Source organism: Staurois parvus, unplaced genomic scaffold, assembly GCF_062004578.1.
Source record: "Staurois parvus isolate SC_StPar_1 unplaced genomic scaffold, SC_StPar_1.0 ptg000618l, whole genome shotgun sequence".
NCBI lineage: Eukaryota > Metazoa > Chordata > Amphibia > Anura > Ranidae > Staurois > Staurois parvus.
The window spans coordinates 3,462,439-3,534,527 of NW_028318414.1; positions in this window are offsets into that span (position 1 = coordinate 3,462,439).

Consider the following 72,089-nt stretch of genomic DNA (forward strand, 5'->3'; position numbering starts at 1 on the left):
CAGATGAGTCTGGGCATTTAAAATCTTTGAGATTGACATCACCTGGTCTTACCAGACGATGATTGAGAACAATCCATGACACTGGCAGGTCTCAGCTTGGCAAAGGGGGCAGTGCATGCTATAAATTCTGCAGGGTGCCCAAACTTTTGCAGACGCCATTTTTTTGTTTTCTGTTATTTTGAAAGTGTAAATGATGGAAATAAAATCTAACTTTTGTTGACATATTATAAGAATGTCTAATCTGTAATTTGATGCCTTTTGGAGATTTTTCCATCTTTCCTTGGCTTCTTTATGCACATTAATACAAATTTTTAGCTGAGGTGCCCAAACTTTCGATCCCCACTGTATATATATATATATATATATATATACACATACACACACACACACACACACGGTGCCTTGAAAATGTATTCATACCCCTTCACATTTTCCACATTTTGTCATGTTACAACCAAAAGTATAAATGTATTTTATTGGGATTTTATGTGATAGACCAACACAAAGTGGCACATAATTGTAAATTGGAAGGAAAATGATAAATGGTTTTCAAAATTTTTTACAAATAAATATCTGAGACGTGTGGCATGCATTTGTGTTCAGCCCCCTTTATTCTGGCACCCCTAACTAAAATCTAGTTGCCTTCAGAAGTCACCTAATTAGTAAATGGAGTCCACCTGTGTGTAATTTAATCTCAGTATAAATACAGCTGTTCTGTGAAGCCTTCAGAGGTTTGTTAGAGAACATTAGTGAACAAACAGCATCATGAAGGTAAAGGAACGCACCAGACAGGTCAGGAATAAAGTTGTGGAGAAGTTTAAAGCAGGGTTAGGTTTCAAAAAATATCCCAGGCTTTGAACATCTCACGGAGCATTGTTCAATTTATCATCCAAAAATGGAAAGAGTGTGAAACAACTTCAAACCTACCAAGACATGGCTGCCCACCTGAACTGACAGGCTGGGCAAGAAGAGCATTAATCAGAGAGGCAGTCAAGAGGCCCATGGTAACTCTGGAGGTTCTGCGGAGATCCACAGATCTGGTGGGAGAATCTGTCCACGGGGCAACTATTAGTCGTGCACTCCACAAATCTGGCCTTTATGTAAGAGTGGCAAGAAGAAAGCCATTGTTGAAAGAAAGCCATAAGAAGTCCTGTTTGCAGTTTGTGAGAAGCCATGTGGGGGACACAGCAAATATGTGGAAGAAGGTGCTGTGGTCACATGAGACCACAATTTGAACTTTTTGGCCTAAAAGCAAAATGCTATGTGTGGCGGAAAACTAACACTGCACATCATCCTGAACACACTATCCCCACCATGAAACATGGTGGTGGCAACATCATGTTGTGGGGATGCTTTTCTTCAGCAGGGACAGGGAAGCTGGCCAGAGTTGACGGAAGATGGATGGAGCCAAATACAGGGCAATCTTAGAAGAAAACCTGTTAGAGTCTGCAAAAGATTTTGGACTGGGATGGAGGTTCACCTTCCAGCAGGACAACGGCCCTAAGCATATAGCCAGAGTTACAAAGGAATGGTTTACATCAAAGCATATTCATGTGTTAGAATGGCCCAGTCAAAGTCCAGACCTAAATCCAATTGAGAATCTGGGGCAAGACTTGAAAATTGCTGTTCACAGGTGCTGTCTGTCCAATCTGACAGAGCTTGAGCTATTATGCAAAGAAGAATGGGCAAAAATGTCACTCTCTAGATATGCAAAGCTGGTAGACACATACCCAAAAAGACTTGCAGCTGTAATTGCAGCGAAAGGTGGTTCTACAAAGTATTGACTCGGTGCTGAATACAAATGCACGCCAGACTTTTCAGGCCTTTATTTGCAAAAAATTCTGAAAACCATTTATCATTCTCCTTCCACTTCACAATTATGTGCTACTTTGTGTTGGTCTATCACATAAAATCCCAATAAAATACATTTACGTTTTTGGTTGTAACATAACAAAATGTGGAAAATTTCAAGGGGTATGAATACTTTTTCAAGGCACTGTACACCTTAGATCATCTTCATACCAATTGGGCCCCAACTAGTGTGCAGAAGACTCCATATTATTCTTAAAGGGACATTGGTTGATCATAGATGAGAGCTCTCTCCATTTTCAAATCTAATCCTTGCCATCAGGTTCTGAGGACCTGCAGTGAGCTTACCTGTTTATTGATAGTTGTTCTCGCTCGCTGGAGATTCAACAGTCACCTCAGATTGAAGGCAGTGGATTATTTCTGAAAGCAGATCTACTAACAGTTACTGGTATTTTACCGTGAATGCTGTTACTTTTGCCTAAAGTTGACAAAAGTGCTAATATTTGTTGCATATGCCAATGCTAATTTGTGATTTTAATCAAACTACATTCAAATTCGATATAAACTTCATAATGGTTTAAATTAACTTGTGTGTGAGTCAATTTTACAGTGGTGACTTATTCTGGTCACAAGAGTGTGGTGGTGTCAGCAAAGGTTAGGCTTTCAGAAAGAGGTCCAGATTGACAGGAAACCCGAAAAAACTAGTATCCACATTGAAAATTTTCCCCTCTCTTACTGCTCTGATGTCAACCTAAGACTTGGGATTTTCCTTTACTTTCACTTTCAATGATAACAGTAAACAGGACAAATAGAGAGGATGGATGTCCCTAATGGGGGCACAGACAGCAGTAACAACTGACAGATGTTCTAATACCTCACTATGCAAAACAAAAACAAAAGCTTTGCCTTTAGTTATACTTTAATAATGCACAAGTTGATTATTTGTTAAATAAGCATCTGTAGACCAATTTCATCATATATTACTGTATATAGATACCATGCACACAAATAATATGGTATCTGAGGAGTGGTAGGACAATTGGGACATTCTATTTCACCATGTAGTAATGTAGCCAAGGTTTCCTAATGAAGTGGGATGAGGAAAAGAGGCGCCTTCATTTTGGAACCATTTATATTGTGTATAAAGTTTGCATCCAACATCGTTTTAGGCACTTCAGGAATGATTTCTCAGGGAATGTATTCAATTTCCCCCCGAGAGCTTTAAAACTGGAGAAGTGCAGAATTCTTTCTTTGTATGTCAGAGTGAGTAACATTTGTCAAATTCATAAACAAGTTAATCCTATTCAAAAAAATGAGTTGGTCTTTGCTTTTATACCTGAAGAAAAATTGTGAATGAGACCATCTGCACACTTCAACAGAAGCTTTCCTGCATTTTATAGGCAGTGTAATATTTATTAGAATATTATCATTGGTTATATGGGGCCACCATGTCCCATGATGTTGTATAAAAGGATGATCTCCTCTATGTACGTCTGCCTGAACTACAGAGAATTACGATATATATTCAGGAAACAATTATTCATAAATTGTATGATTCTCTGTACAATTCCGCATTCATATATTCAGGAGAATAAAATCATGTAAATTAGCCAGTTTGCCTGGTTTTCCAATCAAATCACTCAAATCATTTGTTTAGGTAAAGTGCAGCAATTAAGGATTATTATGGATATATAGTTGTTCTCCTAAGAAAGGAGTAATAGTGATATTCAGTTCTATCAAATACAAGGGAAATTCCTATTTTTTAAATTCTTCTACAAAATTTTGGGTATTTTAAGTGAATATGCATTCATGTTTATGTGAACATTCGACTACTTTAATAAATCTATCCCATGAGATCTAAAACATTTGAAAAAAGCACATATAGCAAACATATACTGTAACAGCAGTCTTAGAGGATGGCCTAAATTATAATTAAAACCTAACCTAAGTAATTTGTAGTTTTAAAATTCTTTATTACTTAGCTTTTTGGCAGTAGAGGACTACCTGCTGTTGCTGCAACTATGCCCCTCTCTGGTGACATCAATGTATGGTCAGGATTTTATGATTGGATGCACTTATGTATTATGTATATAATATTTGATTTACTCGAGTTTTATGCATTGAATTGCATGTTGCATTATTTTTTTTTTCAGTTCATGGTAGCGCTGCACTATTTATTTTTAGGTTTAGTTCTGTTACATTTTAAAGTGGTTATAATGGCTGAAGGTTTTTTACCTTCAACCTTCAGCCTTTTGGAGCTGATCAACACATGCGGTGCAGATTGAAGCTCAAGTTTCACAGTTAAATGACACCGTAGTTGTTCAGCGGTTCATGTCATGTTTACATCAGGTTCAGGACAGGATTTAGTCAGGATTTTATCCTATTCACACATGTGGGTTTAAAAATGGTTCCATAGAAGTCAATAGCCTGAACGTGAAGGCACTGCTCAGAAATCGTACAGTACTCTTTTTCGTACAGGCACCATAGGAAGCAATGTTGAGCTAAACTGGTAGGTAAATAAGAGAACCAGAACCAGGTGGAAAAGCAGGTTTGAAAAGTTGGCAGTGTCTCCACCCAGGATAGGGCCTTTGTGAACAGAGGAGATTCCCTTACGGGAAAATAAACTAGTAATCTAATCAAAGTACATAGGAGCAGAGAAGCAAGCATATAACAATAACAATAAATATATAGATGCACACAAGTATGGAAATAATATAAGCTTTATATATGAAAAGATTAATAATAGTACATACATCCAATGTACAAACAGGTATTATCAGCAAAACGCACGTCCAGAGTCCTAGTGGCATTGTAAACATATACCTGGGTATATATAGTTAATAAAGACACTTCTAGATGAATGTGGCAGCAAAATCCAGTTGCCGGAGCCTCGAGAAAGATCATGATGCACCATCCATCTTTGTGTCAGAGACCTGAAGACAAGATCTGCAGTAACTGTTGTTCAACCAACCTGGAACTCAGCTTGTCAACTGGCAGGAGTCCTGGTGTGACACTGGAACTCATAGTCAGCCTATCTACTCTACACTTAGTCCCTAGAATTTTCTATTCTTTCATGCAACTGAACCTCTAACTACCAGAAATGGCCATTGGATACCTAACCTGGCTCTAGCCTATGCCAGTTATTGAGCTCTAAGCTAGCTATAGAATCCTAGATCAGAACAGGCCGGGTTAACTAAAATAAAGAACAAAACAGGAGCTGCATATAAACTCTATTGCAATAAACAGGTTTACCCACTAATAAACTGGTGATCACTACACACATACAGTAGCACAGAGCTAGCTATCAGGCACTATGCATGTGCCAGATGATAGAGATACATCTGTCACAAAGATTTAGATATACACTGTGGGCAACTGTAGCTAAATTATAAGAACATAGGAATACTTGCCTAATAGTCTCTGCTTTTGGTCAGGGTGAAATAAAAGACCATGTGGCTCAGTTCTCTGTCTCTCCACTTCCTCCTGTGGTTTTTTTACCCTACATCTCAGAGAAAGGAAGTGCATACATAATATATTTACAGGCATTTACAAATACAGTCAGTAGAGGGCAACAGCTCCCTACACAAACAATATCCCATGTGTAAATAGCAGATAACAGAGGCCCGTGAGGAGTTATGCAATATCAGCCTGTTCATTGGTAGGCCATGGAGGAGAATTATACAATATTTAAGCCAGGGTATGATGATGTATGAACAGTCAATTTAGTTATACATTGTTTGAACAAGGGGTTGATGCAGACAATGTTTTTAATGTGGACAGAGAGAGAGTTTTAACCAGTTCCTGCGTGGCCAATAGCACGATGACAGCTGGGCGGGACTTTCATCGATCGTGCCTCGTGTGCACCTGCGGGGCCATGCTGCAGTGCGATCTGTCACCGGCTGTGTCCATCGGACACAGCCGATGACTGACCAGTGTACTGACCCACTGCCAGTACCATGTGACTGCTGTGATCAATAACAGCAGGTCACATGACAATTGTAAACAATGGATGGCTTCCTTTCATGCTATCCATTGTGTACAGTTGTGTTGCTAGCTGTGATTGATCAGTGATCACATGGTACAGACTGGGCCAATCACAGCCCATCTGTGCCATGTGATTAGCTGTGGCCAATCAAAGCTAATCACAACAAAAAAACTGAATCCTGAATACTGAATTAATTCAGTCGAATGCTTACTTATAGCCATGAAATTCAATGCTATAAGCAATCATACGAGTAGTGCAATGTTACTATGATAACATTATATTGCTCTGGTCACAGTGTGTTAAAAAAAATCAGAAAAAAAGAAAAAAAATGTAATAAAAAATAAACAAATGATTTAAAATGTTTGGGGTTTTTTTTGTACTGTCACCAGTCAGTGTCACTGATCACTGCTACACCAGTTATATGATGATTCTGTATATATACAAAGAAAAAAAGGTGCGGTAGAAATAATTAATCTAAAAAGCTGCCAGCACCACATAGGATATGCTATTATAACAATTAATAATAAATCAACTTGTGCAGCGTTACATATAAATAGATGACTCCAAAATACATAAAAATAGAAAATAAATTATAGTCCAAATTTACATGTATGTGACTCCCACCTGGTGAATGAATTCAAATAACTAATAAGAAAGAGATCCTCTTCTTAAATTCAGTGTCATATATATATACAGGACACCACATGTGCCTCACCAACCACTCTGAGGCTTACCAGAGAGACTATGGCCCTCAAATGAGAAGTCAAACAGTGTTTGTATGTCAATCTGAAAAACGATCACCACCCAGCTTGGCTCCTTCCTATTAGGTCATCTCACATTTGCATAAACAGGATCGATGCATAATATACTGTCTGAGAATAAAAAAAATGCTCCAATAGTGTAAATCTGGTACATATTTAATAATAAAAAGGGTCATAACACTCACATGGGTGCTGTGCATATAAACATATAAGAAACTGCACACCCCAGAATTCCTCACGAAGCGTGAGCATGCGCATTGATGTTACAATCTTCGGCTCCACCCAATATGATGATGATGTTGTACTGCACTGGTGACAGTATGTTAAAAAAGAAAAGAATGAAAAATCTTTTTTTCATTTTCCAAAAAATTGTGACAAAATATTATAACTTCAAAAAACTTGCCATTCCTCTTACTAAATACCTTGGACCTATACTGTCCTGGCAATGCTAGGCCTCAGGAAATGAGATCGACCATCAGTACATCAGGATTGATTGATTTTCATATATATATATATATATATATATATATATATATATATATACCATAGTTTGTGAACTCCTACAGACTAAATAATTTACACGGATTTGGGTTATTTTCACCAAAGAAATATAGTAGAATACATTTTGGCTTAAATTTATGAAAAACATTTATTTATTTGCAAAATTTTAAAGCAGAAATGAAAAGAAATGAAATTTTCAGTATTTTTTTGTTTATGTAGCAAAGAATAAAAACCCCAGTAGTGATTAAATACCACTAAACGAAATCTATAGTTGTGTGTACAAAATGATAAAAATTTAGTATGGGTACAGTGTTGCATGACCATGCAATTGTCATTCAAAGTGCGACAGCGATGAAAGTTGAAAATTGACCTGGGCAGGAAGGGGGTTAAAGTGCCCACTACTGAAGTGTTTAAACAAATGGCAATTGCTTCTTATACACAGTACTAGGCAAACTAAATGTCCTTCAGTTCTAATTTACATCTGCGTTAAACTATACCTATAAAAACTAGTGAGAAGGGTTTATTGGGGAGTGGGAGTTCACCCCTAACAGGGCAGGTTAGAAACCATAAGCCAATTAGTAGTTCATCACATTTAAGTTCCCATGTACTTTACCCCTTCACATGGAACCAACAGAGACCCTATTCTCCTCTCTCTCCTTCTCAAGTGAATCATCATTACAGGATAGGGATGGAGAACATGCCCTATACCTCACCAGTCTGGCCTGTCTCCCAGGACACACAAAACTTGGTTACAATAGATAAGTTTATTCAGAATTGAGTTCACTATTTGCATACATTGTGCAGCAAGCCACTGCTTAGGGGTAAAGCATGGCCCTGCTCTTGTGACTATGCAGCCCCAGTTACTAATTTAACCCTGTGTCATATGGGTCCCAGAGGAGTACGTGACACTAAGCATACCTGTTCTCCCATGAAATAGGGCCACCATCACCCACCACAGTCACCTGATTTCTCTTCAGACTTGCCACCATCTCTTGAGTTGTGACCCAACCCTGAAGGTTAAAATGTGAACTTATGCAGATGTACTTCTTTGCAAGGGTTAAAATGGAACAAGTGTCCTGTCGCAGCAAAAGGCTGCCAAACCTAGAGGGTAATTGGCTTTGACTCCCAATATCATATTCTTTAGATACACCAAGGTTATACTTATGTTGGAAAAAGACATTTCTGTTAGCCACAGACACCGAAAACGTCTTATAGTGACATGCAGTAGGCACCTGTTTACAAACTTCTTTTGAAAAAGGTAAAGGCTGTTTGCTAATACCTTTCCCCAATAGTTAAGGACTTTCCCATTTACTGTGATAAGCTGTATCCTCTACCTATTTGTAGGCTGACTTCAGTCTAGCTGTTCCTATCACTCTGTACACTAAAGACACATTACAATCATACAGAATCTTGTGCTATGTCATAAACTACAAGTGCACATACATACAGTTGTGTTCAAAATAATAGCAGTGTGTTGAAAAAAGTGAATAAAGCTCAAAATCCTTCTAATAGCTTTTATTTCCATACACACAAATGCAATGGGAACACTACACATTCTACACATTCTATTCCAAATCAAAACATGATGAAAAATATATCAAATTTGTGTTGTTCCTCTAAAATAATTGAATAAAAGTGAATATTAGACTGTTCAAAAAAATAGCAGTGTTTGTATTCTTCTTTACAAATTCAAACATTCACTATATAAACTGAAAAATGTTTGAAGATTTTGCTTTCCTTTGAATCACTTAATTAATATTTAATTGTATAAGCACTGTTTCTGAGAACTGCTGTACATCTGTGTTGCATGGAGTCAACCAACTTCTGGCACCTGTGAACAGGTATTCCAGCCCAGGATGATTGGACTACATTCCACAGTTCTTCTCTATTTCTTGGTTTTGCCTCAGAAACTGCATTTTTGATGTCACCCCACAAGTTTTCTATTGGATTAAGATCCGGGGATTGGGCTGGCCACTCCATAACGTCAATCTTGTTGGTCTGGAACCAAGATGTTGCACGTTTACTGGTGTGTTTGGGGTCGTTGTCTTGTTGGAACACCCATTTCAAGGGCATTTCCTCTTCAGCATAAGGCAGCATGACCTCTTCATGTATTCTGATGTATTCAAACTGATCCATGATCCCTGGTATGCGATAAATAGGCCCAACACCATAGTATGAGAAACATCCCCATATCATGATGCTTGCGCAACCATGCTTCACTGTCTTCACAGTGTACTGTGGCTTGAATTCAGTGTTTGTGGGTCGTCTGACAAACTGTGTCCGGCCACTAGACCCAAAAAGAACAATCTTACTTTCATCGGTCCACAAAATGTTGCGCCATTTCTCTTTAGGCCAGTCAATGTGCTCTTTGGCAAATTGTAACCTCTTCAGCACATCTTTTTTTCAACAGTGGGACTTTGCGGGGGCTTCTTGCAGATAGCTTGGCTTCACATAGGTGTCTTCTAATTGTAACAGTACTCACAGGTAACTTTAGACCTTCTTTGATCTTCCTGGAGCTGATTGTTGGATGAGTCCTTGCCATTTTGGCTATTCTTCTATCCATTCGAATGGTAGTTTTTCGCTTTCTTCCACGTCTTTCAGGTTTTGGTTGCCATTTTAAAGCATTTGCGATCATTTTAGCTGAGCAGCCTATCATTTTCTGCACTTCTTTATATGTTTTCCCCTCTCCAATCAACTTTTTAATCAAGGTACGCTGTTCTTCTGAACAATGTCTGGAACGACCCATTTTCCTCCGAATTTCAGAGAGAAATGCACTGTAACCAGCATGTACAACATTTGCTGCCTTCCTTCCTTAAATAAGGGCATGAATTGCCACCTGTTTTTCAAAGAATGAATGACCTCACTAATAGAACTCCACACTGCTATTATTTTGAACATGCCCCTTTCAATTAGTGATTCAATTACACAGAATCAGCAGCATGCATGACTGTTGGGTCTGTTGGATTTCTATTATTCTACTACCCCATGCTAGTAAATTATTTGCCATGTAGAAATATCATTTCTACCAAAAACAGTGATTGATCAGGTTAGTGATGTCTGACTGCTATTATTTTGAACACAACTGTACAATCAAAGGAATACCATTGGGACAGTTTTTGCACCTACGACGTATATGTAGTGATACTTCAGATTTTGAACGGGAATCACAATCATTGTTTCATCGGTTTATAGAGTGAGGATATCCTAAGTGAGCTTTTGATAGAGCCTATGGTATTGCAAAACAAAAAGATAGATCAGAGATACTTAAAGTTACTAGGAAAAAACAATCAGATAAATTTAGTCGTCCTTCTTTGGTTTTGTCTTACAGTTCAGAATTTGGACAAATAAACAATATAGTCAATAAATATTTACCGATTTTATACAATGACAATATTTGTTCCAAAATTCTGAATAAGGGTATTAACATTATTTCCAGAAGGGCACCCTCTCTGGGCAAGACCTTATCCCCAAGTTTTTTCAATCCAACATCGATTTCATCTACTTCTTGGCTCCAATTTCGGGGCAATTTTAAATGTGGTTCATGGATTGCTTGTCCTGTTCCCACATGATTACAGGGAGTAGTTTTTGTTCTATCAGTAATGGAAAGGTTTTTCACATGAAATTTTTTTTTATTTGTAACACCAAACATGTAATTTATCTCATCACCTGTCTTGATTGTCATACACAATATTTGGGAGCAGAAAGCTGAAGGATGGGTTTCGTGAACATGTGGGTGATGTGAGAAACAATCGCTCCACCAATGTATCTAGACATTTCAACTCTTTACATGGTGATTGTTCCATAATTGGTTTTCAAGTGATAGAAAGGGTTACGACTCCTGCTAGAGGGGGTGACACCTTTCGTGTTCTGTGTAAACGGGATGATTTTTGGATTTTTAATTTGCAGACACGCATCCCTCAATGGCTGAATACCAAGTGGGATGTTACTCATTTTTATGAGTAGTCAGTTTTATTTTTATTTTTCTTTACTATATTTAGGGCTGTTTTTTTCCTTCCTCCTTCCTGTCTGCACCGAACACAATAAGGGTTTTATGTATCCCTGCCTATTATGCCAGTTCCAAATTTCTGTGATTTGTTCCATATCAGAGGTGCGTTTTCATTTCTGTCAGTATATGTGTCATGTTTTTAAAGTTGTGTCGTGATTTGTATACTATGTTATTCCTGATTCAACTTTAATTGCCAATTGTCATCAGCTGTTATATTCTGTTTAAAGCTTCCGTCTACTGCTCCTCTGCCCTGTCTTGGAGCTGTCATGTTTTTATCATATTGCATGTAAAGGATTCCAATAAAGGATTTCATCCACCACATCGCTGTTTGTGTGGCCCACCATTCTGTTTTTCCATTGCATCTGTGATCACAGATCAGGCCAGCACTTGTGTGGCTGTGGAGAGGTTATACAGATTTGGCACTTACCTGGAGCGGATCTTGTGCTCTTACAATCATACAAAATCTTGTGCTATGTCTTAAACTATAAGTGCACATACATATGAGGGCACCTATTAAGCTTGCCTAATCTAAAGCATCCAACCCATCCTTGCACCAGATGAACTCCTACCTGAATCTGACATCCACAGCTTGCCACAATGTTTACAATGGTCCATCTACCAAGAATCTCCAGACACATGCAATAAATGTTGAGGTGGCCCGTGGTGATTAGGTAAAGTGTTGTGTACTTTTGATTAGAATCCCACAATGTCTGCAGGTATTGTCCATTAATTAGGGCACATTTGTACACATTATGTATGGTAACTTTAATTAAACATAAAGGCCTGCAAGCATTATTTGCAAAAGAGTCATGGAAATTGAACAGGAACCCCTCAAAGCATTAATGAAATATTTTATCTCTTTCCCAGGGCTTAGTGCCAGTATCTTGGCAAAAGTTTATTCTTATTGTTAGTACTTGCACAGGCTACACCCTGTTTTTGCTATATAACATCTATTTTCATAGTTCACCATGCTGCATTTCTCAGGGCTTTGGCAGGATGATAAAATATAGATATCAGAACTGGACAAAAAAGCACTTTTAAAGCCTAACTCCAAGCTAAACTTTTATTTTTTTTAATGCCCCCTGGGTGCTGTACAAAAAAAACAGCTTAGGTTGCAATACTCACCTTTAATCCATATACCCAGTAAAGGGACTGGCCTCGGGTGATACAAAGGGATGAAGCATATCCTCCTACATAAGTTGCAACTGTTTATCTGCAGTCTTCTCTTCTCTACAGCATTTTTAACGTGCATCATTTATACAGCTTGCCTGAGCTTTGAGAAAGCAGGGGGGTGGGAAGCTGAAATTGCACTCTTCAGAGCTCAGCGAGAGCTAATTGGAGCCCCTACCCCCCACTGCACACAGGAACAGAGCTGCTGGAAGTCCCTACCCTGTCACCATTTTTTTCTTGGTGTCAGGAAAACTTGTCAGAAGTGACCCATGCTGATCACAATGGAACAAAGCAGCAGACAGAAATGACAGTTGCTCTTAAATTAGACAAGTACACACTATAAAGGGATATGCTTTGCTCAAACTTGATGTCTGAGATTTGCTACCACTTTATCACTTATATGAGGTAGGATGTCAATACCAGTAAGACCAGGTTATGTGTTTTTTTCTAAGTACCCCATGGAACATTTTATAACTACCTGAGGATTCTGGCAGCAGAATGATTGATAAGGTGACAACACTGCAGTGTTGTCACCCCTATTGCTGCTGTAGCTGCTTAGTTGTTAGCATTGTTGAATGTCCTATTGGTAAATAGCCACACCTAGCTCCACCAACAGCTCTACCTACAAAGAAATTATATGAAAGCCCTGCCCAGTCCCTTTTTACCACCTTCAGCACTGTCTAGCAGGGTGCAAAATATTTCAATTTCCCAGCTGCCATTATCATAAATGCCAGCTTGCACTGGAAATGCCTGTTTATGAATCTGAGAGGTAAAATCTAGAGACTTAAAGGGACTATAGGATGACACATGCTATCTAATCAAAGGGCACCTTCACACCACATGAGGTGAGCTGTGTAGATCAATGAAGTGTCAAGGCCAGGGCACATAGAAAGCTATTTTTTTTCTGTTCTCTGATGTGGTGTGGTTCATAAAAATGTAGGCATAGTGGATTTTTTTGCACTGTATCTCATATCAGTGTAGATCCTCTGTGGAGCATAGAAATTAATAAACTGTTACAACAAAGCAAGATATCACCCCTACACAACAGACATCAGCCCACATGTTCAAACCGTGGGCTAGTGTAAACAAGCCCTAAAAGTGCTGTAAGGATGTTGTAAATTCTTTATTACTCCCTATATATTATAGCTCTTTAGTCTTTGTGGAAGTCAAGTTTACAGCTTCTTGAAAATTTCCCGTCATAGGTCTATGTCTGGTGATGTTGGGGAACCACATCTTTTCTCTCCATAATCCACATATGCAGTTCTTTTATGGCTCACATAGTCAGTGACCAGATACTTAAATTACATTTTCTATCTTCACTTTACCTGGAAGTCTGAACAGGATAAATTCATTTTCAGATGGTTACATTTTACAGCTTAGAACTTTCAGGAGCTATGCTGTGACCTTTCTCCACCACAAAATTGGATCTAAGGAAGGGTGTCTGGAGGAGCATTAGGAAAATGCTGAACACCCCCAAGATTCAGGGTGTTCTTTTATTGTATCCTACACTTCCTGAGTAGGGAATAATATCCATTGCAAAAGGGCAAATGCAGTGCTGCCCCTCTCGGTTCCCTCCTAGAGATGTCTCTGCTTGTAATCAGGGCTTAACCAGCAAACCGATTATTGGAAGTCAACACACATGGATACCTAAACTTTGTTTCTATTGTAGAAATTCAATGATCACAGAAATAAGGCCATTTACAGGAACCTCACCACATATGTTGCAGGTCATATACTTCTTGAGGCAGCAGAGAGTAATTTTCATCCACAAAACACTTTCCAATAGTAATTTAATAGGTACTTACAGACCACAGAATGCTTGAGGAGCAATTCCCTTGGAGGAGGTATTAGATTGTTGGGTCACCCTGAGATCTCAATTTCACCGCAGATATCCAGCTAATGGTGGGAGACTGTTCTAGGAAGATAGCAGAAGAGCACCCTATAGTGGAATGACTACACAAAGTACACAGGTTTCACATTAAGTAAAATTTCACAAAATATTAACGCCAAATTTTACTTAATATGCTACTTAGATGAAAGCTGTAAAAAAAAGACAACCTACTTTTTTGTGTGGTGTTTTTTTTTTTAATTTTTATGCTTTTTTGTGTTTATTTTTAGTTTACTTTACACTTTTATTTTCTTTAGGAGAGCAAAAATTAAGATACTAAGCTAATAAGATAAAACTTTTTTCAGCAGTGGATAGAATACTTAAGGATTAGAACCCTTGTCAAGTTTTTGCTGCTGTCCCCATTGGAAAAATTGGCCTCCATTCTTTTTCATTGTAATCACTGTCACCCAGACAGAAAGTAATGGAAATCCACAATGTTAATAAATGTTACTAGTGCAAGAGATGATTGGAAATATTTTCCAATAGAAACACTCGTTACAGTAACAATCCCTCTTCCCTTCCCACTTTGTAGTGCGTCCTTTCATTTCCTGTTGCTCCTTCAAGAGGGAAGTAAAGAGAAATCTCCCCAATGGGACAAAGACAGCATACAATAAATTGACTGGAGTTCTGATACATCCCTTCTTTACCCATAACGTGCACTTCAATTTTGCCTTCTATTGACTCCAATGCATTTTACCAAAACATTAGAATTAGTAAAAAATTTCCAATTTTTTTACTGAATTTTCAGGGAAATTAAAATTCACAATTTTGCTAATGCCTAAATGAACCTTTACTTTCTATATGTGTGAAGTGAACATGATGCTTTCTTGACATAAGCCATGCTGAAATCAATCAGATCTGCCACATATTACGCAATCTATGGTTGGCCGTATAGCTAATCACTAGCAAATGAGTGGAAATTGCTATTTTATACACATCTTTTATAGATGTAATATAGCTAAAAAGTATAATTAAACCAGACAGTAATTTTCCCCATACCACATATGGATCTATAGTTATCCTTGGGCTTACCTTCTTTTGCATTTTCGGAGGGAGAAAAGGAAAAAAAGCAGAGTTAAAAACCTATAGGCGATATCCTGTCATCAAAAGCATTATACTCACCCCCCGTTTCCCTATGAGTTTTGTAATATACAAGCTATGACACAGCTTTTGTAATTGGATACAGGCTGCGTGACCATATGTATGTAGGCCCCATAGTTTGGAAAAGTTGTGCAATATTGCTTTAAAGATGATGAGTCAGCTCTAAATATATAACATACACAAGCACAAGACATAGAACTAGAAATAAGTGCTATATTTGCTAGAAAATGTTAAAACTGAATTGTGGGTATGCATAGTTTTGCACAGTTCCAATGGTCTCACTTGTACAAATATAAGTATGCATGTTTCATACTAGAAGACCCTTGCGGAAGCTGGAAATCGCTGTAGTAGGCACCGCTACTACATTGATCATTACTAATGTCCGAGTCCTGTGACCTGAGTGGCTGCCCTGCTGCTTAGTGAACACAGGCGATCGCTTTCCTGGCATAGGTGCCATTTTCAATGAATTCAAAGTGTTTTCTGATTCGATGAGGTGGAGAGGTGGGGCTTTGACTTCACACTAGTAACGGACACTATTTTATTATAAGGAAGTTGAGTGCATTGCAATACATGCACACCAACATGACAGCAGACAGAGGTAGCATGAAAAGACCCAAAGAGTTTTTGGACCACACCTTTGGCAGTCTCATGCTTCAGGCCCTGTGTTATACACTTACTCAGCTAAAACAGTACAGGGACAAGAGGTAGGAGAAGATCAAAAAGATAAATTGTTTAAGGTTTTAAAGTTATGTTGATTGTAGCTAAATGGAGAGGTAAAACCAAGGCTTCAAGGAACAAAAGAAAGATTTACAGGTTGGCTTGTTCTGCTTCAAATGCCAATTTATGCATTGACATACCTCCTTAGACCCAGTCTTTCTGAACAGTATGGTCACCTGCTGATTTGGCATCATCCTCTTCAATAAGTCACAGAATTTGAATCCAATCAAATTTTACCTTAGCTTGTTGCAGTACAGAGAATGTTTGTTTCCCTGAATTACTGGGCCATCAGCAAGTGCTGGGAGGGAAGGACCATGAGGCTGCAGACCAAAAATTAGCATGTGCTGATGAGACTGTTGTTTCTGCGGAACACATAAGCTGATGCTACTCTGTGATTGCTGCTGAGAGGGAGGTAAACCCACACTGCAGGAGGACAGTGAGTGCTGATATCTGTGATGCACCATTCTGCTGCTGTGCGCTGGGAACCTGTGAGCCCAGGCTCTGGTGCTGCCATATATTTCAATAAAAAAAAAAAAATATATATATATTTATATATATACTGCATGTTTAAATGCATTTTTTATATATTACAAAATATATTTTTAAATATATATATTTTTTCAAATATATTCTTCAGATTTTTTTTTATCATAAAAAAGTCATTTTAACATATATTTTTACATGTATTTGTTAATGCATCCCAAAAATGTAGATCTGTATTTTTAAAGAAATGCAGTGTATTTGAAATGTATTTTTAAAAATAATTTTCATATTTTGTAATTATATATATATATATATATATATATATATATTGAATATGACCAAAATTGTAGTATTTAAAATATATGTCAATATATTTGGGAAGAATATTTTTTAAATATATTTTTCTTCCATATGGAAAGGTTAGCCTGGAGCCTGTGTGTAGGGTTGCTGAGGGACTGCTGCTTTCACTGTGTGCTTTGCTTTTGGGAGTGCCAATGTGTAGGGTGAGAGACACACACACACACACACACAGATTACTATCCAGAGATAGGGCCTTTGCTGGGAACCTGCATGCCATGAGTTGGTACGAGACTACGGTTGTGATCGAGTGAAAGACTGCAGCTGTGATCCAGATCCAGGCAGAGTCAGTGAATTTCCTTGACCCTCGAGGAGAGGGCCATCTGGAGTTGCTGAAACATTCCAGCTTGAGACTGGGATCTTTTGCTGAGCTACATAAAACTACTGGAAACCAAGAGCTCAGCTACAGTGGCGCGAGGCTTCCTGCCCACTGAGAATTCTGTTTAGGGTTACTTTTGTGATTATTTGTTTTACTTTTGTGATTTATTTGTTAGTGCAAATAAAAAAAGTATCACGTCAGTACTCAATTGTTTCTGTTTAGGGTTACAAAAGACTCTGATAAGAGTGCTTTACTCCAAAGATTAGGGGCCTCAACACTGGCAGGACTAGGTTTAATACTTCGGCAGGGTAGTTGTACCTTGGTATCTGTTAGGCTTTGAGCTAATTTTTGATTGCCAGTATTGTAGTCGTAAACATTTCTGGTGTCTCTGCATAACTATGTGTACACAGTTAAGTATCTGTTTTCAAAAAAATTAACGAAACACTTTGAAAACACATCAGATCTCAATGGGGAAAAGTATCATGCTGGATATCTATATTGATATGGACTGGGTAATGTGTCAGGAGCGTAAAGGATGCCCCATCGTTTGATGGAAATGAAAATTATTCACGTACAGAGGACTGAATTCAAAGACACCCCAAAAATCAAAGTGAAAAAATGATGCAGCCGGCTAGTCCATTTTGCTGAAATTTAATTGCAGCAACTCAATATGGTACTCAGTAGTTTAATGGCCCCCACATGCTTGTGTGAATACCTGACAACGTTGAGGCATGCTCCTAATGAGACAATTGATGGTTTCCTGGGATATTCCCAGATCTGGACCAGGGCATCTCTGAGCTCCTGGACATCCTGAGGTGCAACCTGGCAGCATCGGATGGACCGAAACATGATATCCCAGAGGTGTTCTATTGGATTTAGGTCAAGTGAACGTGAGGGCCATTCAATGGTATCAATTCCTTCATCTTCCAAGAACTGCCTGCATACTCTCACCACAGGAGGCCGGGCATTATCATGCACCAGGAGGAACCCAGGACCCACTGCACCGGCGTAGGGTCTGACTGTGGGTCCAAGAATTTTATCCTGATACCTAATGGCAGTCAGGGTGCTATTATCTAGCCTGTAGAGGTCTGTGCATCCCTCCATGGATATGCCGCCCCAGACCATCAATGACCCACCACCAAAACAGTCATGCTGACCGATGTTACAGGCAGCATAACATTCTCCATGGCTTCTCCAGAACCTTTCACATCTGTCACATATGCTCAGGGTGAACCTGCTCTCATCTGTGAAAAGCACAGGGCACCAGTGGTGGACCTACCAAATTCTGTGCCAATGGCAAATGCCAATCAAGCTCTATGGCGCTTGGCAGTGAGCACAGGGCCCACTAGAGAACTTTGAGCCCTCAGGCCATCCTCATGAAGTCTGTTTCTGATTGTTTGGTCAGAGACATTCAAGCCAGTGGCCTGCTGGAGGTAATTTTGTAGGGCTCTGGCAGTGCTCACCCTGTTCCTCCTTGCACAAAGGAGGAGATACTGGTCCTGCTGATGGGTTAAGGACCTTCTATGGCCCTGTCCAGCTCTCCTAGAGTAACTGCCTGTCTCCTGAAATCTCCTCTATGTTCTTTAGATTGTGCTAGGAGACACAGCAAACCTTCCGGCAATAGCACATATTGATGTGCCATCCTGGAGGAGTTGGACTGCCTGTGCAACCTCTGTAGGGTCCAGATATTGAATCATGCTACCAGTAATGACACTGACCCTAGCCAAATGCAAAACTAGTGAAAAACAGTCAGTAAAGATGAGTAGGGAAAAAAATGTCAGTGGCCTCCATCTGTAAAACCATTCCTATTTTGGGGGTCGTCTCATTGTTGCCCATCTAGCGCATGTGTTGTTAATTTCATTGCCACCAAAGCAGCTGAAACTGATTAACAACCCCCTCTGCTACATAACTGAGCATATCAATATCCCAGGAGTTTAATTGCCTTAATCTTGTGATCATGAGTTTAATTTACTTGATCTTTTGATCATCCTCAGCTTGAGCTTGTTCTTTTGAAAAACAACAGACTTATTGGCTGAATCACCTAATGAAAATAGAAGAAAGAAAGGCTAAAAAAGAAATGAATGCAACCATCACATCTAAGAAATAGTAAGCTGTAATATAATAAATGTTTACTTTTAGGTTTAGTACAACTTTAAGTAATCATCATGCATTCAAAGGAGCTGTCCATGCAAGTGAAACAGGCGATTGTAAGGCTTCAAAAATGAAACAAACTCATCAGAGAGATAGCAGCAACTTTAGGAGTGGCCAAATCAACAGATTTCTACATTCTGAGGAAAGAAGAACACACTGGTGAGCTCAGCAACATAAAAAAGGCATGGACAACAGTGGTGGATAATCGCAGGATCCTCTCTACGGTAAAGAAAATCCAATTCACAACATCAAGTGAAGAACACTCTCCAGGAGGTCGGCATATCATTGTCAAAATCTACTATCAAAAGAAGACTTCAGGAGAACAAATACAGAGGGTTTCTGTGTTTTTAGACAATCTGTAATAAAGCCTTATCAATTTTGATATGGTCATATTTGTGTGTGTTTATCCTGAGGGAACATTTGCACCTTTAAAATCCCACATACCTTTTCTCCTTCAGGGGTTATTACTCTAGTCAAAATGAAAAAAAAAAAAAAATACCTATTGATACCCATTAAAGACAATACTGATGTAAGCAAAGATGTACATCCCACAGTTTTGAAAACAAATCACACTACCACCAACTGAACTTTGGCTCTCAAAGGTTAATGAAATAAAATTGGAGGAACTCAAGGCCGCTGTGAACCAAAAGAAAGAACAATTCTGCAACATATAATACTATTGGGTATATTTTACCTTTTAAATGATATATTGTTTGATTTTGAATGATTTACAATATAGTTATGTGAACTTGGATACCTTTCACAGTCCATGGGTTATGCCCATTATGTGCCCAATCGGTGATGACTGTTTGAACACACGTTGAACTGGATAGACTGGTATCTTTTTAACCTCATCAACTGTGCAGCTTTCTTTTCTTTCTCACCACTCTTTCTTCGTCCACTCTTTTCTCTCTGTTTCTTTTTCATTATTAGTCTTTGTTGCCTCTTCAGACCTGATACATGGTTTATTGTGGTAACAGACAGACAGCAAATAATCCACCACAGAACACAGAAAGGCATCGGCCCAGCTCATTGCTGATGCATAACTAAAGAGAAAGTACGGATGGCTGCATTCACTGAAAAAAACACTTTTATTGGAAAAACTGTATCAAAACAGGTAAAAACATCACAAGATGAGCAGTGGAGGAGTGTGCAACTGGCTATCGCATTTTACACTTTGATAATGCTTTCTCATAGCAGTCCTGTGGTCGATAAAAGTAAGTGCTAGCAAAATTTTAAAAACTTTAGTGGGTTACCTCACTTACTCCTTTTTCGCTCATCCTATCATGTTTTTTCAGTGTGTGCAGCCATCCTTACTTTCTCTTTACACATGGTTTATTGGGCCTAGAAGTAAATCATTTTGTTTTCCTACCTCTACTCAGAAATGGGAAAGCTAGCTACTCAAAATGAACTTGAACACTCAGGAGAAGCCTTGTTCCAAAAGTATCTATAAGATCAGAGTTTTCTCAGACACCCCTACCTTTCTCCAATCTCTTGAAATACTATTATTATGCCTGAAAAGAAATGGGGGCACTGCTTTTTGTAACTCTGTTACATTTTATAATAGTTTGACTACAAAAACAAAAAATAAGAATTATAAAAAAAAGACAATACTGATGTTTGCCTTGCACCTTATACTTTACCATATATGTTATTAACTTTAAATTTGTCTGATTGCTACACTTCAAACCATAATTTATCAATTATCATTGCTGTTCACACTGCTTTACTTATGTGTCAGCAACAGAAACAGAGAAAATCATAAGTATTTTAAATGTAATTACTTATGTTATGTCGTTTTACGTTTAAATGCTAGAGAAATGACTCCATAATCAATTTATAGCTTTAATCTGGCAAGTGACGTAAAACATTGTTCCCTCAGTAATGTTTTCTGGCTTGTTCTAAAGAAACTGTGAAAAGACAAAGAGTGAGTAAAGTATAGCTTGTAAAAGACTGGGAGATGGCATGCAGTAAACCTACTATCTTGAGACTGTTTACAAAGTAAGAAAAGCTACATGCCAGACTGTGAACTATCAAGCCTGTGGTAGGTATAACCACAAATATAGTTTATCTCTGACTGTTCGCTTAGGATTGGTAAAATAAGCTGATTATAGCAGATGCTGTTCTCATTTTAATTTGGCTCATTTTGGTGTAGCTAAATTACTTCCATAATGTTCTCTAAGAATCTTGTTGGTGCCATTTTATTATAATACAAATCTACTTGATGTAGCATATGGTTTTATGTATATTGTTACATGCGAAAATAATTTTTCATATAAAGCCAGAGGAAAATTGGGCTTGTTCTAACTGGCTAAAGAAGCCCTTCTACATGTTTCCCATACTCAATTTAGAAATGACTCCTCTTTACCATGGCTTTTCTGTTTAAATCATTAATTCAATCAAAGAAGTGATACTTCTATTTTCCTGTTGTCAGAAAGGGCACTAGATAGTTGGGGAGCCAGAAGGGTAGTAAGAAATGTTTCTATGACCCACCTTTTGGAAGATGCCACCTGAAAAGAGATTCAGGTTCCTAAACCATTAGACTGTAAACCAATAGTAAATAAAAGCACAGCAAATATATGTAAATATGAAGGAAAATGGCCAAGGATGGCCATTAATTTACCAAATAACATGTCATAAACCATTTTAAGAATAAACAAATGACTGAACAATTAATGACATTAAAAAGTCATTAAAAAAACTCAAGCAATGACATTTTAACGACTTGCCTAACGGGCACCTTTACCTCCTTCCTGCCCAGACCAATTTTCAGTGCTGTTGCACTTTGAATGACAATTGCTCATCATGCGACACTGTACACATATGACATTTTTATCATTTTTCTTCCACACAAATAGAGCTTTTTTTTGTTGGTATTTGATCACCATTGGGTTTTTTTATTTTTTTGCAGTATAATGAAAAAAGAGCAACACATTTTTTAAAAAATATGTTTTTCTTTGTTTCTATTATAAAATTTAGCAAACAGGTACATTTCTCCTTCACTGATGTACGTTGATGAGGGCGCACTGATAGGTATCACTGATGAGGCGACACTGGTGGGAATTGATGAGGCACTGATTATGCTGCACTAATATGCAGCACTGATGGGCACTGCTGGGTGGCACTGATGGGCACTGCTGGGTGGCACTGCTGGGCACTGTTAGGTGGCACTGCTGGGCACTTTTGGGGCTGAACTGATAATCAGGGCACTGATAATCAGTGCCATGATTATCAGTGCAGATATCCTCTGTGACACTTTCTGGTTATCGGCAGTACTCAGTGCTGTGACAGTGTGAGGAAAGTGCTGCCGATATTCGGCAACTGTATTTACTTTGTGATCAGCTGTGTCATTGAACACAGCTGACCACATGGTAAAAGGCTGCTGTGATTGGCCTTTTACCTTGTCAAATGATCAGCTGTGTCCGTAGGGCACAGGAATCACAGACAGTGCTGGGGGTGTTTTCTGGGAGGACATCATATGATGCCCTCCCAGGACTGGACAACCGCGCTGTAGCAGTCATTTGGCTATAGCCTGATTGTCAAGTGGTTAAATGGCATCAAACCAAATTGTTCCCCAGCATGGGTGACCAAACAATTACTCTGAATAAACGGAAGCGGGAGGGTGATGGTGAAAAACCCAGTTAAGTATGACTGGGCCTTAAAAAAAATGTTGCTGGAAATATTTAGTTATCTTAATATTAAAATTGAGGGACCTATTCCATACTACTTAACGTAATCCTAATAAATGTTGTGACAATGAGGTTTATCATGATGACACCACACCACTAATAATTTTAAAAAATTTTAGTGGCAGAATTCAATACAGCAGAACTTTGCATCTAACAATCTTGCACAGAAAGTATTGTGGTTACAATTAATGATCTGCCCCTGTTGAGCAAAAAGAGTTATGAAAAGAGCACACAAGGGCTACATCCTCTCCCTATCCTGTCTTTTATTTCATAGCTGAAATTAGAAAAATGGAATGAGTATAAATCACACATGCAGAAAATTTCTTGTTACCATAGCAGAATTTGCATGGAAATAAACCTTTAAAATCTTTGTGGAACAAAGCATATTCAAGAGAATAACAATCAAAGAGAGCTAATGCAACAGAATCCAGCGTACCTTAGTAGTGAGTACAGTTAAAATTGATGGGATGTAACTGACTTTACTGTACCATGCAATTATATGGAAATCATATTTACATCTTACAACAGGAGTCTCCTGGAAACATTACAGTCTAGGTTTTCCTCTTTTGTTAAAAAAGGTTCAGAAATGATTAGGAGCAGATTGTGTACTGATTTATTGCCAAAGGTCTACACTCAGCAAAACAATCTCGGGTGTCCCAGACTAGGGGCCTCTACAGTTTTGAGGGCCAAAATATTGTTCCAATTATCTACTTTATTTATTAGACCTCTCTGGCTCTTTAGTCTTTCTCTTTCGCCATAGTTAGGAAAAACAACACTAGTAAAGCAGTCCAGGTGAATCCATCCCTGGAAATGTCTCACTGGAGGAGAGAACTTCGAGGATAGGAGAACGTGTTGACAAGTTTGCAGCCTTGTCTGTAGTTGGTTAGGCTGACTTTTGCTGTTATTGCTCAGCAGTATTACCAGATGCAAGAAGCTGTGTGAGGTTGGGAAGATGGGGAGAGGACTGCACTTTAGGGGGGTAAAGAGTATCTACTTCAAAAAGTCTATGATTAATGTATTCAACCCCCACTGGATATGCTGAAACAGACGTTTTAGCTTTAAGACCAATAGATGATGAGGCCTCTTGTTGGAGACAATCAGCTTAATGCAGAGACCTTTCTCAATAAGTCTTGATTACTAATCCACAAAATGGATCAACTAAAAGTTGTGGTGTAATTGAAATGCATGGTGCCAGTCACGGGACAGTACACTGTCAGCTCCTAAAATGTTAAATACACCCACTAAAACTTCTTTTTAATGTAAAAAGTTATATGCCTTTTCTCCCCCTATCTCTAACTAGGCCTTTGCTCTTGTTCCACAAGTCCCTGTTATCCCTGGTATGGTTATATCAGCTCTCTCCAGGATTCCCTGTTATTAACAGTGCACCCACCACATAATGAAATGAAAATCTCATCAAACCCCCTTGTCCCCCCAAATAATAGGCAATAGGAAAAAAGCTAAAATTCAAAACAGAAAGGACAGAGACTAACATGAAAAAATGACATCTGGAGAAGATTTGGTAATTCTAAGTCCTTATTTCTTAGAATATAAGTGATACTATCAAGTTTATTTAATAAACCATCTATATTGCAATGGTAATATGTAAAGTGCAGTACTCCACCATAATAACAAATCAAATTTTAGCTTCTAGGAAAGAGATCAGTGGAAGAAAAATGAATAATTGCTTGGTATTAGTTACTTCCCCTTGTGCTATAGAAAAAGATTCATGCGTTAAAGGAGAAGTTTGGCCAACTTCTATGGATTGCAGTTCATTCTGCACTGCTGTGACCTGTTTTCTTCTGACAGCAGGCTAAAGTCCACTGTCGGCTGATGTCACTCAGCTGATCTAGGCTCTGGAGACATCCTGACTTTAAAGTGACCAGTTGCTCCCACCTCCTTCACAGCTCGAGCTTGACAGCTCGAGCGCAGGATGGGCAGAGTAGAGTGCCGTGACTGACAGTCATCTGCTCTATGCTCATTGAAGACCAAGAACTGAACAATCAGTGATCTTTGATCACTCAGTTCTTGGTCTTAGAGGTGCAGAGGGACAGATGCAGCACCAGACCAGTGCTGCATCCCCCTAGGTGGGTATGACTGTTTTTTTTTTGCATTCCTGAACTTCTCTTTTATTGTTAGCTTTGGCACTGTGAAATCCACAGAAATGAACAGCAGGAAGCCAGGGTACCTTGGCTGCTGGTCCCTCAAATGTAACTGTGGCTGTTAATAGCCTGTGCTTGTAAATGTGCACACTCATTTGTATATTCACATACAAGATCCTATGCCTCATTTAATTCCTATTAGCTGAGGATGCAAGTGCACATGTCTCAGGGTGATCAATCAAGTTAACGAGACTGACCATTACAAATAAAATGTATGTGATTTTACAGGAGAGCTTTGGTATTAAAAGCATACATCTTACTGATACTGGACAATAAATTGCCCATGTAGGGCAAATCAGTTGGTTTAATTTACTGATGCAGTCCCCCTTTTCTCCCCTGCCACCTCTTTGTCTTCTAGGAGTAAAGAAAGTAAGTCCTATGTGAGCTATCACTTGAAGCTTACATGTGGCAGAAGATTCTCTTTCCATCCCTATATGACTCCTTAGTGGCCAGTCACCAAGGATCAGCACTGTCACATGGGGAGAAGGGTAGTGAGTCACATGCTTCTCCATAAGCATGAAGGAAAAGCAAGCATGTGAGTTTGGGAAGGACAGCAATTATGTGAAACCATTGCTTGCCTCAGCAGTAGGGAAGCATATATTCCCTTTAGGTGTTTTGCATGGAATATGGAACATAGTTGAAGAATATATTCTTTCTGGTTCATATTCCATTTGACGTGACATGACATTTGTCACAAAAATCCTTACTCTAATTAGAAATACAAGTCAGAAGAACCAATGTATAAGGAGGCAATTAGCGGCCCTCATTACTGTCTGAATCACAGTGAGAATTCTGTCTCAGACCATGCTTTGTAGTGGCAGTATGGGACAAGGTTCTAATTAGAGATGAGCGAATTATTCAAAAATTCGATTCGGCTGATTCGCCGAATTTGTGGAATAAATTTGATTCAATGCGAATTTATTCGCTGCGAATTTAACTTATAAAAAGGGTTTCTAGGCTTCAGAGAGCCTTTATATTAGTGCAGAACACTGTACCTTTAATTTAAATGCCCTTGGAGTCTGCTGGGGAAGAGAAATAATACTGTCAGTCAGTATGACATGCAGATGAGTGCTGTCGATCTTAGAATCACCGCACACTTCACTCATTTGGGCAGTCACAGGGCCAAAACCAGAGTGTGGAGCCACAGTGTGGCGGTGGAGGCAGCAGCAATGGGAGGCCATACAGCACCCTATGACAAAATGGAACCCACCAGCAGTGTGAGGAGACCTGAAAGTGGCACATGGCAGAGTGTGGCGATGGAGACAGCAGCAATGGGAGGCCGTACAGGGACCCATGACACACTCTGGACCTGGCAGCAGCATGAGGAGGCGGTACAGGGGCCCATGGCAAGAAGAAGAAGAAGAGGATGAGGATGAGGAGGAAGAAGAAGAAGAAGAAGAAGAAGTAGGATGAGGATGAAGAAGAAGAAGAAGTAGGATGAGGATGAAGAAGAAGAAGAAGAAGTAGGATGAGGATGAAGAAGAAGAAGAAGTAGGATGAGGATGAAGAAGAAGAAGAAGTAGGATGAGGATGAAGAAGAAGAAGAAGAAGAAGAAGAAGAAGAAGAAGTAGGATGAGGATGAAGAAGAAGAAGTAGGATGAGGATGAAGAAGAAGAAGAAGTAGGATGAGGATGAAGAAGAAGAAGAAGAAGAAGAAGTAGGATGAGGATGAAGAAGAAGAAGAAGAAGAAGTAGGATGAGGATGAAGAAGAAGAAGAAGAAGTAGGATGAGGATGAAGAAGAAGAAGAAGAAGAAGAAGAAGTAGGATGAGGATGAAGAAGAAGAAGAAGAAGAAGAAGTAGGATGAGGATGAAGAAGAAGAAGTAGGATGAGGATGAAGAAGAAGAAGAAGAAGAAGTAGGATGAGGATGAAGAAGAAGAAGAAGTAGGATGAGGAAGAAGAAGAATAAGAATAAGAAGTAGGATGAGGTTGAAGAAGAAGAAGAAGAAGAAGAAGTAGGATGAGGATGAAGAAGAAGAAGAAGAAGTAGGATGAGGAAGAAGAAGAAGAATAAGTAGGATGAGGATGAAGAAGAAGAAGAAGAAGTAGGATGAGGATGAAGAAGAAGAAGAAGAAGTAGGATGAGGATGAAGAAGAAGGAGAAGTAGGAGAAGAAGAAGAAGAAAAAGTAGGATGAGGATGAAGAAGAAGAAGAAGAAGAAGTAGGATGAGGATGAAGAAGAAGAAGAAGAAGAAGGATGAGGATGAAGAAGAAGAAGAAGAAGTAGGATGAGGATGAAGAAGAAGAAGAAGAAGAAGAAGTAGGATGAGGATGAAGAAGAATTCCAGTGCAGCAAAAAGTGTATCTGCAGAGAGCTCCGCTATTTCTGACAGTTCTCTGACAGTTCCTTCACATTTACAGCGGTTGAAACATTGTATCTATTTGTTTCCGAATAAAAACATCTGTATCCTAAATGGAAACAAATAGATACAATGTTTCAACTGCTGTAAATGTGAAGGAACTGTCAGAGAACTGTCAGAAATAGCGGAGCTCTCTGCAGGGACACTTTTTGCCGGCTGTAGAAGGGATGAAAATCGGCCGATCGGGGAAAATTCGATTCGTGCATCCGAAGTTTGTTAATATTCGGATTCGGCGCGAATCAAATTTTTCCTAATATTCGAAACGAATTCCACTTCGCCAGGTTCGATTCGCTCATCTCTAGTTCTAATCATAGCTGCCTTTGGCATTTACCATGTTAAAATGGTGTGAGGTTGTAGAATCTACTCTTCTGCATTTATTCCCTGACATATACACTCATCGCCCACTTTATTAGATACACCATGCTAGTACCGAGTTAGACCCCCTTTTGCCTTCAGAACTGCCGTAATTCTGGCATAGATTCAACAAGGTGTTGGAAACATTCCTCAGAGATTTTGGCCCATGTTGACATGCGTTACTGTTGCCTTTCTATCATCTTGAACCAGTCTGCCCATTCTCCTCTGACATCAACATGGTATTTTCATCCACACAACTGCAGCTCACTGGATATTTTCTATTTTTCGGATCTGTCTCTCCAAACCATAGAGGTGGTTGTGTGTGAAAATCCCAGTAGATCAGCGGTTTTTGAAATACTCAGACCAGAATATCTGGCGCCAAAAACCATGCCACGTTCAAAGTCACTTAAATCCCCGTTCTTCTCCAGTTTGATGTTCGGTTTGAACTTCAGCAAGTCATCTTCACTATGTCTAGATGCCTAAATGCATTGAGTTGCTACCATCTTATTGGCTGATTAGGAATATGTGAACAGGTATACCTAATAAAGTGGCCGGTGAGTGTATAGTGATTATAATAGCCCTTATTGGTTTAGAGCAGTGAGGTAGGAAAGTAAACAGGGGTTTACTTCACTTCCAGTACTGCCTCAAATAGAATCACTCATAACAATGTGTATGCACAGCAACACAGTAGATTACGATGCTGTCATGTTTTGTTGCAAGAAGGGCTGAACTTTGGAGCAGAGAATAACAGTGCTGATGATGTATGTCAATAACAGGTTCATTTACGTAAGGCATGGTTAGAGTTGGGGTTACAAGGAAACAGGGGCCTAAGAGTAGGGAATTGCCTTTCTTGACCAAAATTATCAGTTTTGGGTTCTTTGGATACTGAAAGCTAATGTAGTTTATACAAAGTCATCAGTCTGCTTCTTCATGTGAAGACATGGCATGATCTTTGGAATTTATTGGACTGGGATTCCTGCGAGATAGCCTATATTAAAACAATTTTAATTTCATTGTGTGGGGCAAATCAACAATCTCTTTATACATGTTGACGAGACGAGAATCTGTACTTTTTTTTAACATTACTGGAAATGAAACAGGTTGATAATGTACAATGTTATTGGCTGTTCTATGTCAACACTGAACGCACTCCAAGCATTTGTTTTTGCCTTTTTTAGCATTTTAATAGTACAACCACCTCATTGCTTTATTTTTATTACATTTTTACCCTTATGAAACAATAATATATGTGCCAGCAGTAATGAAAAACATATGAAGTAAGTTGTCCCCTCTGCGATAAAAGCAGAACTATGAATGCAGAAATGACTGAAACACAGAAATCAGTAAAATCTGCAGGTGCTCTGTTGTGTATATAGGATAGAGAGGCATGAAGAAATTATAGATTATCTATCTATCTATCTATCTATCTATCTATCTATCTATCTATCATAAAATCAAATAAATAATCATAAACATTACCATTGCACATATATGAGATGAATTGGAAGGCTGATTACAAAAGCTTTTCATCCAGCATTAGTACCTGGCCTCACAAATGATCCTTTGACTGAATGGGCCCACATTCCCACAGACCCATCCTAAAAACTTGTGGAAAGTCTTTACAAAGAATGGAGGTTGTTAAAGCCCCAAAGGTAAGGCCAAATCCATATCGACCTTGGATTCAGAATGGGATATCCAACAAACACATATAGTGTGATTGTGAGGTGTACACAAATGGTTGGTAATTAAGTATACATGGGGTACCCAGATTTCTTTCTTGTATAAATAGGTTTCGTTTCCTACTTTGCAGTACTGCATAGTAGTGTGATTGTGAACCATTGCTGTCTCTCACATAGACATCTATGAGTTGGCTGATTAATTAAAACCAATGCACGACAAAGTGCGGCTGATATTTAATGTCTTACAATGGTCATGCAGAGAGGAAGAGACCTGCAATATTCTACTCTGCCTCTTGTGTCCAGATTACAAATCTCTACATATACTACAATAAAATAGCCTTATTCCTCATTGCTGACATAAGTGGAGTGGCTGCATGGATCTGCCCATCAGGTTTCACTGTCTCTGCTGCTGTTCCTGCTGTAACTGACAGAGGGACACGCACAGCTGTGAATAGAAATTTGTTTTTACAGAGCTTTATGTAGCCTGTTTAAGTCTCCCTACCACACAGGGGAAGAGGATGTGGACTGCTTGAACTGATGTGAATGTTGGGAAGAACTGAGCATCGTGGGGGATTTAGGTCCTTTACAGACTAAGCCTGCTTTGTAGACTGGGGGGAATGAACTACAGATCTCAGAAGCACTGGAGCTCTAGAAGAAAGGGGGGTGAAAATTGGTAAATTGCAGAGAGATAGGGATGTGAGGTCAACATTCTGAGAGGCATGTAGGCAGGAGGGAGGCTAGGTGGTAGGCACCCTGGAGGGAAGGACAACACACAGGGGTCCAAAGTTGCAGGAAATGTATTAACAAGAACGTTCCAATATACCCTAACAGAGTCTATGCAGAGGCTTAGAACTGGTGGCAACACTCACAAATGAGTAAACAGCGAAGGACATATAGCAGAAAGATCCCTCACAGCAGCATTAAGGAACAGTCCCTATGCTGTCCCTCCTCCTCTGGAACCTTTCCCTCACTCTAAGCTCACTCTCCTTCTCCAGCCGGTTCCTGTTCCTGACTTAGCCACATACAAATTGCGAGCCAACATCATTGCCTTCACTAAATATGGCTGCAGAGGTCATCTAGGGCAGCAGCGTCCAATCAGACAGATCACACCTCCACTCGCCCTGTATGGTGATTGCGACAATGCCACCCATGTAGAGAGGTCAACTTACACCTGCCTACACTAACCCCCCTCCCCTTGACAGATAATGTCCTTCGGCAACGACACACACACACACAACAATGAAATAGTGAAATACAGCAAGGTAAACAGATAATTAATGAAAAGAAACACAATAATGACAAGCAGTGCGTTATACAACATAATCAGAATACTTGGCTGGTAACTGTCCCTGGTCAGACCAAATAGCCAGGGGCAACCCTCGCTGGGACCTTCCAGCTTATCTTCGGGATTATTATTTACTGAAGCTCATGAACCTAAGGTGTTTTGGGGTTATCATGCGTAGGCATAACAACCTTACCTGGGCTGAACTACTATTACTCTCCCAGTCCTCTGCAGAGTGATCTCCCAAAGAATCAGAATGTCAGGACTTCTGTCATTACCTGGGTCACTTTCTGGTGGCACTGTTGTTTCTGGAGTCAAAGGGCACAGTTCCGGAGGCCACCAGCGGGTTTCTCCCAGCAGTCAGACTTTCCAAGTAATTAGGATTCACCTGACATAGGCTGCTGGTAGGTATTTAAGCCCTCTCATAACCAAGGTTCAGTGCTTCAGTATTCTTCCTGTCAGTTGTGTCCCTGTCTGATCCTGATCCTTGTTCCTGGTTCTTGTACTTGATCCTGTGACCTGCTCCCTGCTTCGAGCTTCCAGTACCTTGCGCCTTGCTTCCCTTGTTTCTTGTCTCAGCCCTGACCTTTCCCTGCCTATGTGTGCTTCCTCCATTTTGTACATACTGTCGTTAGATTATCATTTCTGGGTTTCTGCATTGTCATATTCATTTTGTTACTTTGCAATGTTTATGGTTTACTGGTGTTGGGATTGGTGTTGGATGTGTGTTATTCATCTCAATAAGCTTAATGTAACCTTATTAAGCCTGGCTCCTGACTTTTTAAGGTACAACCCACTGATCTGGTCATCCTTGCTGGATACCTGCATTTGGTATCCCTGACATAGTGCTTCTATGTTTTTTCTTTGGATCTGGGGAATTCAGTGAGGATCGCTTCAATGGGTGGCAAATACCACTCAACTAGAACCTCCTGAACAGGGGGAAGGTCCACAGATTTAGAATCCCACAAGCCTGCTGAGAGCCTGATGGGTCTCTTCTCAACACACAGGACCTCAATATATTTTGCTTACTTCAGGGCTATCTGACACATCGTCATATACGGGGAGCAGTGGAAATAGCTGTTTCTCTACCCGTTACATGGCAGTCTCCCATCAGAGCTCCAGTTTGCTTTTGGGTCTTTCACTTCTACCTGGTCAAGGTGGTGAATGTGGTCTCCAAAGATTTTTAGAAAATATGATAATGTTGTCTAGATAGATCAGCACCATCTCAAAGTTATTGTCACCCAAGCATCAGTCCTTTGGTATTTGAAAGGTGCTGCTCAATCTGGAAGGCATGCTATTGAACTCAAACAGCTCCAGTAGAGTGATAAAGGCTGTCCTTTCCTTGTCCTGCTCTCTGACAGGGATCTGCCATTACCCACTGGCCAATTCTAAGGTGGAAAAATAATGGGCCTGGCCCAACGCCATAAGCAATTCTTCTACCCGAGGCAGAGGGTAGGCATCCTGCTGGGTACAGGTGTTGAGCTTGAGATAGTCCACGCAGAACTGTAAAGTACTGTCCTTTATGCACATCAGGACAACGGGGGCAGCCCACAGATTCCCCTGATTATTCCACTCTGCAACATATTGCAGATCGAATCCTAAACTTCTGACATAGATCCTGGAGAATTTGACTGTACCTCTCCAGGATGGGAGGAGCACTTCCAGTGTGAATAGGGTGATCTAAGGAAAATTAATAAGTGTTTCTCCAGCAGTGGGTAGAGGAGGTATTGCTGGGGTAATGGGTAGTCCTGGATGGGAATGTCTAATTGGTCCAGCAACTGCTGATAGTGCTCAACATCAGAACCACAAGCTGCCCATTGGCAGACTTTGTAGGCTTGTATCACATTTGTCCATACCACCTGCAAGCCGTGACTCTGTTTGGCTTCATTTAGCTGTTCCACCTCTGCCAGCGGGAGAAACAAGTACAGGCTCTTTATGACTTTCATGCCCAGGATAATGGCTACAACTGGGCTGTGGGTGACCAGCACTCCATCTCACTCTGCCACTTGGTCAAATATTTGGACCTTTGTCCACATGTCCCCTCCCACCCTGATGGGTAAGTTGTTATATGCTTTTAGAGACAACCAGGATGGGTCCTGTTGGTCTTAGGTCCCAAAGCACTGACTATAAAAGTCATATTCCATGATAGTGACTTCAGATCTGGTGCCGATCAAACAAGAGACCAACTGACCAGGGTTGGGCCCACCATGGCCTCCTGTCTTGTGGGACCTTAGTATGTAGTTAATGGAAGTCATCCCTCTACTTCAGGCACTTCTAGTTGGCTGGCGAGGGGTACCCTTATTCTCTAAGCGTCCACAGCTCCTAGCCAGGTATCTGAAATGACTGCACCACCAACACCTCCAGTCTTCATCTGAATCCTTCCGCAAATGATTCTCACCCTTGCTCAGGTGAGCCAGTTCTTGTTTAACTGTTGTCATTTCTTGCCACATAAATGCCAGATTGCGGGTCAATTCTTGGATGGCGGTCTGTAGGTACGACAATGGAGAAGGGGCCAAGGCCTTCTTTCTAACTTAGAGAGGTTTGCTTTTCTAGGTTATGGCCATGGTGGCTTCTGCATCCTCTTGTTCCCTGGCCACCACCTCCACCACTCTATCATTAAAAGTGATAGAGGAATGAGACTTAACCCACTCCTGCAATGCATGCCAGATAGGTCCTGCACTCCTCTAATAAACTGATCTCATAGTAGCTTGTATGGGGCACCTATGTTGGCACACCCTTGCAAGTCCTTTTGCTTCAATTGCTTCCATAATTTCTGGGGGGCTACGTTAAAGTGTATAAGGCTCTTATCTTCCTGCTGTCTGCATGGGAGAAGCCATGCCAGGGTTTTCGCTAGATTAGCATGTGCATTCCCTGGTAGCACCATTACCGCTTGGTGAGCATAATCTGCTAGGGAATTGAAAACCAGTTCTACAATCAACCTGGTGGGTACCTGATAGAGGTGGACAGCACTCTCCAGCCTCTCCTTCCACTCTGATAGGGAAATGTTAGACCCATTGAATTTGGGCACTAGAGCCAAGGCTATTCCCAGTGGTGCCATGGTGGCACCTACTCCCCTGTTCGTGCAAGTCCCTGAATGGGCATATCCTGCCAACTTATGCTAAGTGTAGGCAGCAGGGAGGCCAGGTGGTAGGCACCCTGGAGGGAAGGACAACAAAAAGGGATCCAAAGTTGCAGGAAATGTATTGTCAAGAATGTTCCATCACACTGTAACTACCTTACTTACACTTATACTTAAGATAAGATAAGTTAATTCTGAGAGCTCAAACATTACATTTGAGCCCCGATGTGCTGGCCAGGGGGGAAAGGGGTTTAATATAAACTGGCAGACTAGTATTGTGGTACTACCACCTTTTAGGCAGAATTACCCATAATATAGGGTTTAAGGGTTACTATCTGTTCCACTTGTTTGTTACCAATTAAGTATTTTGCGTGTAATTTTTTTACATATATGTTGCGCAATCATTAAAGTTCCTATTGTTTTAAGCTGTTGAATTGCTGTGTATATCTGCAGTAAATATTCCTCCTTTAGCCCAGGTATGTGAGAGAGCACACTGTTGCTTGCAGAATCGACACAGATAACAGGGAACCCGAGAAAACAGTTACTTCTTGGGGGTAAGTGTTACAATATCACATATATGGAAGGACAAACTGGTTAAAAAGTAAAAGTCAAAAAGTAACATCAAAAATGAAAAAAAAGGTAAACACTGCAATAATAATGCAAAAATACATGTCCACTAAAAATACTGTACAGTGGGGCAAAAAAGTATTTAGTCAGACACCAATTGTGCAAGTTCTCCCACTTAAAAAGATGAGAGAGGCCTGTAATTGGCATCATAGGTAGACCTCAACTATGAGAGACAAAATGAGAAAAAAAATCCAGACAATCACATTGGCTGATTTGGAAAGAATTTATTTGCAAATTATGGTGGAAAATAAGTATTTGGTCACCTACAAACAAGCAAGATTTCTTGCTCTCACAGACCTGTACCTTCTTCTTTAAGAGGCTCCTCTGTCCTGCACTCATTACCTGTATCAATGGCACCTGTTTGAACTTGTTATCACCTGTCCACAACTACAAACAGTCACACTCCAAACTCCACTATGGTGAAGACCAAAGAGCTGTCGAAGGACACCAGAAACAAAATTGTAGACCTGCACCAGGCTGGGAAGACTGAATCTGCAATAGGCAAGCAGCTTGGTGTGAACAAATAAACTGTGGGAGCAATAATTAGAAAATGGAAGACATACAAGACCACTGATAATCTCCCTCGATCTGGGGCTCCACGCAAGATCTCACCCCGTGGGGTCAAAATGATCACAAGAACGGTGAGCGAAAATTCCAGGACCACACGGGGGACCTAGTGAATGACCTGCAGAGAGCTGGGACCAACGTAACAAAGGCTACCATCAGTAGCACACTACGCCGCCAGGGACTCAGATCCTGCAGTGCCAGACGTGTCCCCCTGCTTAAGCCAGTACATGTCCGGGCCCGTCTGAAGTTTGCTAGAGAGCATTTGGATGATCCAGAAGAGGATTTGGAGAATGTCATATGGTCAGATGAAACCAAAATAGAACTGTTTGGTAGAAACACAACTAGTTGTGTTTGGAGAAGAGAGAATGCTGAGTTGCATCCAAAGAACACCATACCTACTGTGAAGCATGGGGGTGGCAACGTCATGCTTTGGGGCTGTTTCTCTGCAAAGGGACCAGGACGACTGATCCATGTACAGGACAGAATGAATGGGGCCATGTATCGTGAGATTTTGAGTGCAAACCTCCTTCCATCAGCAAGGGCATTGAAGATGAAATGTGGCTGGGTCTTCCAACAAGACAATGATCCCAAACATACCGCCCGGGCAACGAAGGAGTGGCTTCGTAAGAAGCATTTCAAGGTCCTGGAGTGGCCTAGCCAGTCTCCAGATCTCAACCCCATAGAAAACCTTTGGAGGGAGTTGAAAGTCTGTGTTGCCCAGCGACAGCCCCAAAACATCACTGTTATAAATAAATAGTGCCGCGCTCCTATTAACTCATATATATATCTCTTACTCCTAGAGGTGCATGAAATTTTATCTATAACAATACATAAATCTCTGTGACCAATAAACACAGTTCTTAAATAAAAATAAAAATAACAGTAATAAATTAATAGTGAATCACTATGACTAGTGAATCAAGCAAATTATATAAATATAAATAAATCAAGAACCTTCATACATGTGACTGATAACAATCAATCCTAAATTGGTTGTGACTGTGAAAATTAACAATTAAATTCAAATCCATATAATCTAAATAAGTGCCCCTCTTATCTACTGTGATCACTCCATTTATATTGTGCAAAAGCATATAAAAGTGTGCACGTGCATATAGTAAAATAATAATATCAAAAGTCTTTCAAAATAAAGTGCAGTGTGCAGGTGGATTCCTTATTCCCTCTCGCCGAGTGCTTAGTGGTCTCCCTATGCGCTCACCTTAATATTTGCCTGAATAAATCCAGGCAAATACGCTTTTAATCCTTCCAGGATTGATGGGATGGGATGATACTCTTATACAAGCTGTTCCAGAAGGTAGGTGTGGATCTATAGGGGTTCTCCTGTTCTCTCCTTTATCCCCTTGTGCAGCCGCTCATGAATAGATATCCTGACCAGCTCTCTAAGGATCTCCTAATTCCCCTCCTGGGGTTATCACCTTCTCCAATCCTCCTTATACCAGCGTTTGTGAATCACTTCCCCATAGTTTGGCCGGGGAGGTGACTACGGGGTGCCGGGTCTGACAGCAATGCCTGCCTCTGACCTCTCCCGGTGGCCGGGCTCTCTTTGAACAATCAGAGCGCGGACGCTCCTAGTGGTCGGGGGTGTCTGTGTGGAACGGAGGAGGGGGATACGCAATCTGGGATCAGACACTCCTGAGTGTCTGATCCCAGATTGCGTATCCCCCTCCTCCGTTCCACACAGACACCCCCGACCACTAGGAGCGTCCGCGCTCTGATTGTTCAAAGAGAGCCCGGCCACCGGGAGAGGTCAGAGGCAGGCATTGCTGTCAGACCCGGCACCCCGTAGTCACCTCCCCGGCCAAACTATGGGGAAGTGATTCACAAACGCTGGTATAAGGAGGATTGGAGAAGGTGATAACCCCAGGAGGGAAATTAGGAGATCCTTAGAGAGCTGGTCAGGATATCTATTCATGAGCGGCTGCACAAGGGGATAAAGGAGAGAACAGGAGAACCCCTATAGATCCACACCTACCTTCTGGAACAGCTTGTATAAGAGTATCATCCCATCAATCCTGGAAGGATTAAAAGCGTATTTGCCTGGATTTATTCAGGCAAATATTAAGGTGAGCGCATAGGGAGACCACTAAGCACTCGGCGAGAGGGAATAAGGAATCCACCTGCACACTGCACTTTATTTTGAAAGACTTTTGATATTATTATTTTACTATATGCACGTGCACACTTTTATATGCTTTTGCACAATATAAATGGAGTGATCACAGTAGATAAGAGGGGCACTTATTTAGATTATATGGATTTGAATTTAATTGTTAATTTTCACAGTCACAACCAATTTAGGATTGACTGTTATCAGTCACATGTATGAAGGTTCTTGATTTATTTATATTTATATAATTTGCTTGATTCACTAGTCATAGTGATTCACTATTAATTTATTACTGTTATTTTTATTTTTATTTAATAACTGTGTTTATTGGTCACAGAGATTTATGTATTGTTATAGATAAAATTTCATGCACCTCTAGGAGTAAGAGATATATATATGAGTTAATAGGAGCGCGGCACTATTTATTTATAACATTGTATATGCACTAGCAAGTGAGTCGGTGCAAGTGCCAGCGCACCAAACACATCATATAAGAGGATAACTATATATTACCCACTGAATACCTCATTTCATAATAGCTCACAAGTATTCACCATTTATATTATTTCCCAAAACATCACTGCTCTAGAGGAGATCTGCATGGAGGAATGGGCCAACATACCAGCAACAGTGTGTGCCAACCTTGTGAAGACTCACAGGAAACGTTTGACCTCTGTCATTGCCAACAAAGGATATATAACAAAGTATTGAGATGAACTTTTGATATTGACCAAATACTTATTTTCCACCATAATTTGCAAATAAATTCTTTCCAAATCAGCCAATGTGATTGTCTGGATTTTTTTTCTCATTTTGTCTCTCATAGTTGAGGTCTACCTATGATGCCAATTACAGGCCTCTCTCATCTTTTTAAGTGGGAGAACTTGCACAATTGGTGGCTGACTAAATACTTTTTTGCCGCACTGTATGTTTCCTATAATTATAACATAAACTTCTAACGTGAGTTTGTAGTACTGCTGATGGTAAAATGATCAATAAAGCAATAGACAGAATCACTAATTTTATAAAATACTCAAGCTTTATGAATAATTTGTTATCCACTATGTTTAAAGGGTCCATATTCATAATATTTGACATCTTAATGGAAACACTGCACTTCTTTTATAGACTGAGCAAAGTTTACTCCGGCTCTGTTTAATGACATGACAGGGGTACTGGGAGCTATAAAGAAATACACACCCTGGAAGACCATATCCTTTTTAGTTATAGAAATATTCTTTGGGTAACTATATTTCCTTCTTTTATATTCTAGGAAAGTTGCACTGTAACTTGTAACTTTATCTAGGAAAGACTGCACCAATATACTTGAGAAATTAAGTCACAGGTTGTTCATTTACAAGCCTATTGTTGTCATGAATGAGCAAGCACTAATGACTGTGCAATGTCAACTGCAGCTCATAAATGGGAAACAATAAGTTACTAGACGAGCACAAGAGGCCTTCTGAGACTCCATCAAGCCAAGAGTTTTGCATTAGGTTGCCAGAGGACAAAAATCAGAATATTATATGCTCATCCTTTATATTTCTCACCAATGCGATAAATGCATCTAAGGAAAATGAAGATGGACATCTGAAGTACTGTATATCACATCTTGAAGAATGGAAATAGAAGGTATACAGCCTAAAATGTCTATTTAATGTAAAACTTTAAGAAAAAATTTCTTCTGACTTTTCTGTATATGAATAGATTACCTCTAATGATGGTTCTCTTAGGTTGGGTTGCTACTTTGTAAGGTATCCATGCTGAATACTACTGTCAGCAGGGAACTTCAGGAACATTGAAGACCACTGTTCACTCTTGACAATGCTCAGGCCTGGTCTTAGGACACTGAGACAAGGATATGGGGGAATGTCACATATGCCTCATATGCAGAAGTGAGGGTATTTTTCGGGCCCCAGTGGTGGATTGTGGTGATGGAGGCGTGCATGCAAAGAAAACATAGGCATAATACTAGACCTCTAATGCTGAAAACCTATTATTTTCCAGTTTTACTTGTTTAATTTTCAATAAAAGCCTGTATTATTATATCTTTAATTTCATGCTTTTGTAGGAAGGCAACATAATTTCCAAAGAACAGCAAAGTAATCTTGTATTTTTGCAGGAGCCCTGAAAGGGTTTTGTACCAAGGTACCAAAAGAGTAGAACTAAGAAGGGATTGTCTTTTTATTCTAGTTGATAGTACAGACATGGTAAAATGATCTCTATAATATGTGGATATTATATTTTAGAGATTTGAGATAGTATTCATTTAAAGGTATAGATTGCTGCTGTGTAAGGTAAAAATCCTAGTTTTGTTCATTCTAAATATTACTGTCAGAACAGAAATTGGGGTGTTGAGGCTTGGAGCTGCAGGTCTTGTTCAGTGAGGGATGCTTGTCATTTACCTTTCCTTTCCTCTCCCCTTTGTCTATTCATAAAACACCTTGTATTCTGTGTGCTGTGAACGAACAAGGGTAGCATCTGTTTGTGCAATTACAAAATGCCTTGTATTCTATGAAGCAAAGTCAGCAAATTGTATTTTTCAGATTCTCCTCCACCAGCCTGCTTTTGTTGGTGTGATACTAAGGCTAGCAAGTCAACTATCATAGGATAGTGGGTGATACAAGACAGTAAGCGTAGAGACCAGACTTTTTAGATCCAGTCTTGCTGAGAGGCTGCATAATCCTCCTGTAACATAACAATGAATGGCTGGGCAGTAGGAATGAGCTCAGGCATGTTCCGATGCTCTTCTGAACCCATGTGGCCAAGTCCTCCAGGAAGTTTTCACCTGTAATGGGCCAATCATTTGCTGTGGGGCATTCCCCACTCCACAGCAGTATATATACAAGGGGCAGGTACACGTGGGGCTGTGAGTCAGGGAATGCCTCAGCCACAGATGATTGGTCCATTACAAGTGATATATTCCTTTAGGGCTCAACCACATGGGTTTGAAAGAGCAACTAAACATGCCTGAGCTCACCTCTAAAGAGAAGGACCGGCTAATCAAAATTACCTTTCTAACAACTCACACACCTTGCTGTACACATAAGCACAGCAAACCTCTTAAGTTGTAAGTATCTTACCTTTTTCATTCAACATATTGTGATGACCATTCATCAGATAGGTTGAGCTGTAGTAGAAATAAAATATTTAAACATGGAAACTGAAAATAAATATCATTCAGAACAAATCACCATGAAACAGAAAGCACATTGTTTAATTTTGTCTTCCATCAGCAATAGGCTAAACTCCACAGCTGTGCTCATTTACTTCTATGCATGGGGTGCCTGTCTATGGGAACCAGCTGAGTCTATGTTCTTACCTTGTGTAACTATAAGTGACATTTCCCATGCAACATAAAACATGAATGTCTGCAGTTTCCTATGAAGCAGAACTCGCTCCTTTAGTAAGAATCAAGTAATTTAATGGATTACCTCATGTTAACCAGTTACAGCCCCTGCTGGTCTTGAACATGTTTAAATATCAATATTAATATCAAATGATTTTTTCAAATAGGTTTATCATTTTTCAAGATAGTTTGACATAAATTGCATGCTTTTAGTGTGCATGAAGACCCAGGGATGGAGGTTATTTACAGTAAGAGTGGATAAAATGCAACTCAAAAAATGTTATCCTTAATTTTAAAAAGGTTGGGAAAGGATAACACCTTTTATTAGGACATTGATTTTCGTCTGTGGTATTTTTGGTGTGCTTTTCTGTTCTGGTTTCCATTTTGCCACTGGGACAGGAAGTGTAAAGAAATCTACCATGTGGACATAGGCAACAATTAAACAAACTGTTGGAGATTCTAGCCCTTTGCAACTCTGATAAAAAAAGTATTGAGTCCTTGCTAGTGTGGATTAATACATGTGTGGTGCGGATTGAAGCTCAGGTTTCACAACTCATTGACACAGTAATTCTTCAGCAGTTCAAGTCAGGTTTAGATCAGGTTCAGGACAGGATTATATCAAGTTCAGGTCAGGAGTTTATCCTGTTCACAACTGATGACATGTGCAGTTTAGAAACAGTTCCTATAGAAGTCAATAGCCTGTAATCAGCACCCGAACCAGACCGCACTGCTCAGAAATCAGACAGGACTCTTTTTCAATCTGCACTGCCAGTGCACTGGACATATGTTAACAGGCACCATAGGAAGCAATGTCATTTCACGTCATGCGAATTGGAAGCGGTTCAAACCTCATCCAATCCGCATATGTGAACCGCTGGCACTTTCGAGAAATTTCTGTTCATTTCCTGTCCGGTTGACCTTGAAAAGAGATGTCTTACCAACTGGGCTGTAGTAAAAATGTATCTAAACCTTTCACATTCTCTAAAGATAAAAACGTTTTAACCGGAGCACCACTTTCAGCTGTGGCATGTCCTACTGCATAAAAACATTTTCTAGAAAACTGATCTGACTGGCTTTGTGGGAGTAGGAAGGATTTTTCCCTCATTGTAAGGCAAAATTAGGAGCAGGTAGATGGAGTCTAAGGCAGAGATACTGAAGTCTATAGACTGAACTTGATAAATGCCAGTTTTTTAAACTTGTCAATCCTGTATTAAGGGTCCCATTCTTCTCAGGAGACAATGTCCCTGCCCATTCTTCTTGTATAAATATCTCCATAGGGTCTCCTGTTCTTGTTTGAAAGTGTCCTTACAGTTAGGGAAGTGACAAAAAGGTTCAGTGTGGCAGGTCAGAGGTATTGCTACAGTCAGATAACAGAGATACATGCACAGGGTTTTAGTTATTAAACACTAGAATTAAGGTGACTAGTTTTATGGGCATTAGCATTAGAGTTAGCATGGATGCCAAGATACTCCAAGTATCTAACAAGTTATTTCAGATCTTTATTTACATATTGAGAGGGTAATTCAAAAGTTTTTGGAGAAACTGTCAACATTTTGACATACCTCTTCAATTCTTTTGGATACCCTGGAGCATGGGTGGGTTTGCCACTGCAACCTCTGCGACCTCTCAAGCTCTGCCCATGAGCATACTATATGAGATGGTCACATACTATGGACATGCTGCTGTAACTGGCCATAGACTACCGATGTTCTGCAAGAGATGGTCAGAGACTAAAGGCTTGGTGCAGGAGATTATCAGTGACCACAAACATGCCACAGGAGTTGTTAGAGACTACGGATACGCTTTAGGAGAAATATCATAGGCTGAAAAATTAATATTAATCGTCAAGAGGCAGTGCTAAATATATATTCTGTTGTAACAAATGACAAATATAAATATAGTGCATAACAAAGCAAAATGTCCTTTAAGTGTGATAGTTCCAAACTAAATGTCCAATATAGTATATAGGATAAAGTTTCCATTCTTCCAATATACTGTATACTGTGAAAATGTTTTCATCCTTCAGTATGTCTGCATGTATGCCACTCAACACTGTGTCCTCCTCCTAAAGGAATAACACTCACTGGAAGGATTGACCTCCAAATTATGTCCAGGTCTTCCTGCACCATGCATGCATGGTTGAGCAGGACGGGAAGGGGCTGTAATTGACTGGGCGGGGTGGCTGAGCAGAGAGTGCGCTACTGGGGAAAGGGTCTTGCCCTGTCACCCTGTGTAGGTGAAATCAGAAACTCAGAGGGCCCAGGATGTGCCTGGACTTGCTCCTGGCTGGCTGGCCAGGCACTCTGAGTTTACTGAATTATCTATGCAGGGTGACGCGGCAAGCGCTCCCCCCGCCAGTGTAAATTTAAAATCTAATGTGATAAGGAGGCCACACAGGGAGTAGAGTAGCATATTGTTGTACATGAGGCACCTATGTACTGTACACTGTAGGCTCTAGCTGAGCTCTACACATCAAAATAGGTGGGCAAAAGGGTCCCCACCAAAAAAATGGTCACCTTGAGAGCCTAATGGGGCATATACCAGAACCAATTTTAATAAAATTAGTAAATTTTAAGAAGTAATTTAAAATTATTTTAAGATACCATGTATAGACATATAATATAAAAATATACACACATCCATCACCAATACCTAGACAACGTTGTCTTTCCACTTACTTAAATCAGACCTCACTAGTGGCCACTTAATAAGATGGGTTAACCAGGATGTGGAGAAATCCGCTAAACTGATACCCTACCTAATGTGAAAACCTCACAGGAGAGCTAAATGTTTTGGTCAATGCCTATTGAATAGAGCAATATAGCAGGAGAAAGGAAGGACATATGGAGATTGTCCATAAAAAATATCATATTATAGTTGTAAACAATCTTCTGCACTTGGAGCTTGAATCCAACTGGATGCAGTGTGTCTAGTTTGATGTGCTTCAATTATTTATGAATGGAGCAATAGAACAGATTCAAGAGAAAAGATTCTAGTATATGTAGCACTACTCTCTTAAGGGATGCTTAGTAATTTTTCGGTTCCCTGTCAATCTGGACTTTTTTTTGAAAGCCCAACCTTTGCTGACACCTCTGCACTCTTGTGACCCGAATAAGTCACCACAGTAAAAAGGACTCACACACAAGTTAGCGTAAATTAATATGAAGTTTATATTGTGTCTAAACGCAGCTTGATAAAAAAAACCTCACGAAATAGCATTGGCATATGCAGCAATATAATCACTCTGGTCAACTTTAAGTAAAAGTAGCAGCATCCACAGAAAAGTACCAGTAACTTTTTGCAGTCCTGCTTTCAGAAATAATCTGCTGCCTCCGATCTGAGATGACTGTTGAATACCATTGAGCGAGGGCAACTATCAATATACAGGTAAGCTCACTGTGGGTCCTCAGAACATCATGGCAAGGATTAGATTTGAAAATGGAGAGAGCTATCATTTATAATCAACCAATGTCCCATTAAGAACAATATGAAGTCTTCTGTGTGCTAGTTGAGGCCCGATTGGTGTGAAGATAATCTAAGGTGTAGACAATAGTTTACAAGTGCTTCTTCTCTTAATGGTAGTAAACTGATGTAAGGTCCCCTTTAAGGCACTAAACAAGGATAGATTTGAAGTAGTGAAATTTAACAGTTGGCATTAGATCAACTCTCTCTCTGGGTGACAAGGGCCACAGGTAACAGTAGTAGAAATCCTGTTCAAATAGGAAGGATAAATGACTGTTTCAGTTGGCACTGCTGTGTTTTGGCCTGCAGCTGTGTGTCCTGCAGTCGGCTTGGATGATGAGACTGTAACGCAAAAGTGTTCCAATGGTGGCGGCTGGGAGAACTAGGCTGCAACTAAGGTAACTAAGTGTAATGTCTGTAACTATGTGCAGGTAGATAGCAGATGTGATGAAATTGTTAATGTTCTGTCAGTTAGTGGGTGTATGGGACTCTCTCACCCTATTAATGGTGTCTATAGGGTTTTAGCGGTCTGTCTTTCTCTGCAGATTGTGGCCCTTACAGACTCTCCAGTCCTGATTTGCGTCCTGACTGATTTCCTGCTTGCAGATTGGCTCACTGGGCAGTCTGGCAAGACTGATGATCAACAGACTCTTTCTGTTCCTCCAACACTCCAGTGTCGGCACACTTCCTCCTCTCTCGATCTCTCCCCTCTCACTTCCTGATCAGTCTCCTGGGCTTTTCATTATATATGCCCCCACCCACACGCAAGCTGCTCTGGGAAATGTAGTTTCCTGGTGCACTGTTCTTTAGTAAAGTCCTTCGATTCAGCATACAAGTTCCACATGGCTATTCTTCAACATGTGGCTGCCACTGTTCTGCAACATCTTGTGTTGGCTTTAACATCCTGCACTAGACATTTACAGCAGGGTATATATAAAGTATAACCAATGTGCCAATCATGTATTCATAGGCATGCAGCTAATGACATTGATTTCAATGCTGCTAATTAGGCAGTGCAAAATAGAGCAAGGCAAATAGTAAAGGACAGAGCAGGTTGTGAGTCACCCTCACTGGTGAACGGGTGAATCCAATTACATGAGTATCCGCCACAATACAGCAACTGTAGGTAGGACTATTGGATAGAGTCTAACAGCAGTTGTCTTCAAACAAGCAATAGTATATATGACTCACATGAGAAGTCTCATCCATCTACTGTATGCTGTACAAGTAGAGATGCAGACTATATGAACAGTTCATAGTGAGTATAAACAGTCTCCACTACGCGAGGTTATCTCTGTACCTGAAGCTAATTCAGATCCTGTGCTCCTATTCCGGATTTGATGGGTGTTTATATCTTCCATCCTTCCATCCTCAAAGTACCTCCTCTGTATGTGAAACACGTTCACACCATGAGCTGTAGCTTGCCTTACATCAATAAAGTCTAATGCCTGAATCCTCCTTCTGTGTAACACATCCCTGTTCGCAAGTCAGCAGGTTGGTCTCCAGAGGCTGTAAGGTGGCTACACAAGACATCACTGACATTGTGACTTCAACATGTTTCTCCAATGGGCATATCTCTCTTAGATTTGTCAGGACACAGGTCCATGGCTGGTTTCCTCTCTCCCCAATTCTTAAAATAGAGTCTGAGCTCCCAGGATGCATCTGTTTCCATTTCTTAGAATGAAGAATGATGCTGAGCTTTTATTAACGAAATAGATTCTGGTTTCTGCAAAACAGTGAATTTATTCTGGGCTCCATCTAGTGACCAAATTTAATATACTACAGTCAGGACAAGCATAATAAATGTCCCTGCTGGAGGCAGAACAGGTGTAAACCTCTTCCCAGAACTTTCTGTTAGCTAGTGTTAGTGAGATTCATTTAGAAGGAATTGTTTTGTTAGTCTTAGTAACAGAAACTCCTCTAATACCCTTTTATATCTTCTGAGTGTCAGATTTTATCTGCTTAGTAAAATGTTTTAATTCTGATTTTTAGTTATTAAAAACTTGCCATTATCGGATTTTGTTTTTAGTGGATACATCCTTTGACAAAAGAAAGGGATGCTGCATAGAAGGATTTCTTTCTGTAGTGCAGCAGCTTGCAGAGTGGAATAGCTACCATAGAAGCATAATCATTTCCACATGGCTTCTGCATTTGGATTTAGAAACGCAGACAATGAAGCTTTTTGCTGTTATTTTATTACATAATGTAAAATTACAGGTGAGGAAATATTCAAAACTCAACATAAATCAAGTAGGTTAACCGTTTCAATACCGTGCAATTTTACACCTTCCTGCACAGGCCATTTTTCAGGTTTCAGCGCTCTCACACTTTGAATGCAAATTGCGCGGTCATACAACACTGTACCCAAACTAAAATTTTATCATTTTCTTCACACAACTAGTGCTTTCTTTTGGTGGTATTTAATCACCGCTGGGGTTTTTATTTTTTGCTAAATTAACAAAAAAAGACCAAAAATTTTGAAAAAAAAACCCATTTTTCTTTGTTTCTGTTATAAAAGTTTACAAATAAATAATTGTTCTTCATAAATTTAGGCCGAGATGTATTCTGCTACATGTCTTTGGTGAAAATAACCCAAATTAGGATGTATTTTTTAGTTTGTAGGAAAGTTATAGAGTTCACAAACTATGGTATAGATCTGAATATTGATCAATCCTGAAGTACTGACGGCCAATCTAATTTCTTGAGGTCCAAGAATGTCAGAATAGTACAGATATCCCACAAATGACCCCTTTTTGCAGAGTAGACAGTCCGACGTACTTCATAAGAGGCATGGCGAGTTTTTTGAAGTTGTATTTTTATGTCATAATTTTTCGGAAAATTAAAAAATTAAAAAAATTATTTTCACTATTTTTTTTTTTACATACTGTCACCAGTGCAGTACAGTGTCATCATATAACTGGCATGGTGGTTAACAGGGACACTGACTGGTGACAGTATGAAAAAAAAAAAATATATATTTTTTTTTATTTATTTATTTTTTATTATATTTAATTTTTTATTACATTTTTTTTATTTTTTTAAAGATTTTTTTTCATATTTTACTATGACCAAAGTAGTACAATGTTACCATAGTAACATTGTACTACTTTGGGGAAGTGATCAGTATTTTTTTTTTTTTTTTTTACACAATTTGCTTATAGCAAAGAATTACTTTGCTATAAGCAAGCATTTACCTGAATGAAATCGATTCATTCAGTTTTTTTTTTTTTTTTTTTTTGTGCTTAGCTGTGATTTGGTCACAGCTAATCACATGACATGTGCATGTGATTAGCTGTGACCATTCACAGCTAGGCACTAGTATACAATGGATGGCATCATGAATGAAGCCATCCATTGTATACAACTGTCATGTGACCTGCTGTGATTGGTCACAGCAGGTCACATGGTACCAGCAACGGGAGCCGGTACTCGGATCTGTCATCGGCCGTGTCCGAGGTGCATGGCCCGTGACAGATCCCGCTGCTGCGCCGCTCTGCATTACCGCAAACGGCGCATGTGCGGGAGCACGCCAAATGGCGTGCACCCGGAATGAAGAAGCACATCTGAAGCCGCCAAACGGCCATTGGCCGGGCGGCTAATGGTTAAACTGGATTAGGTGATTCTGGCAATGTAATAGAGATTTTTAATATCAATTAGTTGAAATTAACCATTATTGATACCATTCATGTAGAATCATATACTGATGATGTGTCTGCAGTTCTGCAATGTAAATGGACCAATGTCACAGCGAAACCTGATTCATTTTACAATAAATGGCCAGAATGTGATAACTATAACCAACAAACTAACCAGGGTGATGCATTTTTCAATCAACCATCTAACCTGCTGGGACTGAAATCTACAACATTTTAGGCTCGGTGGGTTAAATGCATTGGTTATATAACACAACACCCCTGGTTAACTGGAATGTAAATGGCCAGCACCATTCACCGCCTTGTACCCACACCTTCTTGCTGCTCTATGTGTCACACAGACTATTCCTCATATGTTTCTTGACTTGTAGTCAAGACTTCTTGACTTGTCTTTTTATTATATTTAGGCATACAGTATTTTTAAATGCAATCATCTTAAAATGGAACTTTAGACAGAAAATGTTGTCCTGATAGATCACTCTAGGCTGGCCCCTTTTACTGGTATAGCTATGTACAGTAAAATATTACAAAAAAGTCCCTATACTGTTTAAAATCCAGTAAAGCGCTATCTTATTCTGCTCTGCACATGCTCAGTTCTTCGCTATTCTTGGCACTGTGCCTAAAATCCACTAGAGGCCAATCAGCTGACAGCCTAATGATTTACTGCTTGGGGGGGAGGAATGAAACAGACTGTACCAAGAGAACACAGATTAGTGATGGAGAAAAGAAAAGCAGGAGAGGTGACAGAACAAACTCTGCCGCCCGGAAGAAACAAAAGAGTTAAACTTCTCCCTCATCAGCAGCCTGTGAACTTCAGCATCATAAAGCTTTTGTTAGCCTTCCTCTCTATCTGAAAAAAAGACATATGATCAAACCTGAAAATATGCATGTGGTTCAGAACAGTGGCCAAGTGGTTAGCAGTTCCACCTAGCAGTACTAGGGTCATCGACTCGAATCCCAACCTTGTCAATACCTGCATGGAGTTTGCATGTTCTCCCCGTGCTTGTGTGGGCTTTCCCCAGGTACTCCAGTTTCCTAGCACATGCTGGTAGGTAAATTGGTCCTGGTATTTGTATGTATGAATGAATGCGAGTTTGGGACCTAAGATTGTAAGCTCCTTGAGGGCAGGGTCCGATGTGAATGTACAATATATATTTAAAGAGCTGTGTAGCTTGATGGCACTAAATACATCCCTGTAATAAATAAATGTTTTCTATTACAGACAAATGGCAGCCTTCAGCAAGAAGAAACAGGAGCAATGATGGAGGTAATTTACAGCACACACTAATTTTTGTAATTAATAATGTGGAATGTATGTTCTTTTGGGTTGCTTTATGTTCTTTTATGGGCAACGTTCTTCTTTAACCCCTTCACGCCAACACCTCCTGGCACATTTAAGGGGATTCTGATGCTGGGGGGGGGGTTAGGGTCCTGTGACCACCGTGATTGGCTGTCACGGCAGTCACATGATCAGAAAGGTCCTAATTGCAAGGAGACGCTGACATATGTGCTGGGAGCGCACAGGGCGTGAGCTCTCAGCACATGTTTGTTTGCAAATGCTACGCAATTTGCAAACAAACAGCAGCCGCTGAGAGGCCACATATTTGCGCACTGACTGCATGAAAAGGTTAATGATTCCTATTCAATTATTGTCAATGTTTCAGAAACTTTATTTATGTCTATAACTTTGTAATTAAGTATGTACATTGTAGAAGACATGTTTAATCAACACATGCTTTGCTACATGCTTCATAATGCTTCATGATGGCTGTGGGTTATACCTCCTCTCCCCCTCAGTGCAACTCTACGGGTCTAACCTGAAAACATTAGACACTCTATGATGCTGGCCATACACAATTCAATTTTACATAGTTTAAATTGAAAATTTCAGTTGTATTTGTGAATAGTTTCTTATGATTGAGCCGCCTACACATTTTCTGTGTTTGTGTTCTATAAGTTTGCTGTAATTTGCATTCAGGGTAGCAGTTTGTTTTTCTTACATGAAATGAGAGGGATATGACATGGAATAATACTGTGTACACTACAGTGAATGTTTCCTAAGGAACCAGAAACAACATGGAAGGACAGGATGCCAAGTATGATGCAAAACAAATTCAGCAAGCAGAGAAAAAGCTTGGACCGAACAAGAATATTAAAATGTGACTGGTTACCATCATAACACATCCGATGAATTCATTAGAAACTAAAAGGGTTTGTTCACTGAAGATATTTGTTTTAACTAAATTAAGAAAAGACACTGGTCAATGCAATGCTTCTTTTGCCCATTAAAGAAAAACTGCAGTGAAAAAGTATGAGGGCTGTAATTACCGATCTTTTGTCTGTATATACTAGTTCTTTTGGTGATATTCTAATCCAACGGCTTCAGTACTTTGTAGTCACCTGTCAGGATACAAATAAGGAGCATTGACTGCATATTGACTTTCATAATCAGCATACTTGTGCACGTTACTGTTCCAGAGCATTCTGAAACCAAACATAGCTGGGCAATCAACATTTTCAGTAGGTCAGCAATGGCAGTCTCTGTATTTTTTTTCAGTATTGGTTTCCTTTCCAATGTTTAGTAGAAAAGTGTGTTTTACATGTAATACTGTTAGTGCTGAATGCAATAAAGAATAACATCCAACTGAACAATGGGCTCACTTACTTGTCAATAATGTTCCAGGCCCATCCATTTCATAGTTAGTACTTTTTCACGGGATAAAATAAAGGACTTGGTGGCTTCCAGTTTAAGGAAGATCCTTCAATTTTTTTTTTTACTGTTCAGTCCCCTGTAGGACAAAATACATGTAGTATGTTGTCTCAAGTTGCTAGGAGCTCCCTTATGCTAGCTATGAGCCCCAAACTGCACCACCCATTCTTCTTCTGTGGCTGATCTGACAACAGCTAGGTAGAAGATGAATCCTTCATATTGGCAGCTTGTCTTAGCTCTGAACACTTACTAAAGACAAGCAATACCAAGAGGAATGTAGACGTTGACATGCTCCCCTCCCCACTGAATTCTTCTTGCTGCTGCTTGTCTCAATGAAAATGCTCAAATCCAAGGCAAGCTGCCATTATAAAGCATCTGCCTCCTTCCTAGCTGTTGTCATATTGGCTGAGATAGGAGCATAGGGAGTGCAGCTTGGCCCTCATAGCTAGTGTTGGGGAGTTCCTAGTAAAATGGGACAAAGTACTACATGTACTTTATCCCATAGTGGACAGAACAGTAAAAAAATATATGATATGTTGTCTTTAGGGATACATTTTAACAAAACTGTTGTTGCAAACTGCAAAGAGGAAGGGAAGAAGGTTGAGATGGGACAGGATGCCCAAACCAGGTTGCTCAAAACACAGACTTCACTCTTTTGTACATCTTTCTCTCTCTGTCGTCCCCCTGCTATCACAGGCTATGCTGGCTGTAATACACAACCAGGGTTTATGGTACCTTGAGATCAGGGTTCTAGTGATATGATCCTGGTGTTTCAAGGCACAAGAGCTACTCAGCCAATCTGTCACCACCTCTCTGTAAATAGCTGAAGTTGCTTCCTCAAGGCCAATATCTTTATCTTCCAGTAACCAGCATCCTTAGAGATGTCCAAGGAGGGAACTGAGTTCCTTTAATTCCTAGTTCCCAAGGTCAGGGGAGAGAGACAATCATCATCCTAGGGCCTTGATGTGTAACATATGGCCTGCCAGCCCTCTGCGTGCAGCCCATTCTCTATAGGCACCTTTTAGATAGCAAAGTGGTAGCAGGGTGGGTGAAATGTTTTCCAGGACCCGGGACTGAAGGAGAGATTGTAATGTGGGAGAGTTATCTTCACCCACAATACAAGTAAAGTCCTGGCCCAAGGAGGAGTGAGAAAACTTGAGTGGATGAGTGGGTATATTTCACTGGCATGACCACCAATGAGGGGGGTTAACTTTCACTGCCATAACCACCAACGGAGCTAAGGATGTGAGTGGACCCAATAATACCCCCCCCCCAACATTGGTGTCAAAGGATGCAAGAATAACCCTCAGCATTGATGTCAGTGGTTACAGTAATAACCCCCAACACTGGTGTCGGTGGACTCATTGATAACCCCTAGCATTGGTCTCAGTGGACTCAATAGTATCAGTACTATTACACTTCCCTCTGCCCCCAACATTGGTGGTCACTGGTAGTGAAATTTAACCCCCTTATCTCCTCCTAAATTGATGGTCACTGGCAGCAAAAATAAACCCCCCTGCACCACCTGTGCACCAGACCAGCTGTGCAGGTGCTTGTCTCCAAACACACACTGTTTGTGTTCGGCTGTATCCGTGCAGCCCTGCATCCCAAGAGACATGAATGGGACTGCATGCACGCAACTGAATGCAGTATACCTGTGTTTCCTATCTGGGCAAAGATGGCCCCTTGCACGGGTTCAAGGATAGGTATGCCTGTGTAAAATCAGGCCTAAAAGTTGTGTATCTGCAGCATGAGACCATCTAAGGCACTGCTACCTTTCATGGCTTATCTCATGGGGTTTGGACTGTGTTTAGGTGATGTCACTACTCTTCTGCTTACTGTTCTCCTTGCTGAAGAGAAAACTATGCCTGAGAATCTGCAGTGCAAGGATTTCCATATTTCTGCTTAATTCACTCTATGCATCTGTGATTCCTCCTTCTCTGTTGCCTCTCTTCTATCTTGAATATTCCCTTACCAGTCATCAGATCACTGGTCACCAGTATGGGCAATTATTATATAAGGAAGCAAAGCCCTGCTCTTTTACCATGATGGCTACCTTCCCTCAGAGGCACAGTACAGAATAAGGCATGATAAGTCTGTAATAGAAAAAAAATCAGCTGGTGACTATTTTTTTGTTCATTTTTTGGGCTCCACGTCAAGTAGAGGTCCTCTTCAAATGTATGAACCTGGAAAAAACAGACTTTAATAAACTATAAGGCTTTATTTGAACGTGTGGTAGGCATAAATTTGAGGTTGAGCTGCATTTTTTTTTCACAAAAAAGGATATCGAGGAACTGGAGGAAGGGCAACCAAACTGATAAGAGGCATGGATGAGCTCAGCTATGAGGAAAGGAGGAAAGATTCGAGGAACTGAATTTATTCTCTCTTGAGAAGAGGATATTATCGACATGTATAAGTACATCAGTGGTTCATATAGTGAACTCAATTTAGAGTTATTGACTTTAAAGTCATCACATAGGACAAGGGGGCACTCTTTATGTCTGGAGGAAAAGAGATTCAATCTCCAAATACAGAAGGACTTCTTCACAGTAAGAGTGGTGAAAATGTGGAATAGAGCTGGTTCTGGCCAGCTCAGTAGATTGTTTTAAAAAAGGCCTGGATTCTTTCCTAAATGTACATAATATAACTGGATACTAATTTTTATAGGTAAAGTTGATCCAGAAAATATTCAATTGTCTCTTGGGGGTTAGGAAGACATTTTTCCCCTGCTGGAGCAAATTGGATCAAACATTATTGAAGTTGTTTGCCTTCTTCTAGATCAACTGTGGGTTTGGGACTGTGTAATTCATTTTTCTCCCTTTTAATGGTTGAACTACAGTAGATGGACAAGTGTCTTTTTTTCAACCAGACTAACTATGTATTTATGTAAATATGGAAGCGCCATGGGATGTTTGTCAGAATGAATGGGGTTAAAACATGTGGTAAGGAGGTGTCACGTTGCTTCCTCAGTAGCCTCTGAAGCACAATCTGAACATGGGTCAGGCTTCAGAGGAATGGCAGATTTAGGTGCACATGCAAGTTTTCCCTTAACCTTACTGTTCAACTTGCTAACAGTAGGCAGCATAAATTATTTTATTAATGAATGACTGGCACAAGTATATGCTGTATAACAGAGACTAGTCTCTTGTTTTTTCTTCAGTAACTCTTTTTTTTTTCTTCTGTCCTCTATTAAAAACATGTGAATTTATTTAACAAATCAGAACCATAGCAGGGCAAGTATAGTAGCAAAATGGGAGCTGCATCATAATACACAACTCATAATTTAAACAGCAAATTATAATATTAGGAATATATTTTATATCTGTATGTCTGGCAGGTGAATATTTATAAATCTTAAGTAATACAAAACATCTGGAAGGAAAACATATTTTGTAATTCTGACAAAATATGTGATCAAAACAGCTGATACTTACTCATTTGACTATATGGTTCTAGATTCAGGACCAATAACAAAAAATAGGCTGGAGCAATAATTTATTAACAAAATAATTTCAATTTGTTCCTGCTATTTTCCCAAATTTATTCTTGGCTGAACGAGACTGGAGTTGAGAGAAACCTGCTGACCATTGCTGACTTCCTTCTGAAAATGCTAGCTGCCTGGCAGTCCCTACTTACTCCAGTACTTACAGAGTCAACTTAAGTTCAACTCCAGGCTCTACTCCCCCTCAGAACTGTCCCCCCCCCCTTCCCTGTGGACCTACTGACAGTATTCTTTGGTTTAATAATTACATACATTTCCAAATATTTTAGACATTGCATGCAACACTGCACTTTATTTTTGCTCCTGGGCTGGGTGGTCCATACTGATGCATATAGTGGCACTCATATGATGATATCAGCATGGCTCTAGGCACCAGTAGGGTTTGAAGGAAGGGTACTATGGTGATGTCCTATATTTATAGCAGAGTCCTTGCTGGTTGAATAGGACTGGGTGTCATTCAACCCGGTAGGCTGAGGACATTCTGTGTTGAACAAGGATACTGGCGTGGACAACTCCAAATTGAAGGTGAGCTTTACAGTTTAAGCTGCTTTAAAAAAAAACACCTGGGGGGGCATGAGAAAAATAGAATTTGGCTTGATATTGGGCTTGAAAGCAAGCATTGAACAACTGACGTTGAAACTCATGATTTGACCCCTACGATTAAGCCTAATTAGGTTGAAACATATCAGAGGGGCAGGACTTAGGGCATGGACTATGTCGGAAGACAACTGCTCTGATTAAACTTCATGGTGAGACTTTATGGAAGTGCAGCTTTGACCTTCATTTTTGCTATATGTGCTGAGTCGGATGCTCTACTAAAACTAGCGCAGAGTGCGGAGGGGGAATGGAAGAAAATGCTCCGGACTTGTAGTGGTGCAATCTTTTTTTACTGTCTATCCTGATTTTAAAACTTGTTTTGAATCTATTACTCAAATTTTTGAAGCTCTGGGATCTGCCTTACAATCAGGTTGTCAAGTCAAGTAGCAAAGATGTAAGCCCAAGATGGAATCAACACCATGCCATAAACTCAAATGTGACGTTTTGGCCTGAAATCTTTACCCCAAAGAGAAGTATGGCACTATCTTCACTAATCTGCTCGAGTTTTATTGGTACAAATGTTTATATTACCATTTTTCTCGCAAAAGACTCACAGGACAGGCCTGCACTTTGCTGCCATTGCATGCCTTAGTATGCTTTCATTACTAACCCTGGACAGACAAAAGTAACTTGTGTAGCTTTACTGTAAGACCTCTATGGGAAGTAATAAACATTAACAACAGGTATTCGTTAGGTGAATCAGGAGAACAGCAAATACTGTGACCGAAAGCAATATAGCTCACTTTTACACTCAGGCTGCTTTAAGGGGATTCCAACCGTGAATAACCCCAAGAGCAGAGGAAACACTTAAATGGCAACCTCAAGGTGGGTTTAACTCCTCTACATAAATTCGGCTCTATGATGTCCAAGCAGGAGGAGAGCAGTAGAATGACTCTCTGTTGTGTCAGACTTCTCCCTTCTAACCCTCGACACCACAAGCCCAATAGGCAAACACTGTACCCAAATGATGCTTAATAGCTGCTTTCCAAGGTAAAGCTATTCCCTCACACACCATGCAAGATAGAGGCCTGATTACGAATGGGCGGGCCCATATGGCACCAGTAACTTCAGTCTCTTGGTAACAGGATGAATCTTGGGATCTTCAGCTAGCCACTTTCATTTGTGCATTTAATCTCCTATGGTAAAGTATAATTGTAATCCCGTGGCAGTAATTGTATAGCATAGCAAATACTGTGTCTGTTTAGCAGGGCCATCTACACAACGCAGTGCCTGGTGAGTATGGGCAAAATGTAATGTCTCTGTCTGTGTGCAGTGTTCCTGTCATCTGCCAGTGGGAAAAATCCCTCTCACCAGATCCTGTGGCTAAGGCCCAAATGATCGTTCTGGAAATGACAGGCTCCTCTGGTCACCTCATGATGAGCACTTCACACTGGCGGTGTAGGCACTGTACTGTAGGCCCACCTCCCTCAGTTTGGATGTTCCCCTAACTGATGCAAATAACGAAGCATGCAGTGAACTGACCATAAGCACTTCTTTGCCACATGCAGACTGCTTCCCCTCAGGAAAAACAAGATGGAGTCCTTCACTCTGCTCTCACTAAGCATGATGACCTTTGTAGTTCTATTTCTATATAAGCCTATCAGGCCTTTTCTGTTCAAGACTGCATATTCCACAATGCTTTGCAGCTGCACCTCCTGCTTGAGAAAGTCCCTGTCATTGGCTCCTTTAATGGCTCTCTCACTATTACAGTATGAGAGGAGAAGGGGTGGGGGAATGAAATCCCTCACTGCCTTGTGTGTGTCCAGTGCAAAGGTGAGATTTCAGAGGAGATGCAAGTCAGCAGGTTACAGCAGTCACAGATAGTAATCACAGGTAATAAAAAAGACAAGTGTAGCAGAGGAAATGAATCCTAATACTGACCTCAGGCAGATAAAAAAAAAACACAAATTAATTCAACTCTGCTTTATTAATTCATCAGTAAATTTATTTTTTAAATTCATGCAGTATAAGTACCTGAATTTGGCTTTGTTTTAGCCTCTTGCAGTCCCGGAGGAGAGATTAGGAACACAAGGAGCCATTGATTTGTGTTGGTGCAAGGAGCATGCTGATAGGAGGATAGAGATGAGTGACAGAGAGATGAGCTCATCACTCTACTGCTTCTCTATTTACTGTCCAGTCACAATCTTAGGGAAGGACAAGCGAGTGCTACTAAACTGCAGCAGAAAAAGGTTTCCTGCTGTGAAATACAGGGCTATACTGTGTAACAGAGCTGTGTAAATTTCAGGACTGGACTGACAGAAATGAAAATCTTTTGGCAAGTAAAACAGCTCTTATATCCATATTCCATCTGTGTATTTAGTCGTTTTTCTGGCGTTCACCCTTGATGTGTAACTCAGTTTGAGTAGAGTGGAGAAGGGTAAAAAAACACTGTAAGCTTTTCTCTTGTTGTCTCTGCTCCCTTGGTAAGTTTGATCTATTTGTCCTGGTGACTCCTACAGAAGGTAAAAGCATTTTACAATTGGCACTAGCAGCACAGGTGTAGAGGGGAATTCTTCTAATAGGGATAATTGGCGGGGTTTCCTTTCATTTTTGGGAGGTCTCTACTCACTACCTGACCAATGGGGATATGAATAGCAATAAAAACAGGTTATGATCCCCCCCCACCACCACCACTCTCACCAAAAATAAAATATATAAAAATAAAGGGCTGAAGTTCTGCTCTAAATTCAGGTGAAAAGAGCCTGAAAATACCAATATTTTATGGATATCTTTGGTTCCCAGTTTTTTCACAGCGAGTTTGATGTTTATGTTGGTCTATTTAAGTTGATAACAACTTTCACTTGTTATTGCATTCATGTGAATTGTTGTTCTTGACAGGCCAAACTGTTTTTGGAACCACTATCCTCTTTATTTTATTTGGACTAAGTAAGGAAATCTGGGTCTTGTCAGATGCAAGAAGCAAGGCTACTATATCAGCATGAGTCTTATTCTACTGGAACTAAAACACTTTCAGCGATAACATATTCTCATGCAAAGTCAACTATAATAAACAAAAATATTAATGTGCATCACATAACCACCTGTGATTGCAAAGAAAAGAAAAAAAAAGAAAGACTCCATTGTTCATAACTGCTGCCACCATCACCTAGCCCCACCATCAGTCAAAACAATGTGGCAATTGTGTTTAGCTTTAGTTCACCTGTTTTTGGAAGCAGGGTCAGTTTGGAGCAGTCAACTTATTTATGGTTGATTATATTGCATTTTCTTTCCCATGTACAGTAGGTGTATGCTAATTGATCACAGTGTTTGGTAATATATAAAAGTATTATTTTAATTTGTATATTTAGGAGAGTTAAACTATTGTTTTGGTTGGAATTCCAACATTTACTGCTTCTGATAAATTCTGCTTACACTTATAGGCTTATGTTATACAATAGTACAGTATATCAATGTTGACTATTAATTATCTGTTGCTGTGATGTCAAGTGTTAAGGTTCCTTAGTTTTGGGTAGGCATATGCAATTTGTTTCCTTACAAATCGAAATTTGGATAAAAATGTTCGTTATTCGGAGATTCAGATTTATACAAATCTCTTAGTCACAAAAGTAAAAAATTTCAACGAATCTTAAATAAATTATATTGAAACAATAAATTAATTCATATTCATTCGTTTCATTTGGATGACATGATGCAATAGTTTGGGCCATTTGTTAATGTTTGAAGCATCCAAAATAATTTAATGTCATAACAACTAAATCCAAAATTAATTTAGTTCCATTCATTCTTTCGGTTCCATTTCGTTTTTACTTTCCATTAACGTTTTTCAATATTATAAAAACTGCATTACATATGATAATGGGAATATATTGCAAAAAATACAGTAAGGTAGAAAAGTGAAATAATTTAATGATTCCTACTTTTGGGTTGGATGAAGGTGGAACCATCAGAATCTTCGAACCATAGCATAACGAATGAATCCAAAATTTATTATGTCTTTCTTTTGATATTGTCCAATCGATTTCTCTTTGTAATAAAATAAACACAACAAATGACTCCAAAATTAATTTCGTTCCATTTGTTTTTTTTGGATATTGTCCAATTAGCTCATTCACTTTATCTATGTAACGAATGAACGTTATGAATGAATCCAAAATTAATTTTGTTGCATTCATTTTTTTTATATATTTCCAATCAGCTCATTCCATTTTTGTGTGTTTTGGACTAGCTGAATCTGAATATATGAAACTAATCTGGATATGTGAAAGGAATCATAATATACGAAATGCATTCGAATATACAAAACAAAGTCTGAAAACTAATCATTGTAACATAACAAATATGATGAAACAAAATTAATAACTTAATAAATTAATTCAAAATGAAACAAATATTTTCAGCATGCACATCTAGTTTTGGGATTCAGTGAGCATAAAATTGGTACTGTTTGTCCTTCTTGGACCCAAGAAACAATTTTACAATCTTGGCCATTGTCCCGTACCTGGCCCGAGGCTGAGGTGGAGAGAGGGCTCCTCTTACGACTAAGTGCAATGCACCCTTGAAGGTGGTGACAGAAAGTGCAGTGTCCAAAGAAGCATGGGTTTCCAGTGGTGTGGTTGCCTGGTGTTTCCAAAGAAGACACCCAAGAGCAGAGAGGAAGACTGGCGGATCTTGATAGATGGGAAGCATAGTCCAAAGCCAGGGCATGGGGGTCAAACACAGGATAACAATCAGGAATGGAGACAGAAGCGTAATCAGGAGGAAGCCAGGGTCAAAAACAGGGTATCAATCAGGAATAGACTGGAGCAGATCCATGTAGCAAGCCGAGGTCAGAGCCAGGAGGGCAGCAGGAGCAGGTCCTGGTCAAGTCGGGTCGGTAACAGGTAATCAAGTAGAGTAACTCCCACAGGAACAGAAGGCTGACCATAATCCAGCAATGACTGAGAGGAGCTGCAGCCCTTATAAAGTCCACTGGGTGCCAGCAACTATCGCACTTTGCATGCGCCGATGCGCATGTGCACATTTTTGCGCAAATAAGCACAGCCATATTGGGCATTGGCATATTTTCCAGGATTTCTCTGATTTCTTCCCTGACAACCATCCTAAAGGAATATAGCTGAATCCTTCCTAGACCTAAGAAAGAGGACATATTGGGAGAGATTTACTAAGACTGAAGCACTCAGAATCTGGTGCAACTGTGCATGGTAGCCAATCAGCATCCTACTTCAGCTTGTTCAATTAAGCTTTGACAATAAACCTAGAAACCAATTGGTTTCTCTGCTGAACTGCACCAGAATGCAAAATCTGGTGCAGCTGTGCATGGTAGCCTATCAACTTATATACACAAAAAGGGCAACCGTCCCAACCTATAACCAGCCTTAGCAGTAAGGTAACATAGAAGGGCAATGCACATCGCAAACAAGCAAAGGATTTCCCAGTAACACTTGCCATCCTGCAAAACAACTAATTCAACCCTGTCTAACAGTTTACTTTAAAAGCAGGGGGTTTTGTTTGCACACATTTGCAAATACATGTGTAAGCCCCCATGTCAAGGGTCCTCTGTATACTGTGAACCTAGATAAAATTTCCAAAGCCCCCATAGTAGGAGCACATGTATCAATGGATGGGTTAGGGGAAAGTATGCCCGGAGGAGCCCACCCCTCCTTAAAAATACAGGGACGCACATGACGCCCAGCTGTACCAAAATGACAGCAAAGGCATCCAGTGTGTCCCTGAGTCCAAATCATTAAACTACACAAAAAATGGCAACCGTCCCAACCTATAACCAGCCTTAGCAGTATGGTGCACATGGAAGGGCAATGCACATCACAAGCAAACAAAGGATTTCCCAGCAACACTTACCAGACAGCCTGCGAAACAACCATTTTGGTCCTGTCTAACAGTTTGCGTTAAAAACAGAGGGTTTTGTTTGCACACATTTGCAAATACATGCCACAGTCCCACGTCAAGGGTCCTCTGTATCTTTACCAAGTAATTATAGACCCGTTAGTTTAACTTCTATAGTTGGGAAGATACTGGAGAGTTTAATAAAAGACCACATAGATGAGTTCTTGCTGGAAAAAAAATATTTTAAGCAACAGACAGCGTGGATTCATGAAAGACAGAAGTTGTCAAACAAATCTGATTTCTTTTTATGAGGAGGTGAGCAAAACCTTGGACAGAGGGGTGGCGGTGGACGTGGTATACTTGGATTTTGCAAAAGCGTTTGACAGTTCCCCACACACGGCTAATGTGTAAGGTAAAGTCTACAGGCTTGGAAAAATCTGGATGTATATGGATAGAAAACTGGCTAAAAGATTGTATTCAGAGAGTAGTGGTTAATGATTCATACTCTGCATGGTCTAGGGTTGTCAGTGGTGTACCCCAGGGTTCAGTGTTGGGACCCTTACTTTTTAATATATTTATAAACGATATAGGGTCTGGGATTGAAAATACCATTTCAGATGACACCAAGCTGTGCAGTGGAATAACGTCCTTATAGGATGTCTCCAATTTACAAGCCGATCTCAATGCACTGTTTAATTGGGCAACTATGTGGCAAATGAGGTTTATTGTTGATAAATGTAAGGTTATGCACTTGGGGGCTAAGAATATGCATGCCTCATACATACTAGGGGGAGTACAACTGGGGGAATCAATGGTGGAGAAGGATCTGGGAGTTCTGGTAGATCACAAGCCTAATAATGACATGCAATGCCAAACTGCTGTTTCTAAAGCGAGCAAAATCCTCTCTTGTCTTAAAAGAGGTATAGACTCCAGAGAGAGAGATATCATATTACCCTGTACAAATCATTAGTAAAACCTCATCTGGAATATGCAGTTCAGTTTTGGGCACCAATTCACAAAAAGAACATTAGGGAACTAGAGAAAGTACAGAGAAGGGCAACTAAACTGATAAGAGGCATGGGGGAGCTCAGCTATGAGGAAAGATTAGAGAAACTGAATTTATTCTTTCTTGAGAAGAGATTAAGAGGGGATATGATCAACATGTATAAATACATCAGTGGTTCATATAGTGAACTCGGGGTGTAGAGCTATTCACCCTGAGGTCATCACAGAGGACAAGGGGGCACTCTTTACGTCTGGAGAAAAAGAAATTTAATCTCCAAACATGGAAAGGATTCTTCACAGGGAGAGCTGTGAAAATGGGGAATAGACATCAACAAGAGTTGGTTCTGGCCAGCTCAGTGGATTGCTTTAAAAAAGGCCTGGATTGTTTCTTAGATACACAGAATATAACTGGATATTAACATTTATAGGTAAAGTTGATCCAGGGAATATCCGATTGCCTCTAGGGGGATCAGGAAGGATTTTTTTTCCCTGCAGGAGCAAATTGGATCATGCTTTGCTCGTTTTTTTTGCCTTCCTCTGGATCAACTGTGGGTATAGGATTATAACTTTTTTTTTCTTTAATGGTTGAATTGGATGGACTTTTGTCTTTTTTCAGCCAGCCTAACTATGTAACTATATATACTGTGGACCTAACTAAAATTTCCAAAGCCTCCATAGTAGGAGCACATGCATCAATGGATAGGTTAGGGGCAGGTATGTCTGGAGGAGCCCATCCCTCCTTAAAGGTACAGGACAGGGTTTTCTTTCAGCTTCTATGATTGTGCCCTGATTATCAGTGTAAATGCTGTACTCACTGTGTCCTGACAAATCGTCTCTCCTTTCCTCACATGCTGTCTATGTGTAAGGGAAGGAGACCTGACAAGAGCCGATAACTGGCAAAGGCGGTTTTCATTGTGACAGCTATGATTAGACACAGCTGATCACATGGTAAAGGGCCGCTGTGATTGGCTCTTTACTTCAATCTGTGATCAGCTATGTCCAAAGAACACGTCACAGAGCGTGCCCAATGCACGCCCCAGGGGCACGTTGAAGGCGTGCACCCTAGGAGGACATCCATGACTGGAGAACTGGAGGCCCGCGCTTTTGGCTATAGGTGGGAAGTGGTTAATCAGCCTCTTGCTGCATTGTTTTACAATGTAACTCACAACAAAGTTATAATGTTCCAGTCTGATCACTGAGGAAGAGAAAACAGGAGGAAATGCTTACTCCTGCAAGCAGAAAAGTGATGACATCATCTCAGCCTAGAAAAAATCACCTGACTGGAGTTAAAAGAACTTCATCCCCAGGGATTATTTTGATGTTAACCCCTTATGTGCTGGGTTAGGCTAAAATTGCATACTTATCCTCTTCAGCACCATCCTGCTGTGATCAGCTGAAAACCACTGACACGCCAGGTCCTGTGCTGCATTCTTCTTTGCTGACATCATCAGGAGGCCAGCTATCTCTTCTGGGTTCCAACAGCCAACCCTCAAATGACCCTTTACTGCAGGTCAGGTCAGCTTAACCCCCCTGGTGGTATTCCCAAGTGTAGCTCGGGGTAAAGTTTCAGCACCACAAGCGGTAACCTCAAGCTACACTTGGGAATACACTGCTGCATTGCTCCGGGATCCCTTCTTCACTTACCTTGTCCTGCGCTCCCACGATGTCCCCCCTGCAGCGTCCCCGGCAATGTCCTCCGGCTGATGCCGGCATCTGTCTTCTGTGTTCCGTTGCCTGCGACGTCGGGACGTATGGGGGACGGAACTGGCGGGAAATTTAAAAATGTGAAAATGTGACATTCACTAAATACACTAAAATCACATAGTAAAACATTACTGTATCAAACCATTTCACATACATTTTGTCCCTAGTGTTTTGTCCTGTGCCCTGCCTGCATTTTTACTGTTCTTTCTGCCTGGAAACTGAGAAACGTCCATGGTGTCCAAAAAGCGTCCCTTTAGGTCAAAAGCGGTTTTGGACCAGCTAGAGAACAGCGATAGTAAATTAGAACCACTTGCAGAATTGAGTGATAATGATTCGTGGGGGAAATTCGTCATCAGACACTGAAAACGATTCTGCGACTGAGCTCAGCGATGTGCGAACTTGGCGCTCTATTTCACATTTCAGTGTTTTTGGTTTGACTATATTACTGAATTCAATTTATTATTATTATATTATTATTTTTTATGGTTATTACATTATAATTTATGATTTCGTGTTTCAAATTTTATCATACCCGGGATGTTTACTAGACTCTTGTTTGGACAGATTTCAGTGAGTTATTCCTAAAAATTACAGGCCTGCAATAAAAAAAAACATATTTCCATGCAAAAAAATGTACCGCTTTGAGCACAGAAATATGGACATAATCAGACCGCTAGGGAGGTTAAAGGACCACTATTTCAGGATCAAAGGCACATGTGTTGGGATCTTCTGTCCTCTACTGTCTGATTTTGTAAATGCCTGTAAATATATTATGCATTATGTACAGTATGCACTTTCTGCCCCTGCTTGTTGGCTTTGAAACCCCAGAAGCAGGAAGTGGAGAGAGAGAAAGTCTCATCCACATGCCATGTTCATGATGCTAAATCCTGGACCAGACGAGTCTATTATAAACTACTAGGGTGGGACTAAAGTGCAGAGTAGATAGAATGACTCTTAGTTCAATTGCCACACCACAGTTCCTGCCGGTGAGAAGTTTCATTCCAGGATGGTTAGAGGACAGTTGGAAGTCACCCATGTGACCGCTGATCTTGTTTTCAGGTCTGTGACACAAAGACACTTGCTGCATCATCCTCAGGGGCCGCTCCAACTAAACTTTGCTTCTGGTTCTCTGATTTACCTACAGTTTAAGCGCAATATCCTGTTTGGATGGGCCATTTCTCATGACACCCCCCCTAAAAAGAGGGCTGCACATTTTTTGAAATATGATGATAATGTTGATGTGGCATGTTGCTGCATGTCAGGAATTAATTTGTACAGACTTTTAAAGTTAGAAGATGTGCTTTAACAAACTGACACAAAGCTGGAACACCAGCATGCAGTACTTGGTATAATGTCTTTGCACTGTTGTTTGAATATTTCAAATGTATTTTACTATAAGGACAAAGGTTTAAATACAACGTCTGCTCCTTTTTCAGCTACCTTATGGAGTGTTGTAAATTCAGTGCCAAAAAACAATGCTTTCAGTGATTTACTTCACGCTTTTATTTCTGTTGCTACAGGCCTTCACAGATCTTTTGTATTCTTTTTCTGGCATGATAGCAAGTCATAACTAACGAGCACCTGTCCTATATGTTTGCAGACTTTGGGGACTATATTCTGCACAGGACAATAACTGTTATACAGAATAATTTCTTGTTTGTAGAAGTGCCTTTAAGAAATTGATGCTCACAGACTACCAGCAATATAAAAATGATGATTTGTTTTATAGGCAATTGTTAGCATTTGACAGCCTAGGCAATTCAGAGAGAAATGGAATGTACATGTTTTGTTTTACGTAATAGAAATTTATGAGGCTTATAAATATGTCACAAGTGTCAGTTTAATAGAAAATTTTACTATATAAATCATGATCTCTGTCTCCGGATGACTGTATTTTCCAGATAAATATACCATTGTGAAATTTTGCTGTGTCCACAATGTGGCTAACATATTTTCACTGTTTTATATGCAGCATATCATTTGAACCAGGAGTGAATAAGTGAATAATAAATAGTATTACATGGGGGCCATTTTTAAAGTGCATGAAGATGGAAATGTAGTATTTGCACATTGTCTGTCTGCATCACTTTACATTGGAATTTCAGTTTAAAATGTTTTAATTTTTTTGTCACCAAAATGAATTACTCATATTCCCTACAATCTGAATAAAGCAATCATTATTACAGAGAAGGGTATCTTTCTTTTCCCATCCCCTTTTGCAAATACCAATTGTTGTACTGTTATTTATGCTTAATTGGCTAATATTACACACTCAGCAGCCTCTTTATTAGGTACACCTGTTTAATTGCTTAGTAACACAAATTGCTAATCAGCCAATCACATGGAAGCAACTCAATGCATTTAGGCATCTAGACGTGGTGAAGATGACTGGCTGAAGTTCAAACTGAGCATCAGAATGGGGAAGAAAAGGGATTTAAGTGACTTTGAATGTGGCATGGTTGTTCCTGCCAGAAGGGCTGCTCTGAGTATTTAAATAATGATGATCTACTGGGGTTTTCATGTACAACCATCTCTAGGGTTTACAGATAATAGTCTGAAAAAGAGAAAATATCCAGTGAGTGGTCGTTGTGTGGACGAAAATGCCCTGTTGATGTCAGAGGTCAGAGGAGAATGGGCAGACTAGTTCGGGATAATAGAAAGACAGCAGTAGCTCAAATAACCACTCATTACAACCAAGGTATGCAGAATACCATCTCTGAATACACAACACACCGAACCTTGAAGCAGATGGGCTACAGCAGCAGAAGACAACTCCGGATACCACTCTTGTGAGCTAAGAACAGGAACCAGAGGCTACAATTTGCACAGACTCACCAAAATTGGACAATAGAAGATTGGAAAATTTTTGCCTGGTCTGATGATTCTCGATTTCAGCTGCGACATTCAGATGATAGGGTCAGAATTTTACATAAACAAGATGAAAGCATGTATCCATCCTTCCTTGTATCAACGGTTCAGGCTGGTGGTGGTGGTGCAATGATGTGGGGAATATTTTCTTGGCACACTTTGGGCCCCTTAGTACCAATTGAGCATCACTAAAATGTCACGGTCTACCTGAGTATTGTTGATGACCATGTCCATCCCTTTATGACTACAGTGTACCCATCTTCTGAGGGCTACTTCCAGCAAAATAATGCACCATGTCACAAAGCTCAGATCATCTCAAACTGGTTTCTTTATACTCCAATGGCCTCCACAGTCACCAGATCTCAATCCAATAGAGCACCATTGGGATGTGGTGGAACGGAAGATTTGTTTCATGGATATGCAGCTGATATACTGCAGTAACTGCATGATGCTATCTTGTCAATATGGACCAAAATCTCTGAGGAATGTTTCCAATACCTTGTTGAATCTATGCCACGAAGAATAAAGGCAGCTCTCAAGGCAAAAGGGGGTCCAACCTGGTACTAGAAAGATGTACCTAATAAAGTGGCCAGTGAGTGTATGTCCATTTAATAATATTTCCCCTAGGGACAACTTTCTTCACCTTGGCAGCGACTACAATGGTAGTTCTCAGGAAACAAGGGAAACATTGGCATGGGTTCCTTTTGGCTGCTAGACTATGGGAAATTTCAATTTAAAGAGGATTTATAGAAGTGTTGTTCATTTTTTTTTTCACTTACTATGGCCAAGTCTAAAACCATGTTAGTTGGGTAAATTTGCAATATTCAATATGAATATTATGGGGGAGATTTACTAAAACTGGAGCACACAGAGTCTGGGGCAGCTGTGCATAGTAACCATACAGCTTTTATTTTTTATTCTCAAAGCTTAACTGAACACGTTGAAGTTAGAAGCTGATTGGTTACTATGCAAAGCTGGACTAGATACTGTGTGCACCAGTTTTAGTAAATCTCCCCCATAGTCTTTTATCCAGCCAGCAAGTGAAGTTGTAAACTCCTTTTTACATCCTGTACAATTTATTGTAACCTTGATGCCCACATTTCAGCTTTGAAATAATTTAATTTTTAAGAATATTACATGTTAAGCATTGTTAAAGATTATATGAGATTTTTGTGAAAGGGTTTGCTATATTTTAATGTACATCTGATCAAACTGTCCCTTGATTTTGCATGTGTCTGTATGACAGTAGTAGACACTAGATTGTAATCTCTTGTAAACTGTTACTATATTCATTTATATGAATGCAGGAAATAATATAGACCATTTATCACACCATTTCTTTTCATTTTTTTATATTTTGTAGCTAAGTTTTTTTTTTGAAAAAGGGAAATCTTGGCCAGCCTAAAGGAAAACAGCTGGCAATTGCAGGATTTGATCATAAAGTGACTGTCTAAACGAGGGGCCTTTTTTCCATCCATGCAAGGCGTTCACCACACTAATTAGTATCATAGGATTGCATCTTCTGATGTGTAATTGTTTCATCAGTCACGGACATGAAAGTGAAACATTTTCTATGTACAGGAAAAGTTAATCCCAAATCTGCATGTAACTCCACATTTCATATTTAAGCCCATGCTTTGTTATTTATTGAAGAATATGCAGATGTTGGTAGTATGTTTACTATGGTGTTTACTTTCCTCTTGCATCATGCTTTTACCCCATGGCTAATAAACATGATAGAAAGCCACAATAATAACTATCTTTATAGTGATGTGATTTGTATTTTACCACATTGAAAAACAACGCACGATGGTATCCAAGCAGTGTCAGATCTGTTGTGACATTTCATTAAGTAATTCTTGTTTTGTTTATTGCACTGACACAATAACTGAAATGAAGAACAGAATACACAGGCATGAATTATTCTAAAAGAATAAAACCAAAATGATGAGTGGGAAAGGGTTGTGTTGGGGTCAGGGTTTTGTTGTTGCCTGTGTCATGGAGACACAGACAGATTGTAGGCGAAGGGATAGAACGTATAGTAGAACAACAGGAGGGTAGGAAGGAAAAATGTCACCAGCACACCGAGGATCACCAATATGGGTCCAAAGGTTTTAATGAATGATCACATAGTTACAGCAAGGCAACGTTTTGGAGTCTCGCAGGACCCCTTCATCAGGCATGTGATCACATTTTTCCTTGCTGATTTTGTTCATTTCCAGCCGACGGTCGCTGCACAACCCACTTATACACACGGCCATTTTTAACGCAGGAACGTGTGCGTTTGGATTGTACACTGGCAACAGGAGGATAGAGCACACAAGCCTTGCATATTGCTTTACTACTAAAATCCAATAAAATACTCAGGAGAATACTATAAATATAGGCATTTAATCTTCCATCAAATCATAAGGACAGACCTGCTCACATCTTCATCCTCCAGATGACCAGTAATAGTACTCTTTAGGTAACATACAGCAGCATATGTTAGCCAAGTAGCCTACAGCAGGATACATTAGTAGACGCATTTCAAGGAAAACCTAGATCGCATATTCCACTGTAAGTTACTTAGAGAGTTCTTCTACTGATCATTCGGAGGAAGGAGATGTGAGCAGGCTCTGTCCTTATAATATAAATTAAACACCCTCCTAGTTAGGCTGCTAGAAGGATTAAGGCACATTTTAGTTTTTTATCTCCTCTGTAGCCAGTGCAGCAAAGTTTAATTGCTTTTGCCTGTTCTGGGTTCTGCTGGTGCAGGCTCGACTGCTTTCCCCCTAGGTTCCATAATTTAGTAGTGGCAGACCCACACTTGCATATTCATACTGCTCCAGCTGATCTCTAGCAGAAAGAATGACCGTAGGGGGCTGAGGTGGGTATAAATAGGTTAGGGCCTGGAACAGCAGGGTCCTTGTCTTGTAGGAGAAGACTCAGCCTGAGGGTTTATAAGAGGCCATCTGGGTACCAGCTCCAGTTAGAGCTAGGGTATCCATGTTCAAGTTCCTGATAGCCGCTGCAGGAAGTTCACAGAGGATCTGAGCATTGAGGCACACAGTATAGGAGCTCTGGTACTACAGGACCGCATTCAAGTACCCAGGGCGCAGTGAGTACAAGCCAAAAGAGATCACAGAGACCGTCCCTGCTAACTTTTGGGAAAGCTGCTTCAAGTTTACTGGCTCTGGTTTTACCTTCTCAGTGGGGTCCCCTAAGCTGTAGTCCACTAGCTTGAAGAGGGTGGCCACATCCTGAAGAGACAGTACAGTTAGACATGTTCTCCATTTTTTTTTCCTGCTGGTTTGAAGTATCCCAAGGTTCACCCTGCACCCTACCCAAGTTGAATCAGTATTCAAACAGCATAAAGACATGCACCACCTGATTCTTGAGTTGAAATACTGTGAACTACTGTGTACCTGGCTGCCATGTGCCTTACAGGAAATGGAACCTGGAATAAATCAGCCAGCTCAGTCTGGGATCTACATAAGGGAGAATTGTATGCCTCTATTTAAGGTATTCTTCTAAGTATTTTATTGAATTTTACTTATAAAGTGGTATTAAAGGTGATACACAGGGCTTGTACACTCTTTATTCTTTCTATTCTAGTATAATATTGAGATTCCGTGGATCTGAAATAAGCTGCAAGGCTTTGAAAGAATGTATGGCATCACATGTATTGGAATAGTGAATGAGAAGAACCTCCAATTCTGTGTTTGTCCTATATCCTTTATCACTTGAACACTAATAGTGTTTTTGTCTTATTTTATTAAGGTTAGAATCTATGTTAGAACCTAAAACTAAGACTTTATGACTTGTTGATACCCTGTTTGTCAGAATATGGCAAAGTACCATTGAGAAAGTGATGGGAAATCTCATGCAGAAATAATAAATAAAAAGCTTTAAAGTAGTTCTAATTTCACCAAATTGTATCCAAACTAAAAAAAAATTCTGAAGTTTGACTTTACCAATGAGAGGGTAATCCTCTTAGAGCACAATGCAAGAAATAAATATATTCTACATTATTATTATTATTATTATACAGTATTTATAAAGCGCCAATAGTTCACTCAGCGCTGTACATTACAAAGGGGGACAGAACATGTGACAGAACAATACCAATACAATGCAAAACATGAGGGGATCGAGGGCCCTGCTCTTTCGAGCTTACAATCTAGAAGGGATGGGATAGTGGTACAGGAGGAGATAGCTGTGGGGGATGGAGTGGTAGGAAGAGTGGAGGAGGTCAGCAAGTTAGCAGGGGGTGAGGTAGGCTTCCCTGAAGAGATGGGTTTTCAGGGTGCGCCTAAAGGAGAGGAGAGTAGGTGATAATCTGATGGGTTGGGGCAGGGAGTTCCAGAGGATGGGTGACACCCTGGAGAAGTCCTGGAGGCGGGCATGGGAGGAGGAGACCAGGGAACTAGAGAGAAGGAGGTCTTGTGAGGAGCGGAGTGTGCGTGTTGGGCGGTACTTGGATATTAGGTCAGTGATGTAGTTCGGGGCAGTATGGTGGACAGCTTTGTATGTCAGTGTTAGGATTTTAAATTTGATCCGTTGCGCAATCGGAAGCCAGTGGAGGGATTGGCAGAGGGGGGTGGCGGAAATGGAGCGGTTGGAAAGGTGAATGAGTCTGGCAGCCGTATTCAGGATCGACTGAAGCGGGGATAGCCAGCGGCGAGGCAGGCCAGTGAGGAGGGAGTTGCAGTAGTCGAGTCGTGATATGATGAGGGAGTGGATGAGCTGTTTAGTGGTTTCTGGGGTTAGGAACGTGCGGATTTTGGCGATGTTGCGGAGGTGGAGTCTGCACGAGTTTGTTAAAGATTGGACTTGGGGCTGGAAGGATAGGTTGGAGTCCAGAATGACACCAAGTACTCTGGCCTGCAGAGCGGGTTTGATATTGGCGTTGTTGGATGTGATGTAGAAGTCAATGGGGGGTGGGGTTCGGGCTGGGGGGAAGACAAGGAGCTCGGTTTTGGAGAGATTCAGTTTAAGGAAGTGGAGCGACATCCAATCTGATATGTCGCTCAGTAGGTGTGTGATTTGGGCAGAGACCGAAGGGGTGAGGTGGGGGGTTGAGAGATAGATTTGTGTGTCGTCGGCATAGAGGTGGTAGTTGAAGCCGTGAGAGTGTATGAGTTGGCCAAGGGAGGAGGTGTAGATGGAGAAGAGAAGGGGCCCAAGGACAGAGCCTTGAGGGACCCCAACAGAGAGGGGGAGTGAGGGGGAGGTGGTAGCATTATAGGTAACGCTGAAAGAGCGTTGCGACAGGTAGGATGAGAGCCAGGAGAGAGCAGAATCTCTGAGGCCGAGGGAGTGTAGTATTTTGAGGAGGAGGGGGTGGTCAACTGTGTCGAAGGCCGCAGAGAGGTCAAGGAGTAGGAGCACTGAATAGTGGCCATTAGCTTTGGCGGTTAGAAGGTCGTTGGAGAGTTTGAGTAAGGCGGTTTCGGTGGAGTGTAGGGGGCGGAAGCCAGACTGTAGGGGATCGAGGAGGTTGTTGTCGTTGAGGTGAGAGCATAGGCGGGTGTAGACGAGACGCTCGAGGAGTTTAGATGTAAGTGGGAGCAGGGAGATGGGTCTGAGGTTGTTCGGGTCATTGGGGTCCAGGGAGGGCTTTTTAAGTATGGGGGTGATGTGTGCATGCTTCAGTGGGGAGGGGAAAGTGCCGGAGGAGAGGGAGAGATTAAAGATGTGGGTGAGGGAGCGTAGGATGGAGGGGGAGGGAGGTCGTAGGAATTGTGAGGGGATAGGGTCGAGGGGGCAGGTGGTGAGGCGGGCATCAGAGAGGATCTTGGAGACTTCCTCAATGGTAGTAAGGTCAAAGGTGTGGAGTGTTGGGGGAGCTTCAGTATGAGGAATGTAGGGTGGGGTGGGAGTGGAGGTCAGAGCAGTGGTGGGGCCGTGGGAGAGGGGTGATGAGGGGGTAGCTGAGTGAGGGGGAACGGGGTCGGAGGGAGTTTGAGCAGTGACGAAGTCCCTGCGGGTAATGTCGAGGGGGAGGGGGGATGAGGGGGTAGCTGTGTGAGAGGGGACGGGTTGAGAGGGCGTGTGAGTTGCGGCAATGTCCATATTAAGAAAACTCTACAAAGGAAAAAAATCCTGCCAGCACCTGCAGCAACTTCCTGAAATCTACAGTGACAACCAAATACCAGGCTGTGGGCAGGACTTAAGGCATCCAACCAAGAGGGGACAATGTAAAACTGCACTTGCTAATGCCTAAGCTGGGCAGGGAGCCGCTGTCATGTGAAAGTCAACATTAAGGCGATACTC